At 37.3% G+C, this 63,177-nt stretch overlaps 1 protein-coding gene across 1 annotated transcript; it reads right to left on the reverse strand.

Annotated features, from left to right (window-relative positions):
- Positions 1-9,291: 9,291 nt before the first annotated feature.
- On the reverse strand, positions 9,292-58,065 carry B3GLCT (beta 3-glucosyltransferase). Its single transcript, XM_010164198.2, has 15 exons — positions 57,848-58,065; positions 55,178-55,301; positions 52,321-52,360; positions 48,669-48,778; positions 35,790-35,866; positions 31,922-32,033; positions 27,232-27,368; positions 25,812-25,875; positions 20,863-20,994; positions 19,541-19,610; positions 15,371-15,484; positions 13,236-13,335; positions 12,148-12,267; positions 11,744-11,888; positions 9,292-9,556 (listed from the first exon to the last, which is right to left on the reverse strand). The coding sequence occupies exons 1-15, from the start codon at positions 58,063-58,065 to the stop codon at positions 9,389-9,391; spliced, it is 1,731 nt and encodes a 576-aa protein (XP_010162500.2). The 3' UTR covers positions 9,292-9,388.
- Between the last annotated feature and the right edge of the window lie 5,112 nt (positions 58,066-63,177).

The following is a 63,177-nucleotide window of genomic DNA, read 5'->3' on the forward strand; positions in this document are numbered from 1 at the left end:
TTTTCACCATTCAGGGGGACTTATTGCAGAAAAAGACATTTTTCTGAGGGTCAAGGACACGACAGAAAATATTCCTATCTCACAAGTTTAAACCACTTATCTTCTCCAAGCTGTCACCCATAGGCCAGGTCCCTGAGTGCTGACTAAAAACCATATTGCCTCTTTAAATGATTCCAGTGAAAAACTTTGCTCTGCTCAGCCCAGCCCTTGCACCCAGTGATCAGTAATTCCTCTGAAGGAATTACAGGGAGCCACAGGAAGCCAACACCAGTGAGTGGCCCCTTGCGAGAGGGCAGCAATTCAGAGTTTGCTTGCTGGTCCTGGTGTCTCTGTGCCTCGCAGTGGGGCTGCCGCTGAGCTGCCTGCTCCTGAAGGGCTTTGAAGAGACAAACTGGTTCTTCAGTCCTATTGGGGCAATCACTGAAAAAAAAAATTTTTTATTTTTTTTTTTCTCACCAAGTAATTTCCTGGCAACATTAAGGGAGATATCTGCCTGCATTGATCCCTTAGACGCTTTGAACCCTCTGCTCAGCCTCAGCAGCAAACTCTTTTCTTCCATGCTTTGCACTGGTAGAGAGGCTCTGGCATGGGGAAGCCTCAGTCTGACCTGCAAACAGCCAACACTACAAAGCATGCACTTTTACAAGCAGATTGCCTGTGTGCTGGTGGGAAGAGGCACTTCCACACCGGGGTGTCGGGGCAGCCACAGAGCAAGTGGGGAGTTGGAGGAAATCACCAGTCCCTTCCCCAGTGCCTCCAGTGTTACAACTCTGCCGTGCAAGCAATGCAGCCACTGGGAAGGCTGCAATAAAACTCTTGTGCCAGATACTGGCAATGAGTCCTGCGAGGGGGCAAAGTGTTAATTAAAAACACACTCTCCTGCACAAGCAAAAGATTTAAAACCTGCAGCTCACAGCACTAAGTGCCCAATTAATTTCCAGCAGGATGAAGGCAGCAGGAGGAACACACCGTGTAACTCATCACCGGTACTGAGGGACTGACGTAGAGATCTGGAGAGGTCGGTATGATGAGTGGAGGCAAAACCAAGCAGTAAAGCGAGGTAATAGGAGAGACGGGCTGAGCAGTGATGTGAGGTAAGCATTGCAGACAGCCTGAGCTGCTTCCTACGGGGGCATGAGCTGCAGGTAACCCTTCCTCCAGAAAGGTGCCATGGACAGGATGCTTGGGGCATCGAGGAGCTCAGTGGCTCTCCAGCTTCCAGCGCTGCCGGCACCAGCCTCACAGGGAAGAGGAAAGGAGATCCGGGTGGGGGACTTGCTCTGCATAGGTGCGTAGGTGGGATGAACTCCAGGGGCTGGGGACTCACAGAAGTTTCATGCTGTCATTGACAGGAACTTTAAATAGCAGTAGCATTTTGTATAAATGTTACATCTGAATCTTTTTGACATTTTCCCCTTGGAGCTAATTATTCCCAGCAGCTTCTCACCATGCAGCAAATGCCTGGCACTGTGACAGTTATTAAAAACCTGTAAACAGGCTCTGGAGGAAAGTGCCTGGAGTCACCTTGCCAGGTTAAAAAGAACCTGTCAAACAAGTAAAAATAAATTGGATCTGGACCCATGTTAAGCAGCTTCAGAGACTTCTCAGAGGCAGAGGCTCAGGGAGGATCTTATCAATAACTATCTGACAGGAAGGTGTAGATGAGCCAGAGTCAAAGTGTTCTCAGTGGTGCCCAGTGACAGGAGAAGAGGCAATGGGCACAAACTGAAACCCAGGAACTCCAATTAAATATAAGAAAACCCTTTTATGCTGTGAGGATCAAACACTGGCACAGACTGCTCAGAGAGGTGGCGTCTCCATTCTTGAACATATTCAAAAGCTGTGCGGATGTGCTCCTGGGCAACCTGCTGCAGGTGGTCCTGCTTGAGCAGGGGGCTGGACCAGATGACCCCCTGAGGCACTGGGCTACGCTGTGATTCTGAGTTTCTGTGCAAATGTGCTGTTTTCTTGAGAAGCAGCTCTAGCAGGCACTTCCAGAGAGAAGTAAAATACGAGGGATCTGCTCACCCAGAAGCAGCTACTATAGCGTTGGCTCCAGTCCTCTCAGGGACTGAGTGTGATTAATACTGACTGGAGTCGGTGAAATACTCATCTGGAGTAAGTATTTCAGTCCAGCTAGAGCTGGACTCAATCTTCCTCTTCTCAAGCCAGGAGAACTGGCACAGCTCTGTACACAGGTCCAGCGTTAAAGGGACTTTGCAGGATATATATAAACCTAGAGTTTCTGCCATACACAAGTGAAAATTATAGACAAGACAAATAAATTTCCCCACTTGGAGCTTCAGCTTTCAAGCAGCAAGTCCTTGAGAGCAGGGTTTGGATGATGGTGGCACTGCACTGGCTCAAGGCCATGCTTCCACACAGCTCCTTCCCTCATCACTGACAGTTTGTTGTGGGTTTAGTAATAAATTACTAACTTTAGAGCCAAGTTTCATCAGGAACTGCTCTGAATTATTAGAGTTTTCTCAATGATAATTTACATGTAAATTCAGGTCTTTTAAGCCTGTGTGCTGTCCAGACCAGGAGCTGGTGGAAGTATTGCTCCGTGGGTTATCTGTAGTAGGTGCACAGGTTCTCACAACACTGTATTTGCCAGAGCTGTGCTGAGTTTGCTGCTTGCATAAAGGTGTCCAAGAACATTTGGTCTTGACCAGATGTATAGTCTCAAGTGCGCCCTGTGTCCATTCCTTTCAACCTGCAAAGACAGAGAATCATGGCGTAAGCACGGGCAAGGCAGCCTAGCAGGGCTATCAAGGTGACTGCCGGAGTACATGGAAGAGGTTTGGCTCTGTGGATCAAAAAGAACAGCACTTTCTTGGGATCCAGGGCACCCAGGATCTCGGTCTTGATAATGTGATGTAAAGGGAAACAAAACAGGTCATCTGAACACCTAGTCTGAAGGAAAATATCATAAGCACAGGAAAAGCTTCAGATGTCTGAAGGGGCATCCTACTGACGAAGTTTGCTAAGGATGATCTGCCATTATTTTTAGTATGTGCTCAGCAGTATCAGTGGCTATCAGGAAGTCATCTTTGTGAATTGCCATAAGACATCCAGGAACTCAAAGGAGGCTGCTGTGACAGACATCAGACCTGCTGAGGTGGGGTATCCTTCAGGAAAAACCTTAACTGGGGCCCACAAAAAACCATGAGAAATGTGGGATGTAGAAGTCTAATTTAAAGAGGCTCTGCTGGAAGGTGATCTGTGGAAATCATCCACAAAACCACATCCCTCACCCCTAGTAGACAGCACAAAATAATGAAGATGCAAGTCCCATAAAGGTGACCTAAACTTCACAAACAGTGAGAAGAGAACGTATTCTGTTCTCTTCCTGTGGGTGGCCACCAGGTCTCTGCCAGCGGCTCGCCAAAGATGAGCATATTTCTCCCAGCACCTACGCCGTGAGGGAGGACAGGTTTGGATAGCAGGTCCTCCCTGAGTGCTCTGTGAGCAACTTGGGCAAGAGGGGAAGGGGCTTTGGGTTTTATCCGGCCCCATCAAGAAAGCCAGGAACCAAAACTGTTTTGCCTAAGTGGAAGCATGCTGAGTCATGGTGCAGTGAGGACCCTGGAAGTCAGCCACATGACGGAGAAGCATAAATTATCCCTCTGAAACACAGGATCTGGAAAGAATCCAGGTTCATCCCTGCCTTCCACATAATATCTGGCGTTTCTAGTTAGACTTCGGAACAAGTTGACCTCAAATCACTTGGTCCTCAAATACGATCTCTAGAATATCAAACCCTAACTCCCATCTGTAATGCAGGGCTTAGAAATGGCTGAGACCACCTCCCAAAGTGATCAGCGCTGCTGATAAGGAGACTACTGATGACGGGTCTGATGATGTTGACGTGTTGGCTCCAAAGCTTGTGTTCACTTCCCAATATGAAAAGTTGTTCAGTTTCTCTGGGATCCTAAAAAGTGCTTGGCTGGCCATCCTGCAGAGCCTGAACTTCAGAGTCTTTGTCTTTGGCATGTTTCTTGGCCCTTAAGTTGTGGCGAACCAGCACTCAAGTTTGCATGCATGCGTGGCCCACTGTCCAGGCCCTGACAACTATTTTCTTGTCTGGGGTCCTCAGACTTTGTCATTGCGGAGGAAAGCAGGGGTTTGACAGATCCTCTGTTTTCATCCATTATCTCTGAGATGGCTCTGAACTTGTACAACCACAGGATACTCTGATACTCAAGAGGCACAGGAACTGAAGCACTACCTATAACCACCACTGGTAGAACCCAAACCCCATGCCTTCCGTTTGAACTGAACTTTGTGCATAGCAGTACGACATAGGAAGAGTCATACCAAGTCAGGGCAAAGGTTTGTTTAGCCCAATGTCAAGTATTGGTAGTTTAGAGCCTTAGTTTGACAATGTTTCTAAAAACCCTTGTGTTTATTAGCCACTTATGGACCTTGCTGCTGTGATTTTGTACAATCCCTTTTTAACCCCTTTTGCACTTCCCAGCCTCTGCCCTGCCTGTGCTGTCAGGTTCTGCAGTTCAGTTCAGCGCTGCCGAAACACACTTGCCTGTATTGAAACTACCCTGACAAGTTTGTTGTGCACATCTCAGTACCTGAGTTATGAGGGAGTGAAAAATCACTCCTTGTCCACCCTTTCTGCATCATTCACCATTAGGTTGACTTCTGCACAACTTGCACTTTTCAAATGGGTATTTCTAGCCCACTTAGTCTGTCACCAACAAAAACTGCTCCGTATTCTTCCAGATCCTTACCACCCTCTGCATTGTGTCTCACCATCTTCAGAAAGAAAACTGAGCAAGTTCTAGAATACGTTACTTTTTAATCTGAAAGGAAGATACTTCCTACTTAAATGAGTGTTGAGAAGCAAATGTCTCAAGGGGCCGTAAGAATCTGACTCGTCTCACTGCATTTAATGTTTCTGTTCAGTATCTCTTCACATGTGATACACACAATGACAATGAGCCAGGCCATGTTATCGCTTCTTGGGATCTATTCAGTCCTGCAGTTGGACCCTTCTGCAGCACAATCTTGCCTTTTTCTGTGCGTGGAGAGTTGTGGTGCTTGAATAGAGCTTTCCAAGAAGAGCAGCGCTTTTATTATGTTTGCCCATGGAGCCATAAAGCACATTAGCTGTGTTGTTTAAAGCTGTCTGTAATTTCAGCTATTTTCAGATCTTGCCTGTGGGCAGGTGGACATAAAGGCCCTGCCCACTCAGAGTCCCAGTTCTGCAGAGGCTGGAGAACAACTGCAAATTTACACACGGGGAACCAAAGCAATGAGCTGCAGCATAAGCTTGTCCATCGTTAAGGTTGAGTCCATAATCCTTTGTCCTAGCAGTGACGAGCATGATAGAAGCTTCTCCAAAAGGTTTGCTAAGACTGCCTCCAACACAGAGATTACTATCTAAATCTATGAGCATCCAGGTGCATGCATTAATGTGAGGATATAAAAGCTGCATAAACTTTGATGAGTTTTTACAGCTTCACTTCAGCATCTCTTTCCTTTACTTTCTACATTTCCATGCTCTCTACCCTCTTCACTGTGACCCATCCCACCTTCCAGGATATTCATTCAAGAAACAAGAGAGATTTTAACTACAAAGTGGCTGAATTGCTAACAAAGGTCATGAAAACACTCATTACAAGCAACACCTACAAGGATGCTGGAAGGGTAGCAAATATTTTACCAGTTTTTGAAAGACTGGCAGGACAATTACAGGCTTCTAAAGCAAGCATTTATTGAAGTGTTAATTATAACACTTAGCGAACAAGTGCCAAGCCAGGACAGAGGTAATTCAGCTCTGGTAAAACAAAATAATGTCTTACTCTGATAGGACTTTTAATCTTTTTCAGACATTCAAACTGCATGTGTCAGAGTTCCTCACAGGAACATAACAACTTGGTAATTACGGGATGATCAGTCACATTTTACTTACAAAACTAGTGTTTGTAAGATCAGAAGCATTTTGGTTACCATACAATTCATCAACAGGAAAATTCCAGCCTGAACAAACCATACTGGAAAAAGAACAGACTACTAACTTGGTGTCTTGGGACAAGAGACAGACTAAGAACTTCTCAGCAGAGCGATGGGAATGGGCAGAATGAGGTGACAGGACTACAGCACAGGGTGAATCAAAGCTCCGTGCCTGGAGCAGAGCTCCTGATCTGCTCCATGTGAAGGGCTACCTCAAGGAAATATCCCTGAAGAACAGAGACATGCTTGGTTCTAAATTGAATTAAAGGGAGTTTACACACAGAATATTAGTGAGATTAGTCATCCTAAGAAGTCTTTGGAAAGAACGGCTGGTGAATTGGCTGACATTGCCCATGAGCACTTGTGACTGACTGTACTTAATAAGCACAGAGCTACTAATGCCTCCTGGGCTGTGACCCAACTTGCCCTGACACAAGCTACTTTTTCCTGTTTACTTAGTGTTACATTCTGCATCACTTCTGCTTGCTTGAGTTAGCTAACTTGAAGCTGACAGTGAGAGTTCTCCTTAAGACAATCAAGGGCCTCACTAGGTCCTCATTCATACAATGATTCCCTCCTTCCTGAGGGATACATACTGTTTCTTGCCATTCCCCCAGGCTTTTGGAGAGCAGGTGCCAGACATCATCAGGCAGCACCCCTGTGAAGATGGGGTGCAGTGCTTGCCTGGCCTGTAAAACTAGGGCTAACACAAGCGTTCCTGCTATGAGGACCTTTACATGTCCTGCTATATTGAAGGTACCAGTATTTCAAGATTTTTTTTGGCTCCTAAAAGCAGATTAACCAACCACCCAAAACATCAAAAGACTGTCATGAAAGAAATATCTTAATACATGGTAATTTTCTATGTTATAAACATTAAAAACAAACCATCAATAATGACTCTCAGATTTTCTTTTTCACTTCACAATAGTGGAATGTTCCAGAAAAGGGAACTTCAAGCAGTCAATCAGCTTTGCAGTCCCATTTTAATATGCCTGTTACAAAAGTGAGTTTTGAATTCCCCTTCTCTCGCTTTGCTTTAACATTACACCATTTATAATCCCCTTGATTTTCCTTAGAAACATTAGTACTGTTTGGGCTCATGAATGTGCAAGTCTGTCTTTAGGTTTCAGATAGTAACTGCCTTGCTGAGTCATCTAAAAATAAATTTAATATAGAACAGTATTCACATCTTGTTTTCAGAAATTCTCTGATCCTCCACTTGAAAAAAATCTTAAATTTTTTAGTTCATGGAATAAAAGGTCACTTCTGTCATGCTGCTGCTAGAACTGCATTTCATTAGTTAGGTCTCAAATGTCAGAGTTTTAGTAAATTACTGTTTCGTTGCTTTCAAAACTATGAAGACAGCAATCAGAAGTCTAATGCTTACTAATACCTTGAGAATCCTTGCAGTAAAACCCAGCGCTAACAGCAAGAGAAAAGATGGACTTTAAGACAGTTACTACTGCAATTGTCAGACCAGAAGTAAAAGTAAAGTCCGAGTAAGCAAGCAATGAATGAGCTGATGGCTCCCAATGTCTAAATAAGACAGAAGCCTACAAATGCAACACAGCACGGACCCAAAGCTAATAGTCTTTGCCTGACTATTCTGCCTCCACAGGGCCTGAGGAGATGTGAAATATCACCAGTTTGAAATTGGAAGTGATAGGAGTATGTTGCAAGATCTTCGAAGAATTTGATAATGACATATATTTTGTGATAGCATCAAAGTTCCCAATCACATGAAGTGTCCATTGCAAAGCATTTTTCATTTGCATGAAACTTAAGAGACTTGAAAATTAACTTCATCTGTGGAAGCATGTCAGGACAGAATATGAAAAAAATTAAAATGTTTAAGCTGCCTTTTAGTACAACTGACTGCACATACTATTCAGGTGACAAAATTATGACACCTGTGCTTAAAATAATCCTGTACTGAGTTTGCAAAGAGGAAGAAGGCACAAAAGGTTAAAGAAGAATGTTTTTATTCAATTTTCAATTCTCACAGTTCTAAACAGTAAACATAATTAACAATTCACCCATGGTAATGGAAAACATAATCCTGGTATCAGTAAAATGGTTACTGCTTAAGGCACTGATAGTGGGAAGAAAAAAAGAAAAAACATAACACGGATTGCTCCTATTCAATCAGAATTTCAATCTATTATTAATATGTGCTTGCTATTCAAATGCCTAAAATTCCACAACCTACATTCACAAACATGTTTATACAACTTCAGTAATTACTGAAACAGGAATCAGTGGCTCCCCTACTTCCACTTAAGAGCAAGTATTGCATTACTTTGGAGTGGAATCAATTTTTAACCTACTAAAAGAATACAAAACACAAATTACTTCAGCTGTATGGCTTCAAGGACCTGTATTTGGTTACAGTATAGCAAGCAAAGTTAAATAACAGCATGCAAGTGCCATATACTGTCATCTTAAAAGGAGCAGTTTTACAGTATAAAAATTAGTTTAGAACATACTAAAGCCAGTTTTTGTACAAATATTTTTACAAAACTGAATTACTCAAAGAAAAAAAATCAAGAACATTTTAAATATGAATCACTCTTTACATGTTGTATGCATAAAATTTTACTTGAGGATATAAATTAGGAATACTACAAACTTTTTAAAGCTGGCATCCATATACTACTGAAATGCACACATCAGAAATACTGAAGTGTTAGTTCTGCAAAAATCCTTAAGAATCACATTTATACTTGCCAAATAGATACACAGTGACTTAGGTTTCCAAAGGAGCCACAGTGACCTCCTGTGGTGGCCACTTAAGACATCCCTTTTGTTCAATTTTGAACATGACATTCCTCACGAATGGTAAAAAAGGTACAACAGTGGTTCATGCTTGGTCCATCTGCCCCAGGAAACTACAACATTACAGTTTGAAATGAGTAGAAAGGAACTTGGCCTTCACACAATCTAGCTCCTTGGTCACAGGAGTCACGTCTCCGCTCTGATTTACCAAGAACCTGTTCCAGAACAGTTTAGAGAACTGGTTTCTGTAGGTCAATGAGAGATGATGTTCAACACATCATTGGCTCCCAAATACATCACTTCAGCTTTTGAGAGAACAAAGGAAGGAAATGCAAATTGATGCTGAGTCAAAGTCCAAATCTGAACACAGATAAAGTTGTATGAGACATTTTAAATGTGTGTCAAGTTCATTGGTACAAAGCCCAAAAACATTTCAAAAAGGAACCAAGTGTAACAAAAGAATCCAAAAGTCAATTAGGTGTCATCTTCTATTGCTCTGAAGGAACGTAACAAACAGGAACAAAACACTGTCTTCTATGTCACAAACAGATGAACAACGTGAGAACACCACAAAAATCACAGTAGTGACTGTCTTTCATCTACAGTACATTAATCAACACTTACATTCTTCTACTGCTTATAAATCCTCTCTGCTGTACTCAACTTTCTTTCCATTAAGTGACTCTTCTGTGTTTGGTGCCAGCCATGTGAAATACACCTTCACTGGATCAATATTCCAATGCTTGTGAAATGATACTGGAATTTGGTGAGAAAGGTAGCCTTTTGGGTAGTCCATTGGCCTTGCCTAAGATGTAAGAATAAACCAAAACCACTAATTCTCAGTGATGAAGGATAATTCCAGAACAAGAAAGCATCACTGTTCAACGGCCTCTGTATCACAACAAAGCAACGTGGCATAGACAAGATATACAAGATGATAACAAAGCAGTTTTTACATCATTCTATTAAAAATCAATTCATAGTTTTTACTTTAGATCTTCAACTCACGCTGCAGTCATCATGCTATAATGTACACTAATATTAAATATGCCCTATTTATGAGCATGAAATGGTCATCATCTATGAAAGCAAGTGATAAAAAGTGTAATTTGTATTGCATCTTTTAAAATATACAGCCCTATATATATTATGTATATATAATCATTATCATTCAATAATGACAAAATGACTTTAAGCAATATTCTCTTGCTCCTCCTCTTAATAAAAGTTGCCAGCACTGTCAATGTGACTGCAGGATTCTAAAAAGGCCATAAGCAGCTGAACTACGTGAAGTTTTATGATGGGGAAAGGTTACCAGACACAGGAAATATCGTGGTGCTGGAAAAGTGCAGTTATTCTTTATCAGGTTCTATCAAAAGAGACAGAATTACAGCACAGCCACATGATGCAGCTGACTACTTAATGCACCAAACATGTTTCATTTCCTCTGACAGTTTAATAGCATGTAAGTGCATCAGTATATAAAAAAGCCCTCCTTGTAGTGGTCCCTGGTAAAATAAGTAGATTTTGCCATTGTAAACAGAGTTTTTGTAAGGAGAAATGCATGAAAGGCACACACTTTTTTTTTGTAAAACACAAGAAGAAAATTGAGTCATTTGGATACTGAATCACGGATTTGACGCCTAAGCTAGGAACTGATTTAATACTGCACACTTCACCTACTTATAGCAGTACTAATGAATTCTACATGCTGCATTCTTCATGCAGTTCCGCATACACTCCAGTCATAAAATCAGGCAACAGAATTTGACATTAAGAAATTAAATATGTGTTGTTGATGGGGTTTTTAGAATTTATTTTGATATTTAAACCACAGAGTGCTTAGTTTTTAAAAAATCCACTGGAGAAATCAAGGGGGAGCCCATCTCCCTCAAGACTTTTGAAAAAACAAACAAACAAAAAAAACCCAAACCCAAAACTTTAAAAAACAGTTAGGTTTCAAAAACAGGAAAATAAACAGATATGTTTTTTTATATGGACAAGGAATTAAAATACTGAGTAGTGCGTTCTCAGTCTTCCCATTTCTCTAAAGAGTAAACATAATCAGAAAGAAAATCTTAATATAGGAAAACCTGATAATTTAAATAGCAACCCCCACCACTGACAGCTGCTTTGAATTACATGGCAATTTACTAATTTTGAAGTAGCCTATTATCTTAACCTCAGTTCATATCAGCTACACAGGTCTTCTCAGTTTTTAAACTAGAGTAATAGGTGGCAAACATCGAACACTACACTGATTTACGTGCTGATTTTTAAAAAAGTTGGGCACCGTTTGGGAAATAAGTGCTTCTTCTCTTTAATGCCATGGGAGGAAGGTAAAGTGTTCATTTGGTTTATGAAGCAGCAAATCTCTCTGGGACTCAAGGCATCGTGCTTTCCACTGTGACACTACAGTTAATTGTTAAATATTCCAGAAGACAGAAACAAGATTCAGATCTATCCCAACCTCCTTCTCCCAAACTGGAGAATACAGTCACAAGATAATTATGTTTTAATTACACTGAATTAATAGAAATATTGGGTCAGTAGAGAAGACAAATTTACTGAAGAATTTCACAGTCAGTTCTCCAATACCTGAAGAAAAAAGTATGGTAGTGTGGGGTTTTTTTCCTTTTCTTAGAGGACATATCACCAATATTCAAAGCATGTGGTTCCTCATTCCACTTGTTTTTCAAAGTTCCCACCTCTGACTTCATTTTTTTTTTAAATGCATTTTTTAGAAAATGTAGTCTCAAGGTAGCTGATATATCTTATAAACTGTTAAAGCACTGTAGTAATCCATGCTTTGAGAATATTGTTATTTGCTTGATCAAACTTGTTCTGGAAAGAAACAGGGTATAGCAGCAGCATCTTAGTTATTGTTATTACACATTGATTTAGTTTGCAATATTTATGAGTCCTGTTTTATGTATATACTTAAAAGAATTAAATATATTTTAAAGTACTAGAAAAAAAAGAGCTCTCTGACCTGATGGAAAAGTGGACTATGTGTTATAGGGATTCCTAAGCCACTGAAACACATCCCAAGGACCATATCATCAGGTGCGTCCATGCTGTAACACCGGCATTTACTAGCAAGTAGTTTCTGAACAGCTGTTCTGCTGAAAACCATCCTGAAAAAAGAAAATAAACAAAAGACAATAACGACTAGAGAAGCCAAATGACTGTAATTAATAAATATTACTAAACAAGGCAACACATAGCCCTCTGGTACAACTACTACTTAGGACATTTGGGTCTTTGAGCACCATTACAATTTAATTGGACTAGGAAACATCACTGTTTGTTGCAACTGCTTTGTGTTGTAATTCAAAACATTTGCATTCAAACCAGAGACTGATGTAGATCTCAGTAGGAGTTTAAATAAATTACCCTCCGCCGCCAGTGATATAACTATATCCTCCTGTTCCCAAGCCGTAACCATAACGCTCTCCAAGAAACACTGGTTCATTTGGGTCATAGCAGCTGAGCAATTTTCGGAGCCTGAAGATACTATAATATGAAAATCCATTAAAAAATATTAAATCATGAGGACATTCATTTTGAAACAGACATTGTTAGCCTAAATGGCATTCTAGTAAATAGCACAAAAATCACAGGAGAAATTCCAAAATTCTACAAAAAACAGAGATACAAACTTTTAAACAGAAATTTATGATGGGTTATCTACTATGAGATACGATCACTGAATTTGGTCAAATGATGAATCAATTAGCTTTAAAGTATTTTTCTAAAGAAGCAAGCAGTTTCTCATCAAAACTGGGTCTTATCTCAAAGAAAATATGAAATCATTATTTCCAGACAATGGCAAGATCTTTTCTCCCAAGGAATTGAAAAACAAAAAGGTAGACTTAGTTATATGAATACTGCTTTATCTACAGTTATAGCCTCTTCCAAATTCTTCTTCTTTCATATCACTTAATGTAAAGTATTATCTTGAACCACTTATGCTTATGTTCATGACCATGTGATCCTGACGGCTGATCATTCTGCCTTATTTTGCTTATACTGCAGTGTTAGCTTTCATGTCATGGGATCTAATTTTCCAACAAAGGCAAATCCCTGGATACCATTCTGGGTGTCTTTGACAACTGACCTTAGCTTACTGAACCTTTCTTCTGGCACATTTATGTGAGGAATACATCTTAGAACGTATATGAGCAAATGACTAAAACCAGTCAGCTCTGACATGCCTACACTGAAGAATCACAACGTGTGACAATTTGTAATCATATTCAGACTGTCTGATTACCTAACAACACTAATATGCATAGTTTTTATAAAGTTACAAGATTACATTGCTTTTAATATCAGTCAATGAATGCTGAAGGAAACTTGAAGGAATATAAATCTACATTAATAAAATAGCTGTATCTCTTAAAAACAGAAGAAGAGATGAATACAGCCAAAACTCCTATTGACATGAACAGCAGCAATTCCTGACATATTGCAATGTATACCTTATCAGTGTGTCATCATCCACTATGACTAACCAAGGAGTTCTGGGGGAGCTATGGTTCAAAAACCTTTCCAAAATGGCAAAAGTTTTCCCACAGTGACCTAAAGGAAGAGAAATAACAGGATATGTAAATTTTAAGAAAATGAAATCTTGTAATAAACAATTATTCATTAATTAAATATTTTACAGCACTATGCAAAACATTTTGGAAATTACTAGTAAAATATTTGATATGCAAGTTCCTTCATTGTGCTGAATAATATTTGTACAAATTGTTCCAACTTAATTATTGTTTTCCATGCAGGAACATACTTTTGAAGCATGCTGAAGTATGGACATTCTTTGAATTATGGAAATCTGAAAAACAAGCTATATTCCAGTTATCCTATTAAGCTGTTGGACAATACCTGGTAAACTGCTACTCTTAAATTTCCAAAACTGTAAAATGGGGAGACTATGACAGAAACATATTCTGCAAAATACACCAAGGTATCTTCATAGTATTTTGTGATGCATCAGGCAGATCCATTGCTTGCCTGTAAATATTTAAGTCTACATTAATCTGCCGTAGCCATAACCAGCCATTCAGGTCCTGATGACTTCCTTGGAGGAAGGTCTTAACATTTATCACAAGAGTGTAACAAAGTTGTGAGTAAAAACACCCTTTACTACAAGTTGAGAAGCGAAACATCCTTGTTCAGAATGAGCAGGACAAGAGAAACAGGAAGTTTCAGACTCTACTAAATCTTTTATAGATCTTGGAAAAATCTATTTGCAAACAGTCTTTATTTATTACACTTGATTGTCTAAAGCAATTAGTGCTATCATTATTACAATTACTAAACAAGAATTAAAAATAAGGATAGGATACTATATTTGGAGCTACTTCCAGTTAAAATATTTTTTGAGAAAATTCAGTAACACTCAGCTTAAGAAATGAAGGAAATCTTGGCTTTGCTGATTTTGTGAAACCATGAACTTAATGCAGACTGATATATAAACATTTAAAAAATACACTCCAAGATTTCTATACCATATTACAGAATCACAGACATTCCATGACAAAAGATGGACAAAAACAGTATTAGAGTAAACTCAGCACAATTTGTTTAGTTTAGAATGCCAGCAGCCTGGAAGTCCCAATGCTCCCCACAGCAATGCTCAAAGGCCAAACGTGGAAGGTCCCTTCCCCCTGGTGTGACTAGAACTACTGGGCACGGCTCCTACAGATCATCCACACACACCCACCAGGTCTGCTGCCTCTGGAAAACACTCACTAGTTGCACATGTCACACTACACTGTACCTGTGTACATGGAAATTCTCTCTGCCTCTAATAGACACTGTGGAGGCCAAAAAATAATAATAAAAAAAAGGACAGCTGGAAATAAGCCAGAGATCAGAACCACTGACCTAGTGGGACAGATACAGTTAATATGCCACAGCTTGGATACCTCTAATTCAGAAGGTGCGTAATAGCCTGTAGGAGGGAATATAAGCCTAAGAACAATAGATCAAATGAAAGAAAAAGCTCTAAAATTAATAAACTCATGGAAGCCATCATATCCATAGCCTCTTTTCTATTGAAATACAAAGTAAACTACTTCAAAACCACATTATTTGTCAAAAGAAGATCTTCTAATCTCAACATTTAGTTTTTGTGCTTAAATCAAGGCATACTAGGCACAAGCACATAATACTTGAACACCTTATGGCAAGTAGTTTATGCTCAGTAACCAGCTGGCACTGTCTTGAGGTCTTTTGACATAAATATATGACCTCTACTACCACTGACAAATCTTACTAAAGACTGTCAATAACTCAAGAGTTATTACTCTTACCCAGAGTAATAACACCAATTTTTGTCTCTTGAGTCTATCCATGCACCATGCTTTCATACTCACAGTATTTAGGTTTCTACTAAAAAATAACATTCTACCTATAGGGATGAATTGTACTCTCCATCCATTTCCTGTGTGGCAAAAGCACTCTTTTAGTTTAGGCTGCACAAATGTGCTGTAGTAATACAGAATTTCTAACATTATATACCATACATGAAGTACAGGTACCATGCATAGAATTTACCATCTTTAGACAATTATTTGCACAAAAGTGACGACAACAGTCAATAGCTCACCTCTGTCAGTATTAGGTATGCCTAAATCTACAGTAGGAATGGAGATGTCTGCATAATCACTGTAGTACTCAATAAGGGCAGCTTCTCTTTCCCAAGTCTGCTTTACAACTGGTACTGCAAAACAATTATTGACATTGAAACATAAGTAACGTGATTAAAATAAGTACTTAATCAAAATATTTATGCATCTTGTTAACTGACATATTCCTTTACATGGTAATGAAAAAGCTGTTTCAAATACAGCATCATGGTTCTAAATGTTCATTCACACCTACAATATTTGCAGAGAAACAATTTTACATTTTTATGAAAGCTAGTCAGGGCAGTTTTATTTTTACAGTAATAAATTTCCTTTTAAAATACAACTATAGTTTCATTTATATTACATTGAAACCTGTGACATTTACATTTATGCTAACCCAAGTATGGAATTCACTACTTTTATACTCGCTATGGTAGCCTTTATAGCACACATCGGCATCAACACTATCACAGATCAATCATTCTTCCAGTACTGAAACTGTTGCATTTTAAAAACTGTACAGCATGCAAAATATTCTGAATCAGAAACAGACCTAATTCACCCTTTGAAAAACTACACTTGTGTTATACGCATCTTATCTGACACCAACATCATGTTCAAAACCACCTGTCGCTGGAGACATGCTCACAGAAGGACATTTATTAGTATCATCGAACCAAATTTTATCCCACGGAGATTCTTTTCAAGGAGGACTGCTTAATGCTTCCCCACCAGAGAAGCATTGTCTTTTCTTATTAGTTTGCCATTTGACATAAACATTTTAAACTGATCATACAAAATTCTAATAATAATGCTACAAATATTTAAACTGCATCCAGAAGTGAATAAATCATGGGTAACACAAAAAAAGTCAAACACCTGCAGGGTGTTTGGAAGAGAATGAGATTAAAATAAATTATTTTTTCCATTTAAAAAATTAAATGGTCAGAACTTAGATGAAGAACTACTCTGAAACATTGTGCACTGTCCGCTTTATGTTGACACTACCCAGTAGGTCTCATCAGTTGTAGCCAGCTCTTTAAACGGAGGAAGTATTTACATGCCTTCCCACTGCTGCTATGTAACTCTGATGCTTGTGAACAACCCATTTTAGCCCCGTGCTGGAATCACACATCACCTAATTTGACGTTTGCTGCCTACCTACTTGCTCACTTTCCTCTACTCTGATCACACAGAGACTTGTAGGATTTAATATTCTTGGTTAACCAATAGTCAGTTCTAGAAGACAAAAATTAACTGAGGTGTGACTATTAGGATAGAGTAATAAGAACTCAATGTGCTAATGGAAAGGCTTTCGTATTTTGAAAAAATACTACTTCTGTAGCATTGTACAATGGACAAAACTGCTTTTAAAAGCTTTAGACACTTAAAACTGCTCTCAAATTTTTGCATTAAAAAATTCAAAGGCAATTATGTACAAAAATATGTTCGTGACAGTGGAGTATTGAAACACAAAGACAAGAATTTCACGCTACATTAACTCTACCTGCTATGTACTAAAAAGTCATATTACATCCTATAACAACTGCATAATCATGCATTAATTGACAGACAATGCATAGAATAGAATAAAAAAAAAAAGTAGGCAGGAAATTATTTTCTTGTTTTGTGGAAAGTTCTATTTTAAAAGTGTTTCTCGGAAAAACAAAACCAGAAAGATTTCAGAAAGGTTCCAATACAGAAATGTCACAGATACACAAAATGCTTCCAACCTTCACCTGGCAGAAGAGACGTGCTTGTAAAGACTGTTTCACCTTTCTCCAACCAAGGACCTCAACCTCAGTAGGATGCTTTAACATACAGAGCTATTTGCTATTATGGACTGAGCCTCTCAATTTCTTCAGTGAAGTCACCCTTTTTTGTATAAATGAAAAAAGTTCACTAAAGGAAGGATCCGAGTCTCACTTCAGTTAAGTGGTCTAACAAGGGGGCTACTAGCTAAAGTGTTTTTCTCTTTTCCTTGCTTGTTTTGATGGAAGTGTCACCATCCAGACTTATGTTTATTGTAAACTGAATCCCACAATACTTTGCAATTTCTAACAACCCGTATATTCCAAAGAAAGAACAACTATTTGAAATTTCTGACTAGCTATTGATGCAAATATTTATCACTATGCATTAATACTTGTGATCACAAAGAAATTTTAATACCGCACTACAGAGATACTTACAGAAGGTCAGCTCTAAGCCCTTTACATTTTTTTGTGCTATTTCTAGAACCTTGACACATGTTCGCAGTCTTGAAAGTTTTACATAAACACATAGAGCGTGTCTAAGAAGGAGAGTTGTACCTGAAGTAAATTCTGAAGTAAAATCTAGCTGCTTCTGCACATCCAATTCCAAGCCTTAATGTTGCACTAATGTAGTTTTTGGCATACAATAAAAAAATGACTTACCAGGTAAAAGGAGCTCTCTGAAGCTAGCATCCATTAATCTTTCAAAATCTTGAGTAAGATTCTCCTCTATTGCACAACACTGGAAGCTGTGAGGAAAGTTCAAGAATTTTCCTCAGTCTTCAAGAGATGTTTCTTGAAGGATGTTTACACTGTATTTTTTAAGCCTTATGTTCTTTTCCAACTTTCTAGGTTTTCATTTTGATGTAAGGAAATAAACATGGATCCAGAGAGGAGAACTCTTCAGTGAACTCCAGTTACAGGACAGTCAATTTTGTTTTGTCTAAAGCTACTTTAAAGATAGCCTAATAATTAGGTAGTTGAAATACTAGAAAAGTGCCTCCATCAAGTACAGTAACATTAAGAAAAAATTTCCATAAATCTTACTTTGAAGAAAAAATAAGTCTAAATCTAGAAGTGACAGAACTTACAGTTTTTAATGGATTAGCAAAGGGGGATTTAGGTAAGAAAAGAGCTTTTATCTTTATCCTGTCCTCTGACAACAGATGCAGCAAAACTCACAAAAAATTTAGTACTACTAGCCATTACTTCATTTTTTTTTCCAGTAATAAAACTTTAAATTAAGCTTATGAAGAAACTAAGCCTAATAGTGACAATATTATATACCTGGAGTATTCAAGGGCACACAAGTAAATTCCTGGAAATAAATCCATTCCTGAATTTCTTTATTAACAAGAAGTAAACTGTAAGGGGCTGGTAGATCATGTCAAGTAGGTAGTGTGTCTTTTGTTAAATCAGTGGATTTGGAATTTTTCCTTCCAAGTTTTGTAGACACTGGATCTACCTCAACTTAACTGAGCCTTACCATGTATTAGCTGAAGCTGAATGTCTCTCTGTACCTTTATTTTCTGTCCCTCTAAGAAGGAAGTTAATACTCACTGGCTATATTTTGTTGGGCTGAGCTAGTTTTTTTTGTCTGTTATTTTGCCATGGGTATCACAGTTGTATTTTCATGGTGACTATCATTACTTGCATAACACTACAACTGCCAGATGAAACATGCTATAGTGTTGCACACTTGGGAGACTCCTGATCTAGGCCATGGCTTGGACAAAGCACTACAGATAACCAGATTTCTACAAGAGACAAAACTTCCCATTCCAAGCATTATAAAGCAACTGTGCACATCCAATTGCATAGGGTGACAACAGACAGAAGCAATATGACAGCATAAGCTGCTCAGTATTTTACTGGAGGGGAGGGCAGGACAAAAGGAAGGAGGGAAGGGAAAAAGCTTTCAGCTTGTTCAAATTTCTGTATCAGCCACCGTACAGCTGCACAATTGCCTCGTACAGGGAACAGAACTCAACCAATTATCTGGGGGAAATACACTGAAAGATATTAATAGCTGCTATATTAATTAACATTGCAACAGCTCCAATTTTCAACAACACGCGCTAACTTTATGAATATTTTTAATTTAGATATTCATTTTCAAGATTTTTACCAACCAACTACTAATGATGAAACATCAAACGACCACAACTTTGTCTTAAACATTTCACAGCACTCCTGAAGAACTCTGAATAGAAAAAAAATTCTACCTAAAGAATAAGCTGTTTACAATTCTGAAGCCTTCATGTTTCCCAGTGGATTTTGCAAACATTTAGTCCCAAGAGCTACACAGACAGCATACATCAGCCTTGGTTTTTAAAAATTAATTTCATAAATCATGTTGCATAGAACTACTACCTTGACTAACCAACAACTTACTTCTGTCTCCATGAAATTTCCTACATGTTTTTACAGCAACAAAGACATCTTCCTTTTTCACTGGCTCCCCCTATATGAACAGAACAAAAAAGGATTTTGTAACATTTTATAGGATATGCATGTCCATGCATTTAATAAAATAGAAAACACCTTTTCATTGTATAGCATATCAAGTAGAAAACTGTACTAGTAATACAGTAGAAAGTACATTTTTGTCTCTCAAAAAAAAAAGGTCACTAGTGGTTTAAAATTATTGAAATAACATTGCTGAAATACTTTTCCCTTGATGTAGTATTCTAACATGAACTAAATCACATACCATTAGGAAAAGAGAAAGATTAGAACTTGTTGAGTTAAGAATGATCCATCTGAAAAAGACTACTTTCTTCATTTCTTTGAAATGAATCACTATGAGAACATGTTGAACTCTAAATAGAAAATACCTTTTCATTGTATAGCATATCAAGTAGAATACTGTACTAGTAATACAGTAAAAAGTACATTTTTGTCTCTCTCAAAAAAAAAAAGGCCACTAGTGATTTAAAATTCTTGAAATAACATTGCTGAAATACTTTTCCATTGATGATGTATTCTAACATGAACTAAATCACGTATCATTAGGAAAAGAGAAAGAGTATTAGAACTTTTTGAGCTAAGAATGATCCATCTGAAAAAGACTGTTTTCTTCATTTCTTTGGAATGAATCACTATGAGAACATGTTGAACTCTATTGTACATAGAAAAAATATCTTAAATACTACACACTAGAAATCCTTGAATTTTCTCAACTGTAATAAAATCATGTAATCTTTTTAAATTTTTTTCCCCTTTTTGGCATCTAGAATTTTGCTCTCCTGGAAGCATGGAATACTTTTTGGCCTCTAGTAACTGTCCAAGTTATAATATCCTAAATGTATTCTCCTAGAGGTGGAAGAGATGGGTTGTATTTTAATGCACCAAATGCTATATTACATTTTATCTTTAGTTTCAACAAGTTTTAGAGTCCCATCTGTGAAAAAAGATTATCTGTACTTCAGTATCTCATAGAAATAGAAGGAGAAATACTTTATAGATAATGGGCTGCTCAAACACTGTGGTAGAAAGACCCACTAAAGCATATGCAGTATTTATTTGCCAGGAAATATCCTATGTCACAAAGGCTGAAAGCATATCTGAAAACAGATAAATGCCAGAACAAACTTTTTTTTTTTTTAACTTCTTGAAAAATATTTTCTTAAGGTTTGAGACTTTTACAGTCAAATATTACGCATTTTAGTAAGAGTTTTACCTTTCCTAAATAGTATTTAAAATATGGTACTTACACAAAGTGGCAGAAAATTACTGAATGTTGTTGCACAATGATCAACCTTATATGAGCTCACATCATCTGTGCAGAATTCAGGCACTGGAGTAAGAGGTGGTCCCTCCCCTTTCTGCCAAATATACAGGGCAATCTATCAAAATAGAAAACATTTATATCAGTAATGAAACTGGATAAAACTTCTCAAGGCATACAAAGAAATCATATTAAAGGACAAACTGAACAGAAAAACTGAAAAATATGGGATGCTGTAGAGGATTTGTGCCTTAGTTTATTAACTAGCTGCATAACTTACTTCTTGTTCATGTTTCTACAGCCAAGATGTAATTTTTTTGCTGTATTTTTGCTATTTTTTGTTTCATATAATTACAATTAGTTTCATATATTTAAGCATGCCAAAAAATTAATTTTTAACTTTTGTAAGAAGTGGTAAAGTGAATATTTACACCTTCTTTTAAAGTAAACAAAAATCCTTATTGTGTTACTCTTTTTAAATTATTTTGATAATTTGGAATAGTGAGGCCTGTTTAATCCTATCTGGCAATTTTCAGCTTTTCAAAATGTGTCACCAGCTGTTCTCTGGTGACAATTTAAAAAGCTCAAAATCAGTCATGATACTCTGATGTAGCTGTCAAATACAATGAAGAATAACACAATAGATAAGCTATCCTATAGTAGACTGTTATCTATTTTAAATGCAACAATAAAAAAAAGCCAGCCAAAATTTACAGGGAAAAAGGAAGAAGCAAACCAGTGATGTCTAAAGAAGATTAAAAACCCAAAACCCTTTGTATTTACATCCAATTCAAGATACAAATAATAGTATGTCAATCTGTACTTTATGACACATCAAGAACACTTAGACTTGCCCAAAATTTCTACTGCAATACTTTTACACTGCTTATAACTTTGCCAGACCAAACATTCAGGCAGGAAATATCTACGTTGGGTGCCTACCTCAGACTAGTTAAAAGATAAAATTAATTTCATATAAAACTGTTCAGAAACTTGTAAGAGCAAAATTAAGTTCTCAAAAAGCTAAAAACCAGAAAATATTATCTCAGAATGTATGTGGATTCAGAGCTTCCATCTGCACTGCCATCCACTCCCAATTCTGAATGCTCAGTCTCTCTTGAGGATAGGCCAAAGATGTGAAAGCATCTTTGGACAAGAGGTGTTTTGAGCATATACTCAAGATGTAGGAGATCTGGGTTCCAGGTTTGCTTCTGCCTCAGTCAGAAGTTACAGCTTCTAGTTTTCAAAAGGGTTCCTGCACCAACAAACCATAGATATTCTGGGACAGAGACTCTCCATGCTACCTCATGAAACTGAGTTACTGCGCAAAAAGTAAGATTCACGGAACCAACAGTGTAGCAAAGGAGAGCCTGACTACTGCACAGGGGCAATGGGACTCCTCCAAGGGAGGAAAATCAGTCCTGAGTTCTAGATCCTGTTTCCCATGTTATTTACACATATTGCAATGACTCTTGCATGGAAAACAAGTTAAGTGCTTCACTAGAATATGGGACCAGACCCAGCAAACACCAAAGCCAATGAAAATTAGTCTCCTTTTCACTGTTTTATTTCTACTTAGGGACTGTTAGCTTTAAACTCCCCACTCTGGATCAGAATTCAGCTCTTCTTTTAGCAACTAATGTGATCATTAAGCTGTTATTAAGAGGGCAAAAATACTTCTTTCTCCCCAGTGTTCAGGGACAACTCAGCACAAACCAAGGCCATTAAGTATGGTCTGGACAAGCCCAAGTCACCAAACCAGTTACAGACATGTGAGTTACAGATAATTATTTTCCTGTCCTTCTCATTTAGGTTTCAATATCCCCAGAAAATCCCAACTATCTGCACACAGCCATTTCTAGAACTTAGAAGGAATAAAACAAAAAGGCCAGTTTGTTGCAGGCACTGTTAGGACTAGGGGCAGGCGTAAGAATACAAACATATTTCTGAAACTTAAGCTTTCAGATTTGAAAGATTTTTGATAGCAAACAGCTGGGGTACAATCACATTCCAGAACACAATTAACTGATGACGTTTTATCAAGTTGCTGATTGTAACTGGGTTGTCATAACTACACATGCACTCTTACACCACCTCAACTGCAAAGTAAAAACATTTAGTTTGATTGCACTGAAAAGAGTTTTAATTACTGTGTTTTTCCTTGGAATTAAGTGGATGCAGATGATTGGGAGCTGCGAGTACAAACATGGTTGCTACTATTGCTCATCTGATAGTGACTTGCTAAACCACTGTAACTCAGCTGCAGGTTCTTTCAATACAACAATGAGTTTTGTAGTCTGCAAGTCCTCTTAGCCTCACCATTATTAAGTGGTCTGTTTCTTTGCTGTTTTAGCAATGCTTCTGAAAACACAGATAATCTTAGCATTACAGACGAGTTGAAAAAAGCACTAAAGGGAAAGGCTACTCTATAGGGAAGAAAATACATAAGTATGAGTGGCAGTCAAGACAAATACTGTTGATAGCACTTGGAGTAGAGGAGGAGTATAGAAATGACATGTAACATCCATGCTCGAGGTAAGGAGCAGCCAATAAACACATATACACCTCCAAGGTTACCTTTTTGCCTTGTCATCATATTCACATTACGGGACCTAAGTGGTTCTTGACCCTGCCTTGTAGTTGGATGACTACATAATAGCAAGGGATGGGATTTCTGAAGAACTTCCAGGACATTTTAAGATTGTATTAGTTCAAAATTCAGGTATTCAGAATTAATGTCTATCACATGAACCAACAAAGAAGCAATGCTCCTGCAGCACAAAGACTATTTTACAATTGTAACTTAACATGAATTATTTATGAAAGTTCATAATGGACTAAGATTTCCTACTGAATAATGAAACCTTCAACAGAAAGCCTTAGAATGGTGTGAAGCTATCATATTTCAGAAGTGAGGTTAGAGTGCCATTTTGGGTTATAGAAAAGGATGACAGACTGTTCCTGAAACAACAGAAATTAATTTACAATAAAAAGACAAAAAATAGTCTTAGTCTTAGTTCAAACTTAATGTTAGATATACAAAAAAAATCCATTATTCATTTCCAGTTTTGAATTAGTATAAAGGAATATGCCATATATTATGCAGTTACAAAATGTCTAAAAAACAATCTACAAATGAGCAGCAGCATGATAAAAACCATCAGCCATATTTGCAAAATAAGCTTTCCAAATGGAAAGTGATAGAAACGTTACAGATATAAGAAACAGGGACTTGGAAAGTAGTAGGGTGGAAAAAAACCCAAAACAAACCTGATCCAGAGAACAGTAAAATACCAAGGACTAGAGGCACATGTTATTAGGACTCTGTCAAACTACAACATTTCTTGAAACACTTATCATCCTTCATAAATTTAAACATTACACACAATCATTAAAGATCACAGATTATATCCTTTGATTTGTTGTCAATCTTAAATCACAGGAGGAGGACGTAGAGATAAAAATGATTTAAGAAGAAGATGGTAATTTATGAAATAAATGAGGGGGAATGGAACTGTCTCCAGGGAAACATGAGGCTGTGCAGAAAGAATAACTACAGGGCTGAAGTAGGTTATCTGTGGCAATAAATCTGAAGTGAAACATATGCAAAGAACTGCTAACAGCGTAAGAAGTGGATAGAAGTAATTTTGCCAGTCGAATGATCAATTGTTTTTCATTAAGCAATCTGTGGCACATAAAAAAAAGTCTGCTAATGAATTTCTTTTAATGACACTATGTTTAGAGGCTTTGTAAGTGCTGAGGTAGACTGAAATGTTAGGAATATAAAAATGACTTTGAGACAACTTTCAGAAAGAAGATTAGCAGTGTGAAGCCCAAGGTCTTGCATTTAGAAAAATTAACAAGAGGAAAGAAACAGCTTGTTGGCTTGTTTCATGTAGCAAAATGAAAGCTGAGAGAGGTTCAATCGCTTTTGAGAATTATATCAGTCAAGGAGGGGAAACTATATGAAAGAGGAGTATTGGCACAAAACCAAATTAATTTAAATATGCTACCAACTTATACTCTATAAATACATTGTAGATTTATGTTGGAAATGAGGAGGTTTATAACCATTATAGAATAAAGATATGGAACAGCAGCCACAGTTTTAAGTAATGTGGGTTTTTTTCCTGGGCTGGAACCACAATTTATAGCTGACTTTCAGGAGAGTTTTAAAAAATAAAAGTGAGTTCAAGATAACTCAATTTCAGGTTAAAATCAGCAAGCTTATTCCAGATTCATCCTCCCCTTTCATCCTGTTTCAGGAGCTCACTTTGGTGACAGATGCACAAACATTTTGAAGGCAGAAAAAAAATAAAAAAGCTTCAGAAAAGGTATCACTGATCATCTTTCAGATAACCCCACTCCTTTCTTCTCATGTTCCTTTCAGTCAACTCACCTATCCTCTGAAAGCCTTAGTAGCTACCTTTTAAAACTGCTGCAAACCACAGGGGCGGGGTGGGAGGGAAGGAAAGCCAGACAGACATCCATGCTTTCATGCTGCAAGTTGCAGAGTTGACTGATCACACAACAGTTAGGTTTTCCAAACAATTTAATCCAAACTCCATCATATTTAGCTCTTAGAGTCTGATTTAGAATGTGATCAAGTATGGCTTATATCTGAGATACTAATCATGTCAGCTTACACTTCATGAATTGGAAGTCTCTTTCCTTCTTTATAGAGCAAGCCTTAGAAGATACCTCACTGTCACGCGTGTATTCATAAACGAACACAATTTTATTCATGAATTCTTCTATGCCTAAAATATAGTTTTATAGTATTATAATATTCCAAAGGAAGGGAAAGAAATTAAACATGCCATTGCATTCAATCTCTTGAGCAACCTCTAAGAAAATCAGTTATTTCCATTATCATTTATCACCATTCAAATTTATAGATAAGACATTTTTTTCTTTCATCACATCACTGCTTACCTCATGCTTTAAATCTATTGTAAAGTCGGACTTGAGTGGTTCACTTTTCAACTTCTTTGCAAGCCTATACAATTAAAGATGAAGAAATTTACTCAAAAAACATATTAAAGAAAATAAAATCAATCACTAGTGTATGCAGCAAAGTTTGGACGGCATTATTGACCATCTTAAAGGGGGGGGGAATCACACTTCCGTATTTATTGCCCCAAGAAGCAACTTATACTTGTTTTTCATATTTTTATTATCTGAGTACAGTGTGATGATGCTAATATTAGTTTTCAGCACAGACATTTTGATACATTCTTGCTGCGCAAGAAGAAAGTTTTCATCTGGAGTAGATAGAGAGTCTGGCATAACATTCTCAACAGATTTAAAAGCAGCAGTGTGTTTGAAGCCCAATATTGATCAGCACCTCAAACTTCAGACAATATTCTCTTTTTCTGTATTCCAAAGCACAGTATTTAGGCACCTTCACCTTATGAACATCAATATTTGCTACAGCAAGATGCATTCAACTTCTGAAATCTAAGAACTTCTCAGATCTCATTTAAAAACTACACATCTAATCTGAAATAAACATCTAGGTTGTCTCTGTAGCATGACAGAAACACTTCTAGAGGACAATGCAGTCACTCTAAGATACAGGAATAGAACTGCTGTCTGGGAGAGAATGTATTTTTAAAATTACAAAAGATGGTATTAAACTAGTTAAAAAAGTAGTACTAGGCAACTCTTAACTAGCTGATATGACGTTAACTTTTAGATCGGCAGACTGAAGCAAAACAAATCATCACCCACAGAGCAATGATAAGAGAAATCTATTTCTGTACCCTTGTCTACTAATTAATTCTTAAGTGTTTATATAATAATTATGCTTGGAATGTAGAGAATAAGGAAGCAACTGAATTTTATCCAAGGCATATCTTCTGAGTAAGTTTAAAGTGTGAGCACAAGTCTATGCAGGCATACCCAGAGCTAGCTGTACATCACTGTGCCTGGTTGAATGTCTTGCTACACTTTAGATCCTCAAACTAAAGTAGACTTACATGTATTGGCACAGACACCGGCAATACAGGTGGCAGCAGCAAAAGTTCAGACTCTGAATTCAAATTCATGAGAGGGCAGCCTGCACTGGATGAGTACATCCCAAGCTGTCTGTCATAGCTAAACTGCAATCAGCAGCTTTAATTCAAAGACAGCTTAACATTAAAATTTTGATTTTGCATATCTACATGACCTGCGGTAAGACCTTCAACTGCACTGCAGGCACACCTTCAACTTTTATAGAAAATATTAATCCATACAAAATCATAACTCATTAATATAATACTGATCAGCATCTAGAAAAAAATACATGAATTCAACACTCTTAATTACTATCAATAAACAATTAAGAAGTGATTAAAAATTCAATTCTTACTTGTTAACAAGTGGAATGCTAAGTGCCCAACCAGCAGCAAAATCTGGAAATTTAAAGACTGTAGGATTTTCAGCAAAGGCATAATGGTGAATTATGGTAGATTCTTCATCATATAATGCTTTACCTAAAAACCACTCCTGTAAAGGAATATAGGAAACAATTTTGTTCATCTACAGCATCCCTTTAGTGAAGATGACGACTGCATTCATGCTGAATAAAGCAAACCTGAAAACAAAAACAAGGGAAGCGTATTGTTGACAGTAATCCAGACAAAAAATGCATGTGGTAAGAAATAAAACTAAAAGCAGTTCTCTTGAGTTCAGGTGCACACTGTATTTTCAAACTCCAGCATATGCTCTGGATTTCACCTGTTCAAAAGAGCATGGAATCCCAGAAGGGTTGAGGTTGGAAGGGGCCTCTTGAGATTCTCTAGTCCAACCCCCCTTCTCAAGCAGGGTCAGACAGAGTAGGTTGCCCTGGACTCTGTCCAGTCATGTTCTGAATACACTCCACAATCTCTCTGAGCAACCTGTTCCAGTGTTTGACTGCCCCAACTGACTATTGATTAGACAGGACACTAAAAAGCACTGCATTCAGGAACTTTATATATATATATATATATATACACACACACACACACACACACACACATTTTGAATTTCCATCTGTCTAGTCTCTTTTACACTAGGGAACTTAAAAAGCAAATACATGTTGAATACCTTGATCTTCAAAACAGTTAAAGGAAGAAGGTCTCAAGTATGTATTTGTAAAGTAAAAAATAAAGCAGTAGTAGTATTATGAGTTTTTAATAACAGTGTTTAAGAATTTACTACTGACTCTGCTGCATCTGAAAATATTTAAGTGACCTAAATTTCACTTATTTAACATTACTGACAGTTGTCTTAATCTTTCTGTTTAGGATAGAGTATAACATATATATAACTTATAAAATAAGTTATACTCCCAAATTTTTGCAGAATAAGGACTGTAATGAAGGGGAAAAAAAATGTTTATGTGTGTGTATATATACATATATATAAAATGTAAAAAACCAAAAAATATAAATTGCTTTTCATGCCTATGAAGACTAACAATGAATTAGTATTCTGAATCACCTTAATGGTTATAGTAAATATTTAATGTGTGGACTTCTTTGCATTATGACAGTAAGTCAGGCTTTTCTTTTTCCTGAAAATTTACAAGTTCATCACTAAAAATAGATTCAAAGTTAGGGTGACTAGTTTTTCCCAAAAGATTCTCTTTTTTCCATCCTCCCTGCCATATTTGATTTTTAGTGACTTCTTCAGGTAACACAAACGCTGAAAACTTGTTTGCTCCCATAATCTCTATGTGCCTCCTGAGGCTGACAGGTAGCTGTGCAGAAATCTGTTGAGGAAACAGCCAAAGTTAAATTGACACTGTCCAATATATGGAGAAGGTAAGGGTGGAGATTTTTTCTCCATCTTTTTCTTTAATCAGCTTCACAGGAGTTGCTACCTGCTACCTACTTACTCAGCCTTTGATTTATATCTTCAATCACAACAGACCTTGTTTTCTCCTTCCTTTACTGGAAGGATTCAATATTGTTCACTGAAAGGCTTAAAAATCAAGCAAAATATTGGAAGGTAAAAAAAAAAATGGGCAAACATACTAATTTTTATACACAAAGATGATTGCCTTGAAATAATAAAAATAATTCTTTAGAAGCATTTGTGCACACCATTTTTGGACTATTTCAGGGCCTTCAAGGCTTCAAAATGTTCACAACACAACCACACTAATCTGTTTCAGAAATAGTTAATAAATAGTAACATTTTAATATGACAGTAACATCTGCTGACAATTTTTTTCTGGACCTCCACTTCTGTTATGCTACAGAGTGAATCAAAATTTTTACTTAGTCTCATTTTGCATGCTAATTTTTACTCCAAAATAATCTATGGATTAAAAAAAACAATCTTACTTTCCTTGCTCTATAAAACATAGAAAATTAAACCCACACATACACCCTTCCTCAGGCTTTCACACAATATTATTTCCAGCAATATTAAGTCACAAATCACAGTGAAGGCATGAGTTGAGCCAATAATCTTCAAGCCTATTTGGTCCTAACATTGTTTATTTACTACACTGTCACGTAGGACAAATCAGTCTGTGCAGGCTGGCTTTACAAGATTAAATTAGTTATATGTGAAGGAACTTATAAAGTAACTTAAGGAATGATGGTAGTAATCAAATTGCATAAAGGAAAAAATCTGGATTTAAAAAAAAAAGAATGTGATTTATTGCATTATGGATAACTATAATGCACAGGATCAGTTAATATATTGTGCTTAAAAAATGGCAAAAACAACCTACCTTTAGTAAGAGCACTCCAAAGTCTTTAGAACACTTTAAACTAATAGCTGAAGGAATCTGACACAACAAAACTCAATACCAGACCTTAAGGATGGCAAGGGTGACTTTACCTAACTTTCTAATCAAGTTGATTCCACCCACTCACTCTTGTATCCACGTACTCACAAATACCAAAACAAGTGCACCCAATTCTTCTGTCCAAGAATCGTCTGACACAGAGGACAGGAGAATTCAGCTGTCACATCCTCACTATGTCTTACTACAACATCTTATGAGTTCTTATGATTCTCAAGGACAAACTGTTCTTTAGACAGATCTTTTATGCCCTTTAGGTATCAACAGCTATTAAGTCATTGCTGCCCATCAGTCTGGTTTACTCATTCTGGGTATCTTTGGGGCTGTGGTCTGTCAGCCTGTTTGGATGACAGGATAAGGAGTGGCACATACACTTTGGTTTAATCTTGCTGCCGTCATCCACTATGAAAGCACAAGTTGAATCAATCTGCTGTTGAAACACAGAATCACAGAGGGGATGAGGTTGGAAGGGACCTCTGGGGATCATCTGGTCTAACTTCTGCCCCTACACTTGCTGCACAGGGTCACCTATACAGCAAGTTGCCCTGGACCATATCCAGACAGCCTGTGATTTATCTCCAAGGACGGAGACTCCACAAACTCTTTGGGCAATCTGTGCCAGTACTCGGTCACCCTCACAGTAAAAAAGGGTCTCCTGATGATCAGACATAATTCACCAAGTGCTTGCTTTGAGGTCTTTACGTAAATCAGATATTCCTCACTGTTTTTTAGTTTTACTTCAGTCAATAAGGTCCTTGGTTATCAATGCAGGTCATTCTCTTAACATTCCTCCACAGTTTCCTATGATGCTTTCACACATCTGTTTTCACAATAGATTCCTAACAGTCTCAATAGTTCTGTTACTAATCTCTACATACCCAGACTGAAAAGCTGCAAATTCATCAACTATTCATATGCCCATTGTAGATCTTTTATTGTGATTAATGTATACCAGCTTTTTGTTATGCAGACTGCTGACATTTTAAAATGAATAGTAAATGAGCTCATTCTGGTCTAACTCATGTTAAATTTTATGACTGATGGATGACTACTGTATATAAGGAATCAGTTAGGGACTGTGACACTAAGATGATGATTATTATGTACAAAAGCAAAACATTTTATTTTCCTTTTAATATAGGTTGGAACATAATTTTTTATTGTAATATAATTTTCATGTAACACAAACTGGCATAAGGGTAGCATCTAGAACAAAAATTTTTATGTTTCTATTCCAAGAACATCAATTAGGAGCAGGCGTTTCTGAAACAGAAATAAATAGATATTTCAAAGGTGTGAATATATTCAGTCAGTTATTTTGAAGACAGAGTGTTTAAAAATGTAAGATCTCAATTATTATTATTACCATTTTCAAAAATAATTGTGAGAAAATACGACAAGGCCATGTGCCTGCAAAAGAAGTAAATATGCTAAAGTGAGACCTGAAGCAGAAGTCAGTACTCAGTCAAGATAACAATAAAGGGGCAAAACATATTTTGCACAGGAGATTTTGGCTTCTTGTATTCCAGTCAAAGGACAGACAACAAGCTGAATTTTTTTCTGAACACTGAGAATTCTAAGCATTAAGAACTCTCATGTCAGTGTCATTGCCAAATTTACTTTGTTCCTTGCTGACTGCAGGGTTTTTTTGTTGTTGTTCTGCGAGTCTTTTGGAATTGTTTCTCTTCTAGCAAGTAAAGAAAACTGTCTTTTCATCAAGACAGTTCAGAAACAGAATGCAAATAAAATATTCTAGTATATTATATCAGAGACAGTTAGTCAAACTAACATCAGTAATTCTGTCTGATGATAATCAGAACTGATGACAGAGAGGAAAATGGGGAGGGGGGACCACACAGCAGACTATACTCATCTTTTTACTGAACATCTTTTTACGCTACATCATGTTCAGGCTATCCACAGAAGGAATCTTCTCTGCTCAATTTTAACAGTTTTTCAACAGCTAGACAGGCACTCCTATTGCTTCATGTTAAACACCTTGCTCACTCTCAGCCTCAGCAACAGAAATCTATCCCTGTGTTTCAAGCTGTTTGGATACACCTTTTCCAATGTTTGGAGCTCTGAGGCATTCAGGCAGTGTTATAAAATTAAACTCTGGACCACAGAAACTGTTCCGTAACTAGGAATTCTAAGACTCTCCATTTATGATTTTGTACTTAAAATGATTCCACATTTCACCTAAAAACCCATTTAAGCACACTGAAAAGAAAGTTAAATATCTAAATTTTTATTTCACCTTAGATTCGTCAAATCTTCCAAGCGTTTCTAGCAGCTTTACAACTTGTATTCTTGTGTCTTCTTCACAGAAGAAAATCCACGAGGAGTTCTTACCATAGGTAACAGAGAAGCTAACAAAATAAATTAACATTTTACTGATAAACTGGCTTATGAACAGATTGATAGAGTCAACCCATGTTCCCCAAAAATAAGTATTTTCATAGAATCATAGAATCATAGAATGGTTGGGGTTGGAAGGGACCTTAAAGATCATCTAGTTCCAACCCCCCTGCCATGAACAGGGACACCTTACACTAGACCAGGTTACTCAAAGCCTCATCCACCCTGGTCTTAAACACTTCCAGGGAGGGGGCATCTACAACCTCTTTGGGCAACCTGTTCCAGTGTCTCACCACCCTCACACTAAAGAACTTCTTCCTAATATCTAATCTAAACCTACCCTCTTTCAGTTTAAAGCCATTCCCCCTAGTTCTGTCATTAACTGCCCTAACGAAAAGTTCTTCCCCGGCTTTCTTATAGGCCCCCTTCAGGTACTGGAAGGCCGCTATAAGATCTCCCCTAAGCCTTCTCTTTTCCAGGCTGAACAGCCCCAGCTCTTTTTTTTTGCAATCAATTATTCATTTACACAGAAACAGAAACTTTTACTTAGAATTACATACCAAAGGATTACATAAAGGGTTAGAGAAAGATACTGCCTCTGCTGCTATCAATTAATATAGCACCAGTTATTCCAGAAAGAAGGGAATAGAGACACATAAATAACGTCCACTCAAAAATGTATAGGTACTACAGGTCTAGTAGCCACCTACAACTTCTGAATTCATAATTCAGAAGTTTATAGATAACAGTTTAAGTTACCTTCCCCTCTGCACCTTAACTTTCTTCCAAGGAGCCCCACAATCATGAGAATGCCTAATGACACCTTCTCACAACTGTCTGACACTGATCATTCCCAATCTAAAAACTTCATTAGCTTTTACAGTACAGCGAAACAACAGAGATTGAAGGGACTCCCCTACCTTCCTCAGACCTAACACTAATCTCAATGCAGGATTCCTGACTCCTTCAGAAAATTCTTATTCCTTATTTCTCTACTCATCCCAGCTTAATTCTTCCACTACTTAACAAAACAAAGCCTTACTAATTCATGACATCCTAACGGAGAAAAACCCCAGTCTTGTTTGGTTTCCTTTGCACAGCTTTTACATTGATTTAATTAAAAAAATCATCTGAGGAGAGGAGTAAGAAAATTAGCACCTATAAACATCACAGATTTCTTCCTCTACAGCACTGTCTACTGACAAAATCAGCAACCAGATGGTTGCCAGGTGTTAAAATAATTCAGTCCTTTTTCATCTGGGACAAGTCATTGTGCTAGTTTTGGCTGGGATAATTTTCTTTACAGTAGCTAATGTGGGACTACGTTTTGGATTTGTGCTGAAAACAATGCTGATACCACAGGGAAGTTGTAGTTCTTACTGAGCAGTGCTTACACAGAGCCAAGGCCTTTTCTGCTTCTCACACCACCCCACCAGTGAGTGGGCTGGGGCTGCACAAGGAGTTGGGAGGGGACAGAGCTGGGACAGCTGACCCCAACTGACCAAAGGGATATTCCAGACCTTATGATGTCATGTTCAGCAATAAAAACTGGGGAAAGAAGAAGGAAGGGGGGACATTTGGAGTGGTGGTGTTTGTCTTCCCAAGTAACCGTTACACGTGATGGAGCCCGGCTTTCCTGGAGATGGCTGAACACCTGCCTGCCCATGGGAAGTAGTGATTTAATTCCTTGTTTTGCTTTGCTTGTGCAGATGGCTTTTGCTTTACCTATTAAACTGTCTTTATCTCAACCCACAAGTCTTCTCACTTTTACCTTTCTGATTCTCTGTGTGGGGCTTAGTTGCTGGCTGGGGTTAAACCACAACAGTTGTCTTCCTATAAAGCCACCTTTCCTGTGTGTCTTGTAACGGTATTTGATTATTCACTGCTCTCTGCTCACAACACTTAATCTGCTAAACTACAATAGCCAGAACAACTCACAATCCATTCATCTTTTTTAGTTCGTAAGAGCATACACTTGTTGCCTACTCAACAATAAAATCTGGGCAACTCTTTGCCATTCAGGCAAGCAAACAAGATACAATCAGCTGGGAAAGACACTTCCTAGATGTGCCTTCTAAAACTCGCCAACCAGGTACAGAAAGGGTAACAGATACCTTCATGTTTTTAATATGTACAGTATTCAATGCCTTGTGCAGCCTGAATGCTTTTCTCTCATGCTTTAGTGCTCAGCTAGAACTTGAGGAGAGAAATATCTGGATTTACATGAAAGCAGGTGGGTAAAAGGCAAGCAGAAAACACTAGAATGACCCTCACGAAAAGAATTACTGCATCTTGTGAATACATCACATACAAGTTCACAAAAGGAACAAGCAGTTAATCTAGCTATTGATGGATAAACAGAATGATTTTCAAGGGTAAGTATTTAAGGCCTGCAGAGTCTTATGTAGACCTCAGAGTACGCAGATTTGGAGTTCCGATTTCAAGGAGCCATTAGAGATACTCAGTAAGATCCAGTTTTGGGGTAATAATTTTAAAAAGGGATTTCTTTTTTGCTTAATGAATGTCCCTCCTCAGCCTTCCTGTAGCCCCTCATAGGAGAGGTGCTCCAGCCCTTATATCATCATTGTGGCCCCTCTGGACTCGTTCTAACAGGTCCAGGTCTTTCTTATGTTGGGGGCTCCAGAACAGGACGCAAATTCTCTATTTAAGATTCCTCTTTTGATTTCTGAAGAATTGTCTTCTGCTTTATCACACAAATGAGCATTTGCATTTTTGCTTCTGAGTTTTGCTCAGAGCTCTTCTTGTAAGAGCTCTGTCTGTAAAACCTGTCACTGAGACACAAATAATTCAGACAAGGAACCACCAGGCCCTTGAAACAGGAACTAAGAAGCACTTTTCTCATGTTTCTACACACACAGAAAGCAATGGACAGCAGAAAGAAAAGCATCCTGTCCTCCAACCACTGTGATGCAAAAACCTCAATCCAGAATAAAAACAGCCTTCCGAGTAATTCTAATAAATAATATTAACTAAATTAAACCTCAAGAGGCTGCAGAACCTCTGGTATAATTTCAAACCCAAGTTTTAGGCAAAGGATAGCCTCCAGCACCATGGAAGACTTTCCAAAACAGAAATCATTGCTTCCTGAGAGTTTGCAAAACACTACCATGTAAATGCAGCATGTCTTCCTTGGAGCCCTCTGCATAAGCTAAGAAGAAAAGATATTTGAGATTGCCTGTCTCCTCTGACTATCCTAAGATGGCCATATAAGCTTCTAAAGAGATGTCAAAACCTAAATCTTCTCACTATAGAGACATACCACCTCTTAGAAACACTGTAAGCAACAAAAGATAGAAAATCTGAACATGTCTTATTATCTATTAAAAAAAAAAATATTTATCCACTTCATTCAGCCAAATAATCTGAAAGGTCAAAAGTTCTGAAATACCTCACACCTTACACTGTGATAAGTGGGGACCAATAGGAAAATACACACTTAAAAATGGTATTTCTTTTGACTAGTTTACTGCCCTAATAATTTTAAAACCCACAATGATTTAAAGAAGGTAGTTGTTTAGTTACATTACATAATCATTCTTTTATCTTCTAGAATAGCTTTCTTTGATTTAATGAAATTTAACAGGAAATTCCTTTGGAAAACAAAAAAAGTAGAGTAAGAAAGTGAAAAGATAGGGTTGCAACTCTCATTCAAAAACTTCGCTTCTGAAAAAAGAGGTCTGACTAATTAATATTTACATTCTTGGTTACAAAAAATTGTGAAAATAACTGGCATTCATTACACTTACTCTCTCATTAATGGCAATATTGTCCATGCACCTTCATGTCCATCCATCTGATGAATAAGCAGAACCGTAGGTAACTCCTTTAAAAAAATAAAAATACTCTCATTAAACTTGAATTATATGTACTTTTTTTCCTAAACACCAAATAATCTTAAAAAAATTACTCCAGAATGACTACTTAGTCCTTCATGGTTTTTTTACTGGCAAGTAGCCCTACAGAATGCATCACTTAGGACAGTACGAAACAAGGTGACCTGCAATTCAAGGAAAGTGCTTCTTCCAACTCATTACTTCTTAATTCTCTATTAGACATAAAGCTAATACACTTCAAGTTAAATGTTTTGTATAGGCCCCATGTAATCAGTTAAGCAATATACTATACTGATTTCTTTACTATATCATTGAATCCCATACTGTGAAGAAAGACTTATAAATAATGTAGGGTGTTCTGCAAAGGCTTCCATTGGACAATCATGTTACACAGATCTCATGTGGGAGTTCTAACGCTTTACTTTGCTGAGTTCAGCTTTGACCTTGTCACACTTACATCACAACAAAAACCCATGGGTTTACACAAAAAACAAAATGAGAAGTTAGCATTTTTTGTTACTGAAAAATCAAAGAAGCTTCCTACAAAGCAAAATCTTTCTATAAAATTTCTTTTCTCTTTTATTACTTTAAAGATCTTTGGTGTGGCAGACCAAGATGTTTAGCAGAGAAGCTATCATTCTGGGGAAGTTCCCAAGAAAACATCCTTTAAACATGGTCCTCTGATAAACCAAATGGCATAATTTCTTCACTAGTTCATACACGTTAAAAGTGGGAGAGATAAATATATATCCCAGAATATATAGGCAGTATCTTACTCTGTTGATTAACTACTTACTCATTTCAAGCACAATTCTCTATTGCAACATTATTAGGGTCACAAGTTCACTAACATCTAAAACTTTTGGGTTAGATAACTGTACTAGTATTGAAGCAAAAATCTTCCTGCCAGAAAAACCTAACCTCCAAAAAAGTTCATCTAAACTTCCTCACCACATAAGGGCATCCCATTACAACAATTAACCTAATAAAGCACTGGTGGTGTTAATGCACTTTAACATAAATGACCTGCTACCAGCAGGCAAATGATCCCACCTTTCCATTAAACAGACTGTCAGGTTATGTTACTAAAGGCTCATCTCCACAAACACAAAGAAGCACAGAGGAACAGTAACAGGGTAGGAACCCCAATAATGTAACTGGAGAAAACTGAGCACCCTGAGCCAGCTCCCACTGGGTTTAGAGGAAGGAGGTTTGCTCTTTGCCAAAGAGCAAGTTTGCTAGGAATTGCCACTGTCAAATGCTACACTGTACACTACATCATCTCCAAATTCCATCAGTTCTCTAACACAGTGAAAACTACAGTATGCATTTCAAATACTTTCAAGTATTCAAATATTTTTTACATTTTAAAGACAAATATCGACATTTATCAAAGCATCAAGTCCGAGAATCCAGGGCAAAACATTATTTCAATATATCCTTTCAAATAAAGCCCACAAATGATTTGAAGTACTATTTTAAAATACAGCTGTAACAAAAGTACTTTGCTTCTGTTTAACAAGACAGTTATCCAGGAGCTTCTCCAAGATGGTCATGACCTTTTTAAACTTTTGCTCTACTTCTCCCTTTAAGCTGTTTTAAAAAACCCAGACTGCTAACAAAGCATAATATCCAACAAATAGTCATTCTGTAGTTTTTCGCTCCTCAGGAAGCCTAAAATAATAACCCACTATTTTCCAATAGAGAGAATCTCTACTTCTGTTCTCTCAGATGCCTGGTTATAATTTCAAAAAATAATCTAGTTTTCTTTATATATTATGTGCAGTTTCACAGGGTTCAGGGAAAGGCCATAGCAGTACCCTGCTTTCATAAATCAAGAGCAAGACACTGTGTGTAAGTCTGTCGTCAAACGATCTTACATTAAAGAAAAGATGGAAGCATTTACCCAGTCACATGGAGGTAACAACTGTAACTTAAGAAAGTGATTTGAAGTGTTCCTGACTATAACATAAGAGGCAAAAAAAGAGAAGAGTTTTAATGAAGAGGCAGTAATTTTATTCCTTTTTCCTACTATGCATTACATTGAAATCCTCAGAACAGAACTTAGCTGCCAGTAAAATACAGTTGAATGCATAACCAAAGCACTGACTCCTGAGTGGCTGCATGCTGGATCAAAAATCTCATTGCCTGGGAAAATAGCTTCAATAAGTATTTGTATCTGAAGGGACAGATTTTTAGTTAGTTAGCTTATTAGATAACAATTGATATTACAGCTATTTCATCATAAAAAAGAAAGCTTTCTGCTACAATTTATTTCTCTCTCAAAACTTTTAATTATCACTGATGTAATTTTTTCCTGTGGGGAAAGATGCTGGTAGCCACTGATTTTTTTATTTTACTGGATTGTTCTTCAACAGTAGGGGAGTAAATTTCAGTATGCATATTACAATGCTGCCAACTGCTAACATGCTGCCTAGAGTTCCCACAATTAGAAAAATCAGTAAAAGCTCCAGTAAGGTTTTTGTTATCCAGAAATAATTCACTGAAATAATTAACTTGTGGTCAGTAGTAACCAGTGTTAATTTGGTATGCAGCATGCCAACGTGACACCACAAGATTTTCCTCAACTACTGGTACAAACAATTGTCCTGTAGCAAACTGAAAAAACAGTCATACCAAGAATTTATAGTTGTGCCTATGCTTCCCCTGGTCAGAAGCAGAAAATGTGTCGACATCAAAATAACTGCCTCCAATCTTGTAGATGAAAACCTGAATAGATCATAATTCAGATTACCAGGAGACGAGAAGACTCAAGAAACTCCTGGGTTGGTTTTTTTTCCCCCAAATATGCATCCATCAGCAAATGAATTATGCCCCCTCCTTTCCCAATCTAATCTAGGCTGGGCTACCTATTTCAAACATGAAAATGACATCTGGAGTCTTCAATTAGTGCTTGCGATAGAGTTGTCAACTTCTGACTTTTCAAACTCAACAATATAAAAAACTAATTAATTTCATTATTGTAACTACTGAGATGTGACCAACACTGACAGGCATTGATCCTTTTCAAAATTATTATCATAAATCTTAATATCTAGAAAAAACCCCATAGTTAATAAATAAAGTGCAAGCTTAATCACAAGATTGAGACCTAGACCAAAAAGCAGCTCCCACTGCTTCCTAACACTGTCTCATATATTCATAGAATCATAGAATGTTGTGAGTTGGAAGGGACCCACAAGGATCATCGAGTCCAACTCCTGTCCCTGCACAGGACAGTCGCAGGATTCATACCACGTGTCTGAGGGTGTTGTTCAAATGCTTCTTGAATATTGTCAGGCTTGGTGCCATGACCACCTCCCTGTTCCAGGGAGCCTGTTCCAGTGCTCCACCATCCTCTGGGTGAAGAACCTTTTCCTATTGTGCAAACCTATTCAGTCTAGGTTAGTCCATTTTTGTGCATTTTTTTCCTACTCATCACACCGTCTTGCATCACAGAGTGCACAAACTGTATTCCTTTGGGATTAAACTAAACCAGAGATGTGTTGCAACTACTAATGGACCTCTAGTTCACAGAAGCAACTCAGACTAGTCCAAAACCCCTTTGAAATGTCATGTAACACCAGTGCTAGCTCCTCAGCAACAACTGCATTGCTCTACGTATTTGCTCCTCTTGCATTAAACTACTTGCTGATGTAGAAATAGTCCAAATATTAGTCCAGATGTGCCACGCGAGTATGGCACATCTGCTGTACTTTCAGTTAACTGGGATTTAATGAAATAATAATAAAATCATTACATGGATTCTCGGTCTAATATATAGTTTAAGCAGCAGTCTGAATTTTGAAAGCAGACAAGTATTTGAACTTGCTAATTAAAAAGTGTACATTTGGAGGAGGAAACAATGAATATGAGTTCTCACCAATTTATTCTGTATTTTCTTCTTCCTCCCCTAGAATTCCGTATCTTTGGGGGCAAGGTTTTCAGCAGGGCCTTTAGAGAAAGGACAAGGGGTAATGCTTTTAAACTAAAAGAGGGTTAATTCAGACTAGATATAAGGAAGGTTTAATTTCTTTTTTATTTTTTTTTTTTTACAATGAAGGTGGTGAAACACTGGAACAGGTTTCCCAGAGAGGTGGTAGAAACACCATCCCTGGAAACACTCAACATGAGGCTGGACTGGGCTCTGAGCAACCTGATGTAGCTGAAAATGTTCCTGCTTATTGAAGGGAAGGTGGGCTAGATGACCTTTAAGGTCCCTTCCAACACAAACCATTCTACGATTCTATGATCTCTCCTGTTTTGTCCTCTTAGGAGTTAGTGATCACCAACATCCCAAAGTAAGTCTTATTTTGTAACAACACAAAAAAGAAGTGGAAAAATCTGGAAAAGATTTTAGTGTTTATTACAATAAACGCTACCAGAGATTAATATAATGAGACAGCAGCCTAGAATGACAACAACAAATTGCATTAAAGCACCATTTGTTTGCTTATCACTTGTGGATAAAAACCAGTCAGGAATACTGTCTCCACAGCTCACAGGTTGCATGAATTCTAAATAAAAACAATCATACAGAGACAAATGTGTGATATACAGTACAGCGCTATCATTCATGAAAGTAGGTATTAATGGTGAACCATAATTAAGTTGCCAACTGATCTGAGTAAGATTATTTAGAATGGCTTTTTAAGAAAGATTTTGCTTTTAAGTAAAATCTCACACACTAATATCAGCCAAAATACTAAAATCCTTTCTCAATCAGAACTAACATATTAAAACACTTCAGACATTGAAATTAAGCTATTTATGGGGATTCTGTTGATTCTTTTGTTACTAGCAAATTGTCCTTTCAAAATCTATAAAGTCTATTCTAACACTGAGTGGTTTGTGAATTCCATGAATCGTACACACAAATGGATGACGGTTTACTTCTGTCTTCTGCTCTTCCCTCCCTTTAGTCTATGGAAACAACATAAGTTCACTAACCTTCAACTTTTTATTGCAATATCTACTGAAATTCTTAGCCTCAAAGAGAGTTTTAAGTATTTCCATTTCTTAGTAGATTCTTATTCTTACAAAGAAGTCTGGAGCATCATTCACTAACAGTGAGTTTGAGGCAGTTAACTCCCTAGCTAACTTAATGTGATACGTGGGGCAGCAGGTCCCTTCCCCACAACAGTCTCTTACCAAGTAAACCTAAAATACATATTCTAACTTAGGAAGAAGAAAGGAAGAAGAACAGGAACAGGAGAACAGAAAGAAACTTCCACAAAACAAGAAATTGGTAAATGTATTTCAAGTACTAGTATAGATGCTCAGATCTTAGAAGAAAAAAAATAACCTGTTAACAAGTACTGATTTTAAGGGTTAATTTCTTATTATTTAGTAATTCTAGTCTCACGTATACATGAGAGTAGTAAATATGGCACTCTATTCAAAGACAACTGAGCAATTTCAACATAGCAGACAGCAGTCACAGTGAAAGAGGAAACTTTAAATCAATCTGTTATTCATTCTTTACTAATAAATATATATATATCTCAGTGAAATGGTTTTATTCAAATCCTATGATGCATGTAGAGACTGCTGCAGAAGAGGCTGAGGCACCCTTGCCTAAAGCACTTTAAACTTGCCAATTTCATGTATATTTTTTGTCCTCACATGACAAGTCATCTCTGTAAGGTGTCAGGTCCAATTTTCTGCATACAAAAGCCAATGCAGTTATCACATATTCACCTTCTAGCATCACAGTGTAGATAAGTTTTGCAGTTTCAAACAAAAAATAGTTAAGGGCTAGACATCGATTTTGCTGAAAATAAAGTCTCGTAATTGGCAAAAGCATTTTGGTACCTTTGCCAAATGAGAACAAGGGCATATCGGAAAGCCAGAGATCAAACAATTAAAACAAAAAGTCAGGACAACAGCTGGTGGAAAGCAGAGATAAAACAGAAGTCAGTCACATTTGTGAAGTCCTGCAAGATGACCTTGAAAAGATTCAAGACAACTCCAAAATACATTTTCCAAATTAAACAGTAATTCTGTACACTTTTCCTGAAACACTTTTTAAAAGTCTTATTTTCAGAGCTTGGAGGCACCTCATCCTTCAACAGATCAGAATTTAGAAGCATTTCGGAATTTGAGCACCCAAATATCAAGGCCCCCAAATGAGCAGTTGCATTTTAAAATGCAAATCTTAAAAGAAATTAAGCATTTTGAAGACAAACTATGTACTAAACAAGAAAGAAAATTACCAAGAACATGCTTGTATCAGACAATGTATGCAAGCAGAATAAGTAATACAGCAGAAAACAAACAAATGCAGATGTTAAAATGGATAAGGAAGGGGAAATATGAACCTCATACACTGACTGACTACTTAAATGCACACACTCATTAGTGACAAGGTTTTCATACTGCAATCTCTACCCACATAAGACAAGTGAAGTTTTATGGACAGATCTGAAAGATAGGTATAAATCTGAAATTTTTGATTGATGTTACAAATAGGAGTTAGGCAAAACACAATCTCTACCCACATAAGACAAGGGAAGTTTTATGGACAGATTTGAAAGATAGGTATAAATCTGAAATTTTGGATTGATGTTACAAATAGGAGTTAGGCAAAACAGAAGCAAAGGGGGAGAGAAAAAGGGCTGGATAAAGATGAAGGTCCAACTGAACTTTATACAGGAATCTGAAAATGAGGGCAAGTCCGAAATACTAAATTAATCCATTGATTTGTTTTCTGTCTTTTAAACAAAAAAAAAGAAAGATAGGTATAAATCTGAAATTTTGGATTGATGTTACAAATAGGAGTTAGGCAAAACAGAAGCAAAGGGGGAGAGAAAAAGGGCTGGATAAAGATGAAGGTCCAACTGAACTTTATACAGGAATCTGAAAATGAGGGCAAGTCCGAAATACTAAATTAATCCATTGATTTGTTTTCTGTCTTTTAAACAAAAAAAAATGCAAATTATGCAAGGTGCAAGTATGCAAGAGAAATCTTGCTTCCAGAATTTTCTATGCATAAACCAGAGACAATCCAGGGCTTTTAGTAGTTACGGGTACAATCATCTGACTCAAGCAAAACAGACAGAAAAAAGCATCAGAAAACCACACATAATGGGCAATATGATACTCAAAACTTCTGGACAAGGATTTGTGTGGTTTCAGGAGGCCACTGATAAAAGCTGGAACTTCTTCCTCCCTCCCTTTCACTGCAGTACTATGTTCCCTAATTACTCTAATTTTCTGAATCCCCTACAGGGACTTCACTTCTTTGAGAAGGTAAGAGTGCCAGATGCTCCAGGTACCCCATCAGCATCTCTGCCCTCGCCACAGAGCAGTGCAGCACTTGTCAGCTCAGCAAGACATCTTCACAGTCTATTGCCAGTCATGTGACAGACTCATCATTGCTGTGCAAAGAGAGTCCTGTTGATCAGTCAAAGACTAGCAAGACCTGGGCCAAGCAGAGTGGCCCACACAATTAGTATCACAGATGACATGACATCTTCCCCAACCGCTCTCATATAGACTAGCATCTGATCTTTGTTATACAAAGAGGGAAAAATTAGGGAAAGCTAATAAAGAATGTCTGCCAAAGAGCCTTGTTTTTCATAGAGTGGCCTACACGATTAGTATCACAGATAACATGCTGGTCTATATGAGAGCTGTTGGGGAAGATACTGTCATCTGATCTTTGTTCTACAAAGAGGGAAAAATTAGGGAAAGCTAATACAGAGTGGCCCACACAATTAGTATCACAGATGACATGACATCTTCCCCAACCGCTCTCATATAGACTAGCATCTGATCTTTGTTATACAAAGAGGGAAAAATTAGGGAAAGCTAATAAAGAATGTCTGCCAAAGAGCCTTGTTTTTCATAAAGTCAGTCAACTAAAACTGTCCACTGCCTGGCAGGATAAACTCTTACATGTTACGGAAAACATTTTAAGAACTAAGGTGACAAGCACATTCCATGAAGTTGCAGGATTTATTTGACATTAATAAATTCTTGCAGAAGAAAAGAAAGCAGTTGCTAGGAAGGATACGGATTGCACACTAACATTTTACCACGCCACCCCCCAAAAAAAACACTGGAAAATATAATAATCTGAAGTTACACTCAAAAAACATACCTGTTTTAATTAAAAAAATTGGGTTGATCTTGATGTTGGGGGAAACCTAGCCATAAGACAAACTGTTCTAGACATGGAGATGTAGTGAGCAGGACAGAATGTAGCCCAACACTTCACTTAAATATAATTAGTTAAACCTCATTAAAACTGCAAGATCAAAAAATGAATCATCTGATCAGTCTCAGCTGGAAGTAGCTTCCATGGAAGGAGGAAACCATTACAGGAGGGAGAGGAGGAAACAGGGTTTTCAGACTAGAATCTAGAATTTGAGCAACAAATCTGGAACTTGAAACAACAAATGTATTATGGATTGACTTAATTTATTGTATTAATTTTGAAAGGGACCCATCAATTTAAGTCTATGAATAGCTTTTCTAAACGTACAGATCAGTTTAAACAACTCTCTTGCAGTGAACGAGAAATCCTTCCACTAGATTTTATAACCACAGAATTGTTAACATACACGAGCTTCACATTAAGGGTAAAATACCCAACAGTTTAGACCTACTCCAACACTGAGAACCACCAGGAAATTTTAGCTCTACAGCTTCTTGTAGATTTGGAAGAGGACTGTATGCCTCTTCATTTGTGGAATACATCTAACAGGGAATAAAATAAGGCAACCTACTACAGACCAATAAAAATCCAGTCACATTTTCAGATTTGTTTCCATCACAGCCTGATAGTATTTCAAAGTTTCTTCCAGGTGAGATAAGGATGTATCAACAAAGGAATACTTAAAGAGGCTTTTGGACAACAGAACTTCAGCTGGCTTCACTCCAGCATCTGAAATCAGATGTGGAAGTAGAGCTAGGAAGAACTTTAGAAAACATTAATTCACCCAGAAAAGGAATGCATGTTCCACTGGCAAATTAAGAAAAAAAGATACAGCCTACAAATTCTCTGAAAGTAGTCTCTCACAGATGGCCAAAACACGAGCAGGAACAATGTGGAGACAGATCATTTCAGACAGGAATATGGTGATGGCTTAACATACATACATTCAAATATAAGCAAATTATCCTCTCCGCCTCTCCAACACTTTAACAAAGAAATCTGCCATATTATTGAAATAGTGCAATGCTGCCATCAGTACAGCCTAGGCAATTAAAAATAACAGATTTTTAAAGCACAATGTCCCATACGCAACAGCAACTGTCACTTTGGTAACAGATATTGTGGCCGTGACTCTAACGACATAATAAAATAAAGCTGAGATAGGCACCAAGAGGCTTTTAAATCTTATAGATGCAGCAGTTAGAACACTGAGTTACAGTCAATGTGTGTTGGAAGCAGAAAAATAGAACCTTCTGTAAGCATGACCCTGTAAGATAACAGAGACAACTTCTGAGGCACAGACCGGTGGCACAGACCAGCGGGGTTTCTGATCATTTTTGTTCCTGCTGTGCTTCAGGAAACAGGATTTTGGAAATTTGTTTTAAATAAACAAGAACACAACCATAGGATGCTCCTAACATTTGTCACCTATTTTCACATTAGCCAAACTGGAAATTGGGAGATAGACGAAGAAACAGTATTATGAAAATTTAATTAAGATGTTAACTAAAGCAAGTATTCACTCAAGCAACATAATATGGAGGTTTTCTATGTACAGTTCCATACTTTTGACTGTAGTTGTTTCTTTTAAATTGATGGTTAATAACCACTACAGTAATAGCCCTTGAACTCACAAAGAAGCAATATTCCCCTTTATATGTAGGGAATGTTTCATCTGGGAAACTTCATTTCTATGAGATGGTACAAAATATAAGATTCTGCTCAAAACAAAGCAAGCCTAATAGGAAAACACTGTAAATTATAGTTACAATGCTTCTATAAAAGAGAGGTCATACTTCACATTATCTATTATTCATATGGAAACATGTGACACTAATTTTCATTTTCTAATACTCCATGATATCAGTTTTAAAAATCTTTTTCTTACATTCTTAGATTTTTGGGGGTTTTTTTAAAGTCCATAATGAATACTACTAATTTGCTGTATTTCTTCTGGTTAATATACACAGGATACCATTTAATGTCTAGGCTTTTCAGGATTTTTTTTTTTTTTAACTGAATGTTAATGAATCGTCTGAGGTTGTTCAATATAAGAACCCTTGGGGTGGGTGGGGGGAAGACATTTACTCTACTACCAGTTTTCATAAAGAAATACACAATGTCACGATCTCAGTCATAGCATTAACTGCACCTAAAATAATATTTCAGACAAAATCTATCATTTTTCATAAATTGTATTCTATCTGTTTTCTTGAATGTAATAGCTAAAACACTAATCCTGGTTTTCAATTTTTAAGAAGACAGAAAGAGAACAGTCCCAAATATTATCATTTCACACTCCGAGACCTTTCCTATTCTTACCTAGTCTTTCTTAGGAAGGCCTAGCTTACAGAGCTTATTAAATGCAGATATCTCAGAAAATTAAGAAAATTGGTAAAAATCTTGAGGAATTTTCTTCTTTCCTATGTTCTAGCCATTGTTTAGTATACTTATATTAAAAGTCTTATGCTTAAGAGTTTTGGTTAATATTCAATAAATAGCTATGGAATATGCTTCTAAGCATGAACTCAACAATGACATCTACTGGTGACCAGAATTATAGACTAGTTTCACATGAAAAAAAATGTTTTAAGTACTCCGTGAAAGAAAATAAATGGACAAATTACTTGTAAAGTTGAATATAAAGTAAATACAAATGTGAGTTATTTGATCCATTTTAAAGTAATGTAGATATTCTAGTTTTATTAAATAACACAAATCTAGCAGTCGGCTTCCACTTCTCATTTTAAAACATCAGAAAACAATAATGAATGAACCCTTATGGACTATACATCTACTGTTTGATCCTGTGATGACAGGCAAGTGAACCTGATGATTCAGTTGATCCAGTCTTCTGTTTCTATACAGCAGTTGCCCTTCATAACACAAAGATTTAACTTCCTTTGCCTGAAAGTAATAATTTCATATGTAACCTTTTTAATGAAAAATGTGAACTTTGAATGTTGACATACAGGATTTCAGAGATCTTCTGTCCCTTCACCACAATTAGAATTATTGGGTCATGCCTCACAGTGGCCTACAGTGGAATTGTGAGTTGACAAAAACAAGACATACCCAGTACATGCTGGCTAGGCTAATTTTTTTCCTGTACATTGATGCTTTCCCCTTTTCCCAGATTTCAGGTATGAGATTTTTGGTGTGATGTATTTCCATCACTGCTTCTCTAAGATGCCATGAATGCCATCTAACAGGTACCTCTTAATAATGGAAAAATATCACCATTTCAGCAATCCCATAAAGGAATCCCCATAATTAGACAATTTTTTTTTTAAAGCCAGTTTAGTTTGCTCAAGGTAGAAGTACTCACAGGTACAACTCTTGGATTACAAAAAAGATTTTACCTCTCTCCCATAAAACATGCCTATACTCCTGCCTCACCAAAACTATTTATACTCCCAATTGCTGATCTTTTTTTATCTTTCATATTCTGCAACATCAATTACAGAACTCAAATAAAATCCTTGTTTTTAACTGAAGCTGTAATATTCTCTGCACACATTCTATCTGAACACTCGTCTCAATCCCAAAGAGGACTCTGAAAGAGCAGAACTCTGCAGAATAAAGGCTGTTCACATGACTGATTTCATTAAGGGATTAAAAATTGCATTTAGAATGGATTTAATTACAACAGGTTTGATAAGGTTGAATAAATGAAGCCTAAAATATGCAGGAACCTGAAGCTCCAAGGCCAAGACATGTAAGACAACTTAAATCAGACTTCTTTTTCCTTTACAACAAAGAACCTGGAACTGAAAAATAGGTCAGATAACCCCACAGCAAGCTATTTCGTATCTGGGAATCTATGCCCCTCTTATTTTTTCTTATTTTTATTAGAGACAAAGAAAATAAAGCATTGTTTATGTACACTTAACTTTCAATGTAAGTCACTTAAAAACCTCTTCTCTCTAGGCTAAATAAAGCTTTACAAGTAAAATTGCTTATTAGAGTGTTAAGTCAAAACCAGCCTTGTACAACACGCAGCTCCCAGGCCAGCACAGCTCACCAGCAGGTGAGAGGCCGAGTGCTCCGTCTGCAGCGGAGCAGCAGAGGAACAAGGAGTAGCCAGAGAAGGTACCACAGCAGGGAGGGAGCTACTGCTGACATGGGCAAGAGAGGTGTGCAAGAGTCCTGCCGTAGGAAATAGGGAATCTTGTGTTGGGATTTTAAAGTCCACTGCTTTACTGCCACAATGCTACAGTTGTGCAATTACATTCTGACAAAATCTACATTACAGCATCTTCATTGGCTCTAACAAAATAAAGTACTCACCTAAAAATTATTATTAGTGTTGCTTAAATTATTATGTTTTTCACTTCATAAAGAAAGCACCTGACTTTTTCTTATAGGCACACTACAAGTGTTTCTCATTATCAAATGCCATCCAAACAAAACCAGTTATTATTCAAAAAGGTAGATAGTTCAAATTAAAATTATTTGGTGATACATCATGGCATACAACCAGTAAACATCAACTGAAATAATTATTTCATAAGCACACAGAAGACAATTAATAAAATGGATCAAAAAAAGGCACAATAGAAAATGACATTTTTAGTAAAATGCAGTAAAAACATACATAACAAGGTGCAAGCTATATTATCTAAACATACCTTTCCAAGATCTGCAGCCTGTTTTAAAATATCTCTTTTTAGATCTTCTGCTTTCTTGGAATGAAAAGAATTACTTTGACTCTGGATGATAAATACAATTTCTTTTAATTCTGTGGACCAGAAAATAAGATTTAAAGACAAAATAAGTTATATTCAGTTATGCTCCAAAGCTACTCATTCCCCTGGTGTGTGGGGGAATCTATTTCTTTAGTTACACAAACATTTCCTAAAACAATAAAAAGATATAATTTAACAGAAAAAAAAAATCCAAATCAGTCCTTTTAGGATTAATACATAAAAAGTATGACATGACTAGGAGATGTGCAGCAACAAAGAAACTTATGCCCACAGTTAACAAAAGCCACATTCACAAAGTTCCTTTTTCTCCAATACACCAGCCTTCCTCATTACCAGAGTTAAAACGTGTTAATCATAGACCAGCATCTCCCCTCACTAGGCAGTGGATGAACATGAAGTGGAAAAGATGCTTCCTCAATAAAGAGCTTAAAACCCTACCCAGAAACAACCATGAGATGGAGAGAGATGCACACGAGAATGATGAGGCAGTACTTTTATCTGACAGGACAGCATCAACGCTTCAGATGTGTCTCCACAGTGTTTAAAGGCACCATAGTTAAGAACTTTCAGCAGGAGAGGAGACTGAGAAATTTAAATGAAAAAAATGAAGTAGCTTTGTGAATGGACAGAAAAAAAAATGGTTTATTAAAAAATACAAGTAGGTGATGAAGGCTGATACCACGGAGAACCTGAAGATAGCCAAATTTTCTTGATGATAGGAGACAGAATAATCTCTCAACACTTTGAAAGCTAAGAAAACCAGGCAGATGTGATCACGTTCAGAAGCAGAACACTGCAGAGGATGAAAGGAAGAGGAGAGAACAGATGCCCTTCCCAAAATTCTTAACAAGTTCGACCTATGCTGTATAAACCCACTCAAGACCATAACATATAAGATGATGAAACACTACACTGCAGTTTCTGTTTGGTTTGCCACAAAAGGCTGAACTTTACAGATACTACCACAGCAAGTGTCCAGACAGGGAAATTCAAGGCATGATAACTAAAGTGGTACAAGTGACTGACCAATTACTGCCTAAAGAACAAAAAAGATAGTAATGACATTCAGAGTTCAAGCAGATAAGTAGGTGACTTGTCAGAAGGGTGAGCAGGGATTGAGGACTGCATTTAAATTCTGTCACTCAAGGTGACAGTCAGATCAGGCACAAGAGGTAACAGATTCTAGTTAATTCAGGGAGGAGACAGCACAGAAAAGGATGCTGAGTTAATGTTTACAAATCACATCAATCCAAGACAAGACAGTACCAAAAGGAAAGAAATCAACAATGAAGTCCCATGGGATCTGTACAGAATGTCAACAAATGCGGAGAACGAACAAAGTGCACACCAAAAAAAATTATATAGGTAACAAAAAAGACATAGGAGTCAAACTTCAGAAAAACAGAACTTCAAGGCCACCATCATTAGCAACTTTATGAAAGCTGACAGAGAAAATAAAGATATAAAACCTTTAGGAGAACTTTCTTAGAAGACCTACTGATATTCAATTGAAACCAGACTTTCAATGAGATATCAGAGATGTCAAAGTGAAGACAGTCCAGGATAAAAATTCAGTAGAGAAAATGCAGAGTCACGGCTGACTGAAAGCTGACAGATTTTACTAGAATCAAAGTCTGTGTGAAGACAAACATCCCAAGGACAGAGCACCTTAGAGGAAGCATGTGAAGCTTCTCGTCAGGTAGCAGAGTATTTCAACACTTTTAATCTGCAGGTTCACTGCAGTATAAATTCATCATGCAATATTTATTTTAAAAATGTATAGTCTTCCATTGCAGATCAAGTCAACGTCAGAGATCCCAGTTTCACATCTTGACCTCCAGGTTAAAGATACTAACTTGGCAAATAGAGTAGAATGAGTGAACAACACTGAAACAAAGATGGAGAATAAATGCCCAAAGAAGGAGAGTAATAGTCTCAAAGAAAAAGAGTAAAACTGAGTACATGAAGAAGGATCACAAGAAAAACAGCGGCAACCAAAAGAGCATTATCCTTACATACATTTGCTAAGATTACAGTAAGATTGTCATGTCCAAGAACTGACCACCAATTACATTCCTTTATTCTTCTGAACACCTTCTTGTTAATTTAGACCTATGACAGCTTAGTTAAATGTTTTTCTACTTTGCCCCAGTAGTATTTTCCCTAAATTCATTACCTTATTCGCCAAGACAAAACCTGAAAATGTCAAACTGCATGAGGTTTCTGGTGAGACAGTTGTGGAGACGGCGTAAGCACGAACAGAGGTATCAGTTCTGGTTTCACAATTTTTCCCACGCACCATTCCTTCATGCTCCGACCCACCCAACAAACTGCTCTAAAAACCACACACAATAAAAATGTCTGAATAGCAGCTACTTGCTACCTAGCAAGAAATTTGCTAGTTTTCCTGTGCAAAAATTAAAATTACACTTCAGAGATGCTAGTGAGAGTCAAAGGACTAAATCTACATACAGAACACTGAAAACATCTCCAGAAATAAAAAGCAAAACCTATATTAATTCATATAATGACTGTTTTAGTATCAGTACATTTACAGATACGCAAGCATCTGTATTACTCTCAGTTTCACTTATGGTACATTTAACAACAGCTGCGATAATCACACAATAGAATACTTTCTAGGAGTAATCTAACACCTACTTTGGAGTTATTGCTTTAATCCAATCGAAACAGTTTCCTCTGGTAAAGACACTTAAAAACAGTTCATAAAAAGAAATATTCACTTTACTAAAATGTCAACAGAAAGTACGTACAATTTTAAACACCTGTGTTGGCTCTCAAGTCGAGAAATGATAAACCAAGTAAGACAAAGAATGGAATCTTTTGGAAGATTAATATCCAAGAGAGCTACTGATACTTTATTTCTCTTTCCTCCTTTTCTCTCTTATTTCCCTAAGACATTTCCATATCTGGAAAACATATACAGCAATCTCAACGGCTCACTGATTGGAAAGATACTGCAAGTTCACAGAAAAAAAAAAATATATATATAAAAAAAAAATGAGGAACAGGAATGCTGAAACTTCCCAAGTCTTATCACAGCCATGGCTTCTTGCTAAACAGAATGGAGTCTTAAAAAAACTTGCAACAAGCCATCAACACTAATGTCTGGTTCAGCAAGTATACAGTGACCCTATGCAAAATACACCGCCTTAGGAATTATCACTAAATCCCTTCAAAAGATGGCAAAGGGGAAATACTGCTATTTGGAAGATCAGCATTGCAGTGTAAAAACCAGATAAGGAGCATCTGGCTGATTCCACAGAAAAAGATGAAAGGACACAAAGAGGAAATGGACGTTCTTTGACATCAAATAAGGAGAGGTGAACAGGGAAACAGAGTAATAAAGCTTCTATAGAAAGGCCCTGATGAGGGCTGACTACATCAGCAAATTAAAAAAAATGCAAAGTATTTGGGAATCAGCAATTAACCAACAATGCTGTTGAGCATTTAGGCACTGTTCACACCGTCACTTTTCAAAGCATAACCATATTTTATTTATACTAAAAAGGCAGCCACAAATGAAAACAAATGTAGACTATACAGTACTTACCTTTGTTCATCTTACTAATTGTTCCACTTTTTTTAGATTTCTAGAAGAAAGGAGATAAAGTAAAATAAGGATATAGGCAAGAACTGAAATATTTGTATAGAGACACACAGGGAGTCAAAGCATTCATCAGACTGTAAATGCATACATAGAGGTTTTAACTCAAGAACTAATAAAAAAAGTAGAAAGTTTTTCATCATGGAGAACCAAAATAGATAGTCTACATGTCTGCATAGTTACTTAAACAATACAGTAAAAGAATAAAAAGAAAGAAAAAAAAAAAAAAAAGGAGAATGCTTTTCCACAACTCAGTATATACTAGAACTCTTTGAGTCAATGCTAACAATTTTTTTAATTTTTTTTTTTTAATACTGATGTCCTGAGCACAAAGTTTGGATACAGAACACTACAATACAAACATACGTATTCAGTGTGTAAAAAAAATCCCAATGCACTCTTAACTCTTTTGATTCACTATCAAGTATCTATTGAAACACCATTCTTAAAGAAGACTCAAAAGCAATTTATATTAAGACAAATACATACAAAAAGGTTGTACATACATGACTTTACTGGGATAGACTCAGGTATTACATGCATTTGTGATGGAATTTTAACAGTGCTGAGGAACAGACAACAGTGACACTGCATCTGCATCATTAACCAAGAAACCAAGACATACACATAAAAATATTTTAGGAGCATATCCAATTGCTTCTGAATAACAGAGGGTGGAAGGAAAAGTGTTGTTCAAAAACTGCTGACTGGCAGAGGCACAGGACTGGGTAAATAGCTCTGTGCTTCCTACAAAAACTGTAGGAAGGAAAACAGAGCCTTCATTTATTGCACAATTTTTCCCTGGTCACAGCACCTTAGTTCTTTGGTTTCTTCACATGTCAAATCAAGATCACCTTTACTAACTGCATAAGGATGTTGTAGGATTTCTCCTGGTTCAAGTGTTTTGAGACCTTCAGATAGAAATGCCATACAAGGCACTCCTCAGCAATAAGCTTGTAGTTTTCCTACCCTCGTAACTTAATTCCTATTCACAAACTCATTCCTTGCCCCCTCCACATTTTGTTTGTTAATTGATTGGGGGTTTTTTGGGTTTTTGTTTGGTTTTATTAATCTCATATCCATCTAATCCTTTTAGTCCTACTTGCATCAGATGATCTCTTCCTCTGTCCAGGTCTAACTTTTGCACTGAAGTTCATAAGCTCCAACTTCCTTGGGAGCCACCTGTAAAACCTTCTCAAGAATGACTGCACTGCATTCATGCTTATGACCCTTTTTTTTGTTGACTAAGTCAATAAAGTTTAAAAAAAATTCTTACAAGACTACATTATTTTGATGACTATACACAGTAATGCCATCTTACAGTGTAATAAACACTACATTCTAAGTTAACCCATATCATAAACAACATGGGAAGATTAATTTTCTATGCAAACAAAAAAGTATGTGTTTTGTGGTACAAATGTGTACCACAAGACAAGCCATAGTTTACAATTACCTTTATTTAAACACAAAACAAAACAATTTTTGCCCGTTACATTCCTGTTAATGTAAAAAAAACAAACCAAACAAACAAACCAAAAAACCCCCAGATTTTGGCCTTGGTTCTTGGAGGCACCTCTGACTTCATCTAAGGGAAGGGTTTGAAATTCTAAAATAGTAGGAAAGTCTTCAGAAATTATATCCTATATAAGAATGAGAACATTAAACAGTTGGATTGAGACTAATTGAATTTGACAAACAACAACTTATAAGTAATGAAAACAAAATGGTATTACTAGTCTCCTAGATACACTGCAGCAGATCAGCAGTCTGCAATAGGGATCTTCTTCATTTATTAAAACTACTGTAAATACAGCAATCATCATCAAAACCAAAAATTATTTAGAAACACATACCTCTGATGATACTTCTATTCCACTTGATGTGAGATCACTAGATTCTAAATGACCATTTCTCCATATCTAAATGGCAGTTATAGATTCTAACTCTTGATTCATTCCAGTACTTTCATTTTATTTTCCTCCCTTAAATCTCTTTTATTCATGCACAAATATCTGTTCCAAATACATACATACTAAAAAATGGTAGACAGAAGTCTGTTAAAGGACATACATGCATACACACCTAACACCCATTACGCTGTTCAATGGTAGGGCTAGCTCTGACCATTAGTTCTTCTGATCTGTTAATTGGAAATTCCATACACAAGCTTCACCTAAGCAACGACTTGGGCAGCAATATGTAATAATGCTAATTTAGCAGAGAGGCAGCCATTTCCTTCTCAAAGTGTTATATATTTAACAAAACAAAGAAGAAAGGAAAACCTGTCTCTGAACTAAGAAAGGTTATACACTCAAAACTATTCTCAACAGCCATAACTATCAATTTGTAGAAGTTATGCAAAATGGCCAAGTTTTTTGTACTGTAAGTTTCTAATGCACTTTTCAGCTGACCCCAGAAAAACAAAAACTTGTTTTCTAAATTATCATCTTGTTCCACAACAAAACCCAAAAAACTTAATTCTCTTAATACAAATGTCAACACGTCAGAAAATCCAGTGTAAAACAGGAAATAAAAGTACTAAGTATAAGTTTATTCTAGTAATTCTAAGAATCCATAGGATAAATTAAGATCCTAGTAATAATAGAAGAGTAGTGCTGATTGCAACTTGTGTTCAATTAAAGGCTTCTTACATACCACACAGAACAGAAAGACATCATATGACATTTAGTACCACTGAAGTCAATGATCAAAATAATTGTAGGCTTTCTGCTCTGGTCTCTTCTAGGTGATTTTATAATGTCTGTAAAATGTTCCTGCTCTGGTAGTTAAAATTTATTACCTGCAGCACTGGTAGTTCCGTCTCATCTTCTGCACCTTCAGGAACTACACTTATAGCAAAAGCTGAAAGAAAAAGCAGACTTCTTTTCATATTATAGCAGCTCATTTTCACACTTGACAAAGTACTGCAGCAAAAGAAAAAAAAAACATTTAGAAGATTTTCACATTAAATGATACTATATTGATAATAATCTTCCTGAATGTAAGACAGTACGTTCTCACAGAATTTATATATTTGCTGCCTGACAATTCTATTCCTGGACTTCGCTGAAAAGATCACTCTTTGATGTGAAGCCAATTTATACTGGCTTCAAGGCAAATAAATCCCATGTAAAAAAAAATCAAATCTGTTCAGTCCAGTAGTTCACTTGCCAACAGCATAATGTGCTATCACATGGGAGATCTGCATTCCATTCTATCTTTAACCTAAACTTTGGATTACCAAAGTTTCATTTGGAACCACAGAAACTGACAGCAGCTGATGGAAATTTGTATCAAACTTGAAGATGGCCGTCACAAGCCTTGAATACCATCTTTGAACAACAGTCAAGCTTGTTAATGTACAAGAGACCCGAATAAATGTTAACAAAAAGAACAGAGACCCCAAAGAGCTAATTTGCACAGACCTAGCGTTATCTTAAACCTTTTATACTGACACAATGCATACACTTCTGGTTTGTATTAGGAAAATAATCATAAAAAAGAGTTATGTTGGGTGGTTTTTTTTTTTGCTTGTTGATATACTTGTCTAATCAATTTGTCTCAGCTTGCTCATTTGTAAAAGTAGATCCATTTAACGTAAGAAAGCTTTGCTAAGATTCTTAGTAAGGAGTCTTTTTCTTAAAGTTACTAAAGAGATGCAAATGAAAGCAAATTGCTGTAATTTGGAAGGAACTCAAGATATTACTCATCATGGTCAAATAGATGGTTTTCTTAAAAACTGGGGTGGAAAAAAAAAATCAACAGATTCAACTACAGTGTCTCACTGCAAGTTTAAATTATTTATTGCTTGAAATTGACTTCAAAGTGAATTGCTAGCAACTGTCGATTCCTCTGACACACTGGAAACCTGGAATGCAGGAAACCAAGAAGACAAGATTGTCCAAAGACTCTGCAGGTCCACCTATATCTATGCTCTTTCAACTGAAAAAAAAAAAATTCATAAAGTGTCTAGGAGTTGAGTTTCACAATGACATCTCAGGTCCTGACTAATCTGAAGCTCAAATCACACCCCAAAAACATTCTAACACAGTCGACTCATGTTGACCATAGGCACATTTTAATAAGGTATTTGGCCAGGAAGAAGAAAACAGTACAAATAGGAACGTCCCCACCAGCGTTGTCCTCGAGTAAGTGCACAGAGAATACCTCAATCTGCCTATTTTATCCCTTGCTGACAGCATGTTCTGATTGTTTTCCTTCTTCTCTTCCAACATAAGAGCACTTACAGCTCCTGATAAGGAACATCTTCCCCTACACACAAACCAGATCCACATCTTCTACTTGACACGATCTAACAAAAAACACCCTTATTGCAGGAAATTTATAAATTGCATAGTATTAACTTGAAGAACTATTACCTCAAAAATCTGACTTACTTGCAAAACTGAATGCAAGCAGAATTTTCATCACTTTCGGTTTTTAATATGCAGCTAAGTAATGGCACACATGAGACCCAAAGCAACTGTGACTGACAAGAGATGCTTCCTCTCTCAGCATAACATTCAGTAACCCATGTCACACTGCTTCTAAAATTTATAAAATATTAATACACGTGATCCTGGAAACAAATCAAACAATACTCAAATAACCTGGAAAAAAACCAAAACTATTTCATACTGTATCTCTGAGAGTACAGACAAAGCTCTTTGGAGAATTATTTTCACAACCTACTATATCTTCATATTACAGAACCACAGCATTGTTGAGGTTGGAAAGGACCCCTGAAGATCATCCAGTCCAATCCCCAGTAGAGCAGGATGCTCAAGACCTTGTCTAGTCAGGTTTTTAGTATTTCCTAGGACAGAGACTCCACAAACTCCCTGAGTAACCCCTACCAGTGTCCAATCACTTTTAGAGCAAAATATATATATATATATATATGAGATAGATAGATAGATAGATATGAGATAGATATATATATGTGTGTGTGTGTGTGTGTGTGTGTTTTTCTTATGTTTAAATGGAATTTCCTTTCCGTTTGTGCCAACTACCTCACGTCCTATTAGGCAACACAGAGTCTGCCTTTGTCTTCTGTACTGCCACCCATCAGGTATCTACACATATTGGTAAGATCCTCCCTGAACTTTCTGTTCTCCAGGCCGAACTGCCCCAATTCCTTCAGCCTCTCCATGCATGTCAGATCTTAAATCTATTAATAACCTTCATTGTCCTTTGCCAGGCTCATTCCAGTATGTCCATGTCTCTTTTGGACTGGGGACCCCACACTGGGACACAGCATCCCAGGTGTGTCTCACTAGTACTGAGCAGAGAGGAAGGATCACCTTCCTTGATGTGCCGGAAACACTCTTCCTAATGCAACCTAGGAGGCTGCTGGCCATCTTTGCCATGGTCCATGGTCAGTTTGTTGCCCACCAGGACCGTCAGGCCCATCTCTGCAAAGCTGCTTTCCAGACAGTGTGCCCCCGGTGTGCACAGGATGACTCCTCACCAGGGGCAGAACTTGGCATTTCCCTTTGTTGAACTTTCTTTTACAAGTTTCCCGTTTGCCCATTTCTCCAGCCCAATGAGGTCCCCCTGAATGGCAGCATGGCCAGTGGGCGTATCAATCCCTCCTGCCCATTTTGTATTCTCTGCAAATTTGATGAGGGTGAGCTTTGTCCCATTGTCCAGGTCATTAATGAAGAGGCTAAACACTACTGGAACCATTATCAAGCCCTGGAGTGCACCATGCCACTGACCAGAGCCCATGAGCCCAGTAGGTCAGTTTTCTATCCACCTCACTGCCCATACTTTATCTGTTTGTGTATGACACTACAGGAGACAGTACTGAACCCCTGCTAAAGCTGAGATAAACAACATCCACTGCTTTCCACACAGTCATGAAGGAAGTAATCTCATCACAGAAGGCTTTTGGGTTGCCCCTTCATAAAAACATGCTGACTTCTTCCAATCACTTTCTTGTCCCACACATTTGTCTTGTCCTTTCTTGCTTGGAAATGGTTTCCAGGATTATTTGCTCCATCACCTTCCCAGGGATTAAGGTAACACTAGCCAACCTACAGTTTCCCCAGATTCTCTTCCTTGCCCTCCTTGAAGACAGGGGTGACATTTGCTCTCTTATAGTCTTCAGGAATCTGCCCCAGTCACCGTGACCTTTCAAAGATTATCAAGAGTGGTGTCTCATCAACATTGTCAAGCTGCATCAGCACTTGTGGCTGCCTGCTGTCAGGTCCTGTGGACTGCTGTATGTCCAGTTTGTTTTATGTTTCCTAAACTGGTCTCCTCCAGTGAAAGTATCTCTTCCTTGCTCCAGACTTTCCCATGAGTTTCAGGAGCCTGGGATCGCTGAAGATGGGTCTCACCAGTGCAGATCAAGGCACAGAAAGTTTGAGTCCCTCATCCTCTTCTATATCCTTCTTTTAACTAAGTCCCTCCCTCATTCAGAAGCAGGCCCACATTTTCCCTAGTCTCCCTTCTGCTGCTGAGACACCTGTTGAAGTGCTTTTTCTTGCCTTTCACAAGTTGAATCCCTCACTAGATTGCAAGTCCAGGTGGGCTCTGGCTTTCCTAATGGCATACCTGCACTCTCAGACAGCATCTCCATATTACTCTTGAGGTGACCTAACCCTTTGTCCATCTCTTGGATGCTTCCTTTTTATGTCTGAGTTTTGTCAGAAGTTCCTTGTTCACGCATGTGGGCCTCCTGCCATCTTCGCTTGCCTTCCTGCATGTGGGCATGGACCATTTTGAGCTTGTAGGAGGTGAACCTTGAATCTTTCTCTATTGTTGAGGACAGTGGTAAACCAAACATGTCTGGCAAAAAATTATTTCTGTTGCAGCTGCCCTGACATACAGTTCAACTTCAACACTCACATACATCATTTATTAAACAAACAAATGTCTGTGATGAACACTGAAGTCTCTCTATACCACTATTCTTATTCCCAGTGATTTCAGACATGCAGCTTCCCCTTCTTTTCCAACAAATAAACATCTTAAAATGACTTGGTATCTTTTACATTAAATATTCCAGGAAGACTTTTTCCAGCTAAGACATTTTAATGATAATACAAGAACTGCTCGAACAATTTTTGAACTAGTGAAGAACCATTCACTAAACAGACTAGCAGACCCCTGAAGATACAACAAAAAAAGCCTCAAAGAGTCTTCACCCAACAGTAACCAAGCTTTTCACTCACACAGACTGTATCAATTTATTTTAGCAACAAACATGCCATGGCCCCTCTACTACCTTACCAACAAATCTGTCATGCGTGCATAATTTGATATGAGTAAAGCAGCCTTCAGAAGTAAACTAGGATGGTAAATTCAAGTCTTGCTAACGTATAGCCAAGACTGTTCTCACTGAGCAATCTGACCTCTCAGCCCGGAAATAAATATCCTCCTCTATGGATTTACTGGGAAAAGGGTGGCATGAGAAGAATGGGGTAAATCTAGCTGGCATATGACTTACCAACAAAGGGGCACTAGGGCAGGCCTGAAATACAGTGCCTGGGCACAAACAGACATCTCCAAGATTAATTCATCCACCCAGGATTCACTCCCGAGAGGTTTCTGAAAAACGAGTGCCCAGGAGTGGACCACCGACAGAAAAATTCTAACTACACACGCAGCTCACGACCAGATCAGCCGTACACACAGGCAGAAACTGTAAACTCTGTGACAAGGAGATATTTTTGTTGTGTGTAAAGTACATATGCATAAAGAAGGATGAGTTTTGCCTGGGAGCTATCAGATGCTACTATAATAAAACAGTAACTTTTCATGTCCAAACATCATTATTAATTCATATAGCTGCAACAGATTTCTTTCAGTATAGAACTCCGTGAGATACATTTCAATCTCTGGAGCTAGAAGTACCTTTGCTAAATCCAGAATTTCCTCTAGTCCCCTTGAGCTTTTGGATGCAATGCAAGCACACCTCAGGTGAACCTCAGGACTTACCATAGAGCACAGAGAGAAGAGACTGCAAGGAGAAACTGATAAGCAAAAGTTCAAACTCTGCAGGCACCACAGTAACCAAAAAGGCTACAGCAATTAACTGTATGGTTTCCCACAAAGCTATCTAAAGCAGAAAAAGCCAGCAAGGCACTGTCTTAAATGCAACCCTTAATTTTTTGTTTGTCACTTCATTATTTAAAGCATTGGGTACTCTGAAGTTTGTTAACACACGCAGCTATTCACATCCTTTGGCACAAGCAGATAGAAGCTGAATGTGCCAACTGCCACTCCTCCCCTCCTTGTGCCAAATGCTCCAGAACCAAGGATAAGTAGTAAAATGAAAGAAATTATAGAAAGACTTTAATGATCTTTATTTTAATCAATCTTATCTTTATTTCTTTTGAAAGCAGGACTAAAATCCACTGGAAAAAGCTAAACAACATTTCTGGATCTATTCAATACTCAGAAATTCAATCTGTAATATAATCAGCTTCAATTCCTATTCATTTTTCTCAAGTGTTCCATTATTTCCATTAAAATTTTGGTGAGTAAACAGACTTGCTTATAATGTTAGAAAGTAAAACTCAATCATTATTTTCATTGTTCAGCAGCTGAACTGCAGGAATATGTGCCAACAAACTACTAGGAAAATACTGTAGTATTGAAATACAATACATTGTATAAATATATCTAATGATATAATACCACATTATAAATGTAGAAGTAATCCTTTCTTCAATACTACTCTTTCAAGTGTAAACAAATTCCAAAAGTTTACAATTATGCATCCTTAAAGTGCAAAGGAAGTTAAAAACTGATGAGTAGATTATTTTGCTTTCACAGACAAAACCATTTGAGGCAGAAAGGCAACACTCCTGTTATCTTCCTCTTTTATGGCCTGATGCAAGGCTGACCGACCCCAGAGTCCTTCCAATCACCTCACTGGACTGTGGGTCAGTTTAAATGAGCTACAAAAAAGTTATGATACTTTAACTTACATTTGGTGAATCCATGGCTAATAACCACTTCAAATAATGAAAGACATTGACTATGTTGTACACAGTAGACAAAACATTTTAAATAGAGTTTCTTTATGCTTCTAATTAGAATTTAATAAAAGCCCTATTTTTGTTTTGGTTGGGGGATGTCTGGGTTTTCTCCCTCTCCCAAGTTTTCCAAGAAAATAAGATTTTATGGATTGACATAATTCCAGAGAAAATCTACACTGATGCTGTCAAAGACACAGGATCTTGCATAATGAGACAGACAGGGAGTGCTAGTAAGCAAAATAAATTAGTTTTTTGTATTTATATGCAAGCTTTTATACCATTTCTTTACTGTTGCTGCCCTAACTGCATCAAAGACCCTGGTCTAGCCAGGTAAGAATGAAGACTTACAGATTTATCAACCCAAAATGGAGAAAGAGCAGGGGGTGAAGGCGGGGAGAGGAGGAAGAGGGGGTGATGCAAGCAAATTTCCAAAGTCTGAATCTTTTTATAAATAAAAGCAACTATTTTTTTTTTTTTTTACTAAATTTCTTTAAGCTAATGGCACATATGGGAAGAACGCAGCTGAAATCACCACTGTGAACCACCAAAATGTCTAAGTGAGCGCTGTGTACACCAGTATCTTTATAAAAGGCAAGCAAAGGAAAACAGTAGAAGAAAACACATTATCATTATCCCTTCTGACTGTCTAGAAGTTAGACCAAACAAAATAATGTGAATACATTTCCCCATTATGCAAGCTGCCACCTGCAAGCTGGAATTTATTAAATTACTTAACTACCAACAGACAAGCTTTTTTCTTCTGTGAAATGCAATCCAAATTATTTGTTTTCCAAGAGCAAAGCTGATTGTTCTGCAAACTTACTATCCTGGCCATCTCAAAAGCATGGGGTATTTACCAAAGAAAGGACTTTAATATAAAAGGATATTTAAAAAACTACAAGAAAGCCATGATACTGCAATAAGCTTCAGGTGAACAAATTCTATACAATAATTGAGACCTACTAAACAAAAGGTAATCGCATAAGCAAGAACACAAGTTTTTCCTTTTCTGCCTTCTCCTGGCATGTATGTACAATAAATACACATACGCACAGGGAAAACTGAAGCTGCTATTCTGTGACTGTGATTACGATCTGAGGTTACAAGCGCTATGGTACCTTGCTGAAGCACCAGATCAAAACTACTTATCCCAGAAAGAATTAAATACAGCTTCAGGAAGAGCAGTAGAGTATTAGGACTTCTCCAAAACCCAAGCTGCATAGATGAAAGGTAAAGTATTTTACAAGAGAAAAATCAAAATATCAGTTTTACTTTGCTGGAAACAGGATTTATTTGTACCAGGTTTCCCTTGCACGATTTTGATCCACAAGCCACAGCAGCGGAAGAGAATCAAATCCAAAGGCTCTGAACAAACTGACAAGCCTATGCTGACAGAGATGGAAACATTCAGCAACAGAAATAATGAGAAACAGAACAGATATAAACATTTATTCCTGTCTCTTACACTCAAGGCAACAGCTCCCAACTCCAGGAGCCTGCAGCGATCCGACTGCTGACATACTACGAACCCTTCCTTCTCTTTCAATCTTCTCCCACCTCCCTAGACACATGAAAAACATCTCTAAAACACAGTAATGAGAGTTTATTTTCTCTCTGCTGACATTTTAACCAGGCGGTACCACCCTTCCAGCTCCCCTCAGCAACACCCAGCCAGCAGGGCGCTAATGCAAACACGAGCACGAGTGGTTTCGTGGGGGGTTTTAGCTCGTTGTCTAACGAAGGTTTTCTCGACCTGAGCGGCCGGTCCCTCGGGGGGAGAGGCCGAGGGCTCTCCCTGCCGCGCACC

Source organism: Antrostomus carolinensis, unplaced genomic scaffold, assembly GCF_000700745.2.
Source record: "Antrostomus carolinensis isolate BGI_N321 unplaced genomic scaffold, ASM70074v2 scaffold13340, whole genome shotgun sequence".
NCBI lineage: Eukaryota > Metazoa > Chordata > Aves > Caprimulgiformes > Caprimulgidae > Antrostomus > Antrostomus carolinensis.

Coding starts and splice junctions, on each gene's coding strand:
- B3GLCT (XM_010164198.2), bottom strand. CDS start 58,065: ATGGTTCCAGTAGTGTTTAGCCTCTTCATTAATGACCTGGACAATGGG. Junction 20,995..25,811: donor CAATAGATTTAAAGCATGAG/GTAAGCAGTGAT, acceptor CTATTTTGATAG/ATTGCCCTGTATATTTGGCA. Junction 19,611..20,862: donor GTAATTTTCTGCCACTTTGT/GTAAGTACCATA, acceptor CTGTTCATATAG/GGGGAGCCAGTGAAAAAGGA.